The following is a 71,455-nucleotide window of genomic DNA, read 5'->3' as shown; positions in this document are numbered from 1 at the left end:
AAAAATATATATATAATTGATATGGTTTCCCAATAAGGGAAAAACAACCACCATTGGTAAATTTAAAACTGACAAAAGCTTCCTTGTACCTCTACATCCACATCTTCCTCCATGGAATCCAGAGGTGCTTCAGTCTCCTCGCTGGATTCTTCTAATTCTACATCTGCCACGTCCTGTCCTCCTGCGGTCGTCAGCCCAGAAGTTTCCATGGCTATGCCTTGGGGTGCAGACTGCACCTCTGGAGAAATACATGTAATTGTACTCTGAGACGAGCTTCTCAAATACAAAACTTACAGATCCTTTAATCTTATTTATATGTAAAGTTACACTTATAGCCTCGTATTGTAGCAAAAGCACTACCATCCCTTGACAGTAGAAGAACACAAGGATCATGGTGCAGCTCAAGCTGTGGCCATGTTTCTCTTGAGTTTTTGGTTACAAACACAATGGCCAAATGCGCGAAGCATCCCGTCATGAAGTTCATGGAGTTCCATCGGTGGCGAGTCTCCACTAAGCTACCTTTTACGTATCCCACCCAGCCCTTACTTGATAGACACTCGTTGTTGTCTGCTTCCAGCGCTTCAAAATCAAAGGCCTTCCCCATTTCTGTGACGATCTCGGCACTGATGTGTGTCGGCAGGGTGTGCGTCTCCGGCGGGTGGGTGAAGTAACTGATTTTACCGCTGGAAGAAGAGAGAGAAAGAAAGAACCGTCAATCTCCGCACGCCGCCTTTGTCTCCTTGGCCGTAGGTAGCGCTTTGTTGTAGTGTTCACTCACCTCACCCAGTCCGTCAGCACAGATTTGGCTGCTTTATCGTGATCCGGGGTCCCTCCTTTCCTTAGCTTTCCCTGACGTTTAGCAAGCATGAAAAGAAACTCCAGCGTGTCCCTGAAATCGGTCACTTTGTAATGCTGCATAATCTGAAACCAAAATAAATCCGTTACATAGTCAGACTCCTCTCGGGAATGATATCCGCGCATGCTTATACATGACATGCAGGATTATATATAAAGGGCTATTCTGGGAAGTCACCATGGAAACCATGTTCCAGCGTTACGGTTTCTTACCGGAATAGCCCTATACATCACTGCCTGCGTGCCTTTTCCATGGCTACTCCATCTAAGATTCAAAATGTTACCCGAGACGACATGCAGAGGGAAACGCGCTAAAAGCCAAAAACTGAACGCTAGACGTGTCGACGTGTCACCTGGTCCTTGTTGCAGCGCCTCAGAATGGCTTCCACCGGCCCCACGGGGTCCATGAGTTGCTCGATCTTCACACAGTTTCTCAGGATCATGGCGGCATCGGATGTAGACGTGGCCATGACTATACCCGGGCAGTCCAGAAGTTTAATATGTTTGTCCAGATGAACCTCCTGCAGACACCTTCGATAAACAAAAAGAGATGTCAGCTATAGCCCTCGCGATCCGTACGTCTATCCCTCGAGCCGGGATCTTAATCTAGGTGAGCGCTCCATGTAGGCGCTTTAAATCCCAGTATCGGATAACTGATGTATAGACGCGAGCCATCTGATTCTGGAATTTGTCGCTAGTCATATTTGCCTACACAAGATTTCACTTGTCCCCTAAACAGACATGGAAGTTACACCGTTTCTGGAGGAAATAAAAGGATTTAAGGGGTTTTAAAGAGTCTGGTGTTAGGAAATATTGCCTAAAAAGGTCAAATGTGATGTTTCTTGCTTCAACTCAACAGGAGCTAAAGAAATAAGAAACAAATTACGTTCAAAAGAAGATCCCAAAAAAAAATCTTGTAGAAGATAAATGACAGACCTGGATTTATATAATATTAACCCCTTAGTAGTAGCTCTCTCACTACGTCAAATAGCATATCACAAGGTTACTGATGAGAGACACAGAGGAAAAAGCGTTCTATAGTCACGGTAATTACGTACTTGGTTACCCCGGGTGTTGCCCCCACATTGCAGGCGCGTGCTCTCTTCAGACTGTTGATTAAACTGCTTTTGCCCACATTTGGAAATCCTTTAAAATGAGGCAAAAAAATTGTATTTAATCCTTCAGTAGCTCTGATAAAGGCATTTATAATTATATATATTACAAATATACTCCAGCAGTGGTCACTTGATGCGCTGTGTACCATGGATATTCCTCCCCTCTGACCGACATGTTAAATGACAGGGGAGGCAAGAACTTTACCAAACTATAGAACCTGTGTGGTTTTTTTTAACCCAAGGGATCCAATAAGACACGTAATATATGAGGTTTTCGACTTGCTGTCGACGTACCAACAACCCCGACACTTATGGCGGTCTTGATGTCCTGGTTCCGGCAGTAATTCCCGAGAAGCTTCATTAGAGAATCAGCCCCGACGCAGGCACCGGTGCTCAGCAGGTCCTCCGATGCCTGTGTGATCGGCACTCTGCTTTGTTGCTGCAAAGTAAAAGTGCATTCCAAGTAAATGTTTTGCAAGATAATTGTGGCCTAAACTGTGTTTAGAGTGCAAGAAATAAGTGGGAAAAGGATATATCACAAGCAAGTATCTGCATTTTAACAATAGTGGCCCTCTACCCATTTTTTAAAAGACCAGCTGAATACCTATGACATTCTATCAAAGCACGCGATGGTGAAATCAATACACCGGTAGACATATTTTTGGGGCATTCTGTTGCATTCAATGCTGAAGCTTGTGTCCGGGGTAAATGCTATTAAATTGTATTATACAATAGCGCCCTCTGGTGTGCAACTGAATAACAATGATCTAAAAGCAATCCCACTTTTACTGCCCCCATAAAAACTGCATCCAAATTCAAGAAAATTGAGTTCAGACAAAAAAAAATAGAAATAAAATACCAAATTCTTATTTTGCTGCTGGGTGGAAGCTTTAAAAGCCACTGTAGGGAACTCGTTCCGAAGGTACTTCAGCCATTTCTCCACGATTGGTTTGGGGACCAAATCTAAGCAAAGAACAACTAGAATGAATGAAAGCAAGAAACAAGCAGGTGTGTGTGTGTGTTTATATATATATATATAGAAATACTCCCCTATGGACAGCATTAACATTAACACTCAATAAGACATACTGATACAGTGCGAGGGAAGAGTGCCCTGCAGGATTATAATCTATCCTTTATAAAGTGCCGCGGCCGGTTCCTAAAGCTTCCAGAGCCGGGCTACTCAACATAGAGGGAATTCAGCACAGAATCACGAGGCCATATTGAAAGCGGATGCACCACGCATGGGGTGTCTCTCAACTTTACATACATGTTACCTGCTGCTGACATTACTTAATGGCGAGGGGCTTTTGAATGTCAACTAACCCTCCTGGGGGAAGAGGGACAATTGCCCAGTTGTCCCCCCCCACCATCCATACAGTGCTGGTACTTGCCTATTTTGTTCAGGACCAGAACCAGCTTCTTCTCCGTGCCAGTCTGTACCACAGCCTGTTCCACTTGTGGGCAGCGGCAACCCAAAGGGTCCCTGGCATCGAGCACTTCTAAAATAACATCAGCTGCCTCCACCACCTGCGAGGAGAGAACATAGAAGATGTATGATAAGGACAAAACCAGACAATGTATCCGTTCTACACACGGGGCGCGTTCAACATACGGGGCGCGATCCACATACGGGGCGCGATCCACATACGGGGCGCGATCCACATACGGGGCGCGATCCACATACGGGGCGCGTTCCACATTGCGATCGAGTGGAATAAAGAGCCGTCGGATGTGGCCGCTGACCTTTTTAAACTCTCGATAATAAGCTTTTCTGGAGTTCTCATTTTCCAGCTGCTCGTTTTTCTCCAAGCTCTTCAGATCAGCCTCCTGTAAAGACATTTCCATTACTTCAGCTCAATACCAGACAGAAAAAAGTATATTTTCACACACAAATTTTTACTTTTTAACCCCAATACTATGTGGTACTTGCTGCCAAAACGTCAGATTAAGAAATTGCATTTGCACATTCCAATTTAAAAATATAAAACAAATCTAGATCTGTTTTGCAGCAAATCTGGAACAGAGTAAAATTAGCTTTTACCTATTTTTTTCATATTTGATTCAATAATAATTTTTTTTTAAGCCGGATAAACTAAAAGTTGTCAAGATAGATATCCATATAATACATTTTGTGAATTTTAGCCCAAAGAAGGCTGTAATAATGAAGAGTGGATCTGATTTTATACAACCAAGACCCCCCTCAACTATTTCTTTGAAGTAACACAATTTGATTATTTTGTTAAAACCTAAATACTCACGCCATGATTATAACATTTTATCTGAACAGAGGTAACCTAATTCAGGGAAAATTCTGATTGTGATTCTGAATTTTATTGCTTCTTTTTCGGGTAGAATGTAACATAACTTAAATCTTCTTATTCTATGCCTTTTTTAACAGCAATTGGAGCATTTTGAATGACAAAGTACCCAATTCTCTACGTAACCATACCTGGGAAAGGCGAAGGGTTTTCACGCCAAACTCAGTTTGGGCATATTTTATTTTAATAATAAAAATAAGAAAATTAAATGAAAATAAAAAAAAAACCTTCTGTTCAAACTCCCTCTGCCGCTTGAGAATGTCCTTCTGGAAGGTGTCGAGGCTTCTCCTCTTTGCGAGCTCCTTGTCTCGTGCCAGTTTCTGCTTTGCCCTCATCTCCTCAGCCTGTCGGAAGATCAAGAGATCTAAAATAAGTGACTCAAGTACTGAAAACTAACCAACGACCTGCTTCCATCTAAACATGTTTTTAGACACAGCAGGACTACCCAGTTGGGTTTTTTTGTTGGCTAGTAGCGCTCGAATTGTTTGCCAACCCCAGATATAGAAGAGATTCCACTTTCCGGACAGACACGATAATGCCTATAATTCTAAACATGTCGGTTTGTACACCTAGCGTCCTTACATAGCACTACGAAGTCCACGCATACACGCTGTACGCTCGGAGGCTACTCATCATACGTTTAACCCGATCTAAAGCCACCGGTAAAGATTGAACTGAAACACAATGTATAGCATATGGGTATAGAGACGTATATATGCTACTTGTTATGTCTTGTCTACCCATTGTACAGCGCTACGGAATTTGATGGCGCTATATAAATCAATAATAATAATATATAGCCAGAACATCATAGGTTAATCGGTAACGACTATGTATGGAGATTCAGTATGCAGTGGAGGACAAGTCCGATGATCGAGGGCCACAAACAGGCCAGGAATTCTATGTATCCTTCAAAACAAGAAGGTCAAAGGGACAATTCATGGCACTGATTGGCTGCCCCTTACCCCCCCCCTCCGAGCGGCTACCTGGAGAGGTATACTCAGCTGAAAGGGGCAAATGCATTTAGTGGGATTCTAAAAATGCACCCCGTGCATTTAAAAGGGGCCACTAAGCTTTAAAGTGCATCTGATGGCTGAAGGGTCTCTTAAGTGTTTTATTTTATTGAGATGCCTGTGGTCAAGCAGGGATATCCCAGAATCGTGGCCTGTTTGCAGTCCTCGTGGACTGGAGTTGTGCAGCCCCTGCTCTGGCAGAATAACTTTTTTCGTACTCTCTTTTTCTTCTGTTCTGCCTCCTTTTTCGCTTGTTCTTTAAAGTGTGATAGGTTCGGCACGCCGGGGTCTTTCTTGCCATTTGTTCCTAAATGAAGTGGTCTTTTTCCCTGTTGGAAAGAAATCACCCAGTAAATAATAGATATATTTATTATTTATAGTTCTACAACAAGTTACTCTGCAGTAATGCTCGGGAAATACAAGATATATATATATATAGCATTCATTTGCATGTCCAGCGCATTAATATATACACCTGCCAACAGTCCGAATGGCCAAAAAGGGACTCGTTTGGCCAGGGCTGTAGATACAGGGAGGTGCGGTTAGGGGACAGGGTTTTATTAAGACATGAATTTGTGACGCATTTCACTTTGTTTCTCACTTTTTGACTAATTAAGAGTCATTTATTTTATCGAGTAAGGCATTCAGAAGAGGAACACTGTACACTATTTACAATTATAAACGTGAGCTTATGTAGAAATGACGCGGGCGCACATTATTGTGACTATAGAACGATGACACCCACCAGCAAGAGGCACGTAGGGCTATGGGTCACAAAATGGGACTGCGCCTCCTGAAGAGGGACACTTGGAAGTTATTAGTGTAAGAAAATTGGGCAATCAATCATAACAGATCTCATAGGACAGGCCAGGTGGCAGCTAGAGATAAATATGACGAAGTTGTAGAAAAGAGGGCCATAGATCCCCCAAAAAGGAGAGTTGGCAGGTTAACCGAGTTAAACAGAGCGCAGAAACAAACTATCACGACTAACACCACGTGCCAGCGGGGCATTCTGGGACTTGTAGTTCCAGCTCAACTCACTACAAGGGAACGCACCAGTCAAAATGACTACATATCCCAGCATGCCCGCCCCATACCGGAGGAAGGAAAAACAACGCGAGGAAAGAAGCGTGCGGGCAGCGCTCTCACCTGAGGCTTCGAGCTTTCCTTTTTACCCCGCCTGTGCCCTGCGAAGACAAACACAAAGAGGTTAAGACGGGACCGCGGGTAATAGGGGCAGTTTCCGAGCCAGGCCTGGGGTACACTCACTGTTTCGCGACATATTGGGAGGCAGCGTGTTGGTGCGACAGACGTAAAGGAACGTCGTAAAGAAGAAAACGGAAGACGTTTGTGGGAGGGGGCTGGCCGAGTTGGCCACATGTCATAAAATATCTTATGTCGTTATCATGCCAGGGGTATAAAGGGCGTTTAAAAGATCAGTGTGCCAATGCTGTCCCTCTTTGGGACCTGAGTCCCTTTTTCCTCCCCTGTGCTCCTCTTTTCGAGGAGCCCAGAAAGTTTGCTGCCTGTGACTGTCACAGTGTTGTAGTCTTAAAATTCACAATAATGTGTATAGAAACAGAGGAAAATGTGTGAATAAAATCCACTAATAAATACACTTATGTAAATAAATCTATTCATAAAGCGCATATTCATATAAAACGCCTCAATAAAAATATATATATATTAATATTGAATTAACTCTCAACTGAAGGCTGATGACAGCGTCACCGTTTTGTAATCCCGTCCAGCAGATACAACACTGACGCTGGTATTAATTAACACGGAACCAGCAGCGTGATAAAATAATTACTTTATTCCTCAATAAAGCCCGTACCCCATCAGAGGAGTACCCCACCTGGGATCTAATCCTCGTTGGACTTTGGTTTGAAAATCATAAAGGGTTAAATGGGGTTTAAGGGTGACTTGATGGGAATTGGATGGGCTCAGTAGTTGTGTAGGGGGTCTCCGGATACATTAACCTCGTGGAACTTAATAAAAAGGGACTCTTTAGATGGTATATGGGGGATGTTGGAGGGTGTCATTGTACCATACCTGGGAACTCTACGGCTACACAAAGCCCACCCTTGCGGTTTGTGAGTAAGAGGTCCAACTGATGTCAGTGGGGGGTCCCGCTAATGTCGTGGGTCATCAGTGGGATGGTCCAGATGACTGCGAGCGGTCCCATTGCTGTCCCGGGACATACGTTATGGGGGGGTTTCTGCGTACTGACTCGGAGGATCGACGAATGCGTTGTACATTCTGGGTGGGCTTGTCCTCTGCTGGTACAGATCGGGAAGGAAGTGTTTGCCTCAATAGCAGCCTTAATGGGATCCCTCTACCCTTGGCAATAGAAGAACCATTTTGGGGGTACTCCGCAACTACAACATAAACTACTTATGCATACTTTTTTTAGCGGCTATCAGAAACAGTGAACTGTGCGTTTAATTTAAAAGGGTCAATGGGAATAGAATTTGCCAATGTGATAAAATCGAGAAAACTGAAAACGGCCCAAAAAACTTTAGATTTTCTGATAGAGCACTGGGGTCTGAAGAAATCTCAGCCATGCTTGCACTGTGCTAGGAGTTTTATGGCAATAGGTCGTCTCTCAGCCATGGTTTCCTGGTATGATCTCTACCTTTTTTACTGGGAAGCTTGGACCTCCAGTTTCATTCTCCTTAGCTGAGGTTGCTGGACCTCTCCAAGCTCTATTCAGGAGGCTCCTGAAATGATTTATTATATGCTCAGCTGGCGCTGACAGCAACATCGCAAGTCAAGTCATTTCAAAGGTGAGAATTTGGGGTGTCTCCAAGCAGGCAGCCTTTTAGGCTTAGATGGTTGCAGCTATCTTTAGTTCAGGAGCTGTGGAACCCCACTGAGATGAGGTTACTGAGACTCTGCCGGTCACGCTCCTGCCAGGATTCATTAGTCCGGTGCCTTCTTCAGGGATGGCCGACACGGTAATGAAAGGGATCAAAGTGCTATTCCCCAGCTAGAACCCCGATCTCATTACCGCCAACTGAATTGATTTTGAAAGGCTCCTTTGGTTCTTCTTTCCATCATTCTTGAAGCTGTTTCCATCATCCTAAGCCGTACCTTACATGATCCAAGAAAGACTCTTGTACTCCCCACCAAGCCAAATGTCTGCGTCACAATGGTTCCCAGGTACAGATATGGATCAATTATTGGGCTCCCCTTCCATGATGCTTTTTTATGGGGTTCTTCAGATTATTTATTTTTTTTCATTTTTCTACATCATCCTACATGATTCTAAAATATTATTATTATTTACTAGACCTGTAAAGTTTTCATAAGGTCAAATTCAATATTTTTTATTTGCTATTTTCCGGGTCACTTTGAGTTGCTACAGTTTGACCTCGTCCTCTCCCTAAGATTCTGAGGCACGCAGCCGCTTAATGTTCTTCACAGCTGGACGAGCCTTGTAGACATGGAGTCTGCCGCAGCCTCTGCTTGTCCGCTCATCTGGAGCAGAGAACTTCGGGAAGTTATAATCAGTGAGCCCGTCTACGGGGACCTCATTACAGGCACACCAAGAATAGTGTCGCTTCTTCCCAGGCCTGGCCACGTTTTAGGCTATCTATAGCTTCTATCCTCCTGTTATAAAGAAGCGGCCAAGAATAGATGGTGGTTTCCAGTTCCTACAAAGTGCATTGTTTCAACTCATTACATACTAAATAAGATTTTTTTTATTCCATTCATTTGAATTATTAGCACATGGAATGTAAGGAAGCAATAAAAATCTATAAATAATAATATTTTTTAAAATATGCTTCACTAAATGGTTAAATATAGACCTCTGGCTTAAGGCTGTATGGTGCGTCAGGACTAATATTAATAAAAATGAAATTTTTTTATATGAACGGATTTGAACACACATCCTGGAATTTTGATTATTTCCTGTTAACATTTTGCATATAATTCTTTCTTTTATGATTCACTTTGATAAAACTAAGTTGCGGGGTCTAAAATAAACCTCTCTGGATTGGCTGGCAGAGTCAGGCCTATAATTTGGGTCAGCGTTTTTTGGAATAAAGCAGTCCCTCCCTACAGTTACTTTTTCAACTGGGAAAAAAATGCTGGAACAAAGGGTTTTTTTTTCGGGTGGTACCATACAGTTTGGGAACGGGCCAGCCGAGTTGGACCTGGGTTTTTGAGTTTTTTTCTCATTGAAAAAACGTGTTGATACCCGCTCTAACACATAACACAGTAAAATCATAATTCCGTATAAATTGAAGGCTTGTTAAAGTACTCAGTGAGTAACCCTAACCCTGAGTGCTTTAATAAAATAAATAAAATAAAAAAAACACCTGACTCACCACAAAGTCTTCTTTCCTCCATAATCCAAACTTTCTAGGCACTGATTGGTTGTTTGAGCTGTCAATCAGTGGCACTAAAGTACTCCCAATGAAGTTAATGGTATTCCTGTCACTGATTGGCCAGAAAATGCTCCCATTGAGATTATTGGGTAGACTTTTTTCATGTACCTTTACCTGGGGGTGGCTTGCATTTTAATAAGTCCCTTTTAACCAGCGGATGCCCAAGGCAGCTGCTGTATCCGCTTGGTTCCCTGCTAGCCAGATGTTTAGCTACTTTATTATGTATGTACTATTACCTATTTATTAGATAGAGCATATTATATACGGTAGGTTCTAATTATATAGCACATGTTACATAGGTGCTACTTATTACCAAACCAGGGTGTCTTATCACTTTCCTCTTTCTCAGGGCAGGGAAATGGCGTTTAGACATGCCCACTCCCTACCCACTGCCCCTCCTACTTTCTGCCCACTTAACACTTATCTGGGATTAGCTCCACCCCATGCACAACTAGTCCCTCCTCCAGTAATGGTTACCCCACCCCCTTGCACAGCAGATACGGGACAACTACCCTAGGATGCTCCCAAGTATGCTCATTACTTTTGCAACAACTGTAGACTTCCAATGAAAGGGCATCTGTTAGTAGAAGGTCTGCATTACCCCAATCATTCCGTGGCATTTAATAATATCCCCATGCCCTGGTGAACTTTCCTGGGTGCAATGGAGCCTTAGTTTGTCTATCAGGTCCATGGCACAGACAGGTCATGAACCAGCTATTGGGGCATGAAAATAGGGTATGTGCCCCTAATGCCTCTGCGCCTACACATAGCATTGCACAGACATGCATAGGGTCCAACGGCATTGGAGCTCCCACGAAAGAAGTCAAGAAGCTGCCAGCTGGCAATAAAATCAGTGGTGTGTATATGTACAATATATCTGACACTGCTTGTTTAATAGCTCGACAGGGATCACGCTAGCATCTATTGATGTTGCTGCACCTTTAATATTTGCAGAGTTTAGACAGGACTACGTTCTAAGACAATGCTTTCTTTTCAGGTGAATCGTGACCCCTCCTTGGCACATGAACATTAAGGATGTGACTTGTCGCTCCAGGAGATTTACACGAGGAACAAAGGGCCTATACAATGGCCTCGTGAAACTGAGGAACTTGTTAATCAAGACACCCTTGGATCTAGAGCTTTGCCTGTCTGCGGAAGCATCTACACCCCCTGCGTCAGTTTTCACCTCCTCTCTGAATTATTAGCTGTCTCTGCTTCCAACCTGTGCCCTGCTTGGCAATATGTCGGTACCAAAATTACAGTAAGTTACATAATAAGGCAATCCGAAAAACCCAAAACACTGAGGTTAACCTACTTTCACGTTCCAGGTAATTCTAGATTTCAATGTGCTCTAGAGGGAACAAGGAAAAACAGCAAATCTTGTCTAGCATAACAACTTTAAATTGAAAACATGCAGTGTACAGGGCTTATTCTGTTTCGGAACTCTGCACCCAGCTACTTGTCTTGGGTTGTGAAACTAGAATGGGGGCAAAACATGTGATGTCACAACTCCGGGTCATGGGACTTGGGAAACAAGCCTTGGATGTCCGAGTACAAATGATTTGTATTTAAAGATTCCTAGCATTCCCTTGTCCTTCCAAGAAGATGAAGAGGTGAAAATAATTTCATGGGGGGGAGGAGGGAAACAGGAAATGAACGACGCTCCCAGACCTTTTTGATTATCCATATGTTTCTGTGAATTTAAAGTACTATTTTTAACAGGAACATTCGCGATTCTTGTTTTCCGTGATAGTTTTGCATCTGTTGAAATGCATTCTGACTGTAATACCGCACGAACTGATTATAGTATCTTTTAATATCACACCCCCTACCATGCAGGAATGCGTCTGATTCTATAATGTAAACCGAGATCATTTAGGTTATATTTGCTTGTTCCAAACTGTATTTCACCCGTGTTGCCTTAGGATTTCTTTCACTGGACTTTTCACTGCAATTCACGCCTAAAGATGAAAGTATGAGAATTAAAAACCTGGTTATTCACCTAGTGGTTAAATGGGGAATTGCAAGTTAAATAAAAAGCCAAGTCCATGAAAGCTGGCGGAATCCGGTCCCTAAACCTCCTGCAGCCCCCTGCAATGTCATTCCAGCTAATATGATTTTCTTTATGAATATCATATTATGATGTTAATGAAGTTAGATGGCATTCAATGCATATAGTGTTTTTGGCCTCATTCATGACAATCTGGTTAGGACAGGACAGATTGTGTAACGTCAGCTTATTGGGAACAGCAGCTTCTATCCTTAAAGTACAGTTGCGAAACAAAACATCCTTGTAACGAGATTTCCTAATTCCGGAGAACACCATTTGTTTACTATTTATATGTTTCTGTACAAATCTGGCCAAGAAGAAGACGATGAGACCCTCAAAGTATGCGCAGATTTTAGCAAAGCAAGATGTGTTTACCAAACCTAAATATAGCTGGTGATTTTTTTTTTCAGTTCACTATTTTCATTTACTGAGAGGGTGGTAGATAAATGGAACGGCTTCCCATCAGAAGAGGTAGAGGCTAATACAGCAAGGGAATTCAAACATGCATCGGGATAGGCAGAAAGCTATCCTGAATCTACGATGACCAAGGACCGATTAAGATCTCAGTCTTACATCAGGAAAAATGGGCAGACAAGATGGGTGGAATGGGTCTTATCTGCCATCAAATTTAGTTTCTATATTTTGTAGGGGACTATTTTAAGTCAGGGAGGTGGCAATGTGTGGCAAAAGGTGAAAAACTAGCATAGTTAAGCAATTTTGTGTCCTGATGTTATTTCCTATCCTTCCCCCAACACCTACTAAGGCTACCCGAACCAATCATATAAATGTGTGCCGCACCGTAGTGGGGTGAGCAGCACATAATGTTGCCCACATGGTAGGCAACCCCTGGAACTTTCCACTAATCCCCCAGAAGATAGAGAGCTCCCTGGAAGTTCCCTCATATAGACAACCATCTTGACCCCTTCCTCCATTTGGCCCTCACTGAAGACACTGATTAAGTTGAGGAACAGAGAACCTACCAGCTTGCTTCACTTGCAAGAAATATAATATGTATCAAAACTGAAAATTTATTTTGATAAGTATGAAAATATTATGTAAATAAAATGTATATTCTTCTCCTATATACTTCAATTGGTTACACAAACAGCCATCAATAGGTCACAAAATCACCAAAATAGTCTTTCTGTTAAAGGGACAGCTCCACTAAAGAATAAGTACTCACATATACTCACAGCATTCAGACCCCCCCACAGCATTCAGCTCCTGCACAGAAATTAGTTGGGGTGGGCAAATATATATGGGGAGGGTTTCTGCAGAGTTAACCCATATATTTGCAAGGAGGACACCATGGAAATTTAAAGGGACCTCTCAGCTTTCATATACATTAAAGTACATATGATGGATGGAGCGCCCCTTTTAATGTTCTAGAGGATAATAATATGATAACCGCACGCTGTATCGTACATTATATTACTAAAAGTGTGAATGTTCCTGCCCCCCCCTCCCCCCTTTTATTTTCTGGCATTCTTTAAGGGAAAAAAATATATTTTTTTTTCATTATTAATCAAATTCTAATTTTGGGAAAATCTAAAAAAAATATATATGCCTTAGTGGAAATAAGGTATTTTGCTGTAGTCCAGCTGGTCTTATTTCCTGCATTCACTTCCCATTTACAGGAAAAGACACATCTGTAGAATGAGGAATGTTGTCCGGGATTTAAGAATACAATGTAATGCATCCTGATCCCGCTGTCGGATCTATGGTGCATAATCACCCTGAAGACACTATTATGGTGCATGATCATCCTGAAGACACTATTGTGGTGCAAAATCACCCTGAAGACACTATTATGGTGCAAAATCACCCTGAAGACACTATTATGGTGCATGATCACCCTGAAGACACTATTATGGTGCATGATCACCCTGAAGACACTATTATGGTGCATAATCATCCTAAAGGCATTAATATGGTGCATAATAATCCTAAAGGCACTATTATGGTGCATAATCATCCTAAAGGCATTAATATGGTGCATAATAATCCTAAAGGCACTATTATGGTGCATAATCATCCTGATGACACTATTATGGTGCAGGATCATCCTAAAGGCACTATTATGGTGCAGGATCATCTTGAAGAAGGAAGGCTCCTGCATCTCAGGGAGATGGGGGTGGGAGTAGTGGATAAAGCATGTGTGTTAGCAGGGAGTGGAAATCCAGACCAGATTTTTTAAAACACATCTGACATGAAATCCAACTGCAAGGGAAGAGAGTCAGATTTCACATACACAGTCAAAAAAAAACTGAAGGAGGGAGGAAAAAAAAAACCTGAAGGGTTGAATGTGCTTGAAAGCCAAAATCATCATCATCAGCACAGGGAGAACAAAGAGGAGGACAGTCTAAATTTGTGTGAGGTGTACAGGTATCTGCACTGAATTCTACCCATGGCTGAGCACCTAAGGGTGCTGCCAGGATCACTGAACCCAGTGTGCACCCTCCAGGTGATACAGATCTGGCATCCAATGCTGCAAAACGCCTGGGGACTTTAAATGAGGATTGTGGGTGACACCTCCATACTGCATTAAAAGAAAAAAAGGAGGGCTGTCCACGGGAGCTGACCTTCTTCAGGTCAAATAACACAGCTCATTGTGAAGAAAGGAGACAGAGATGGATTAGCAATCATTCAGCTACTGGAAGACAAGACAAGGAAATCAGTGGGAGGATGGTCAGAGATTTCTGCCCCAGGGTGAGCTGGGATGTATTGTCTGAATACTCAGACCTGTTACACATGGTTGGAAGGATTTGCCATGCAGGGATGAAAGAAGCAGTTGGGGCTGTCCATGTTGTCCTACTGCAGTAGCTGATCATATAATATGCACCCAGGGTCCTCTCTGTGGGTGTCCATCAGACCATCTGCTGATGCAGTAATCCTACCTTTTGAGCAGGGAAAGCCTGCAATTTTTCATCTGATATAAACACTATATTTTACCAGGATCATTCTTTATAAACTGGAGCTGGGAAAAGAATCTGCACCTTAAGAAAACAAGAATAAGAGAGAAAAGAGACCTTGGTCCAGGGCAATCTGCTGGAGGATCACCGCTGGTACTGATGCATTCTCACCAATGCCTGGACCTTCACTGTTTCTTTTTAAGCAGACCCCTCTCCTGGCCTTTTCTATGGTCACAGGGGAGAGGTTCCTTAGTGAATTGAAGGAGTACAAAGGTGTGCCCCGCACCCTGCCAACATGCAGGTGAACCGACCTAGGAGTACTGCATTTACATACCCACCATCCAGCCCTCGGGAGCAAACTGGATCCTACGCAAAGCAGTTCCAAACCAGGCGCTTCTCTTATCATATCAGTGGGATTGCACCTGCCCCAAGTCCCCAGCACCTGCACCATGAAGGTGAGTGAGAGCCATGGCCAGGAGGCAGTATGCAGCTCTGGATGGCTTATTCTTTCCCGTCTCTGCTGTTTCATGATGGGTTCAGTGTAAGGCTGCTTGTCACATAATAGTGTTTTACACATACATTATACCTCCTTAGCTGGTGCACTTCCATTCCACTAGTGGTTGCGTATCTTTATCGTATTAATGTTTTATTTGTAAGGTATGGGTTGGTAAGTGTATGTCTTCTGGCCTGGGAGGGCATTTAATGCCAAGTGCCCCCATAACTAACAAACACGCATCCAGCCGAACACACACATTCACACTAACACACAGAGGTGCACACTCACTGTAACACATACATATTCACATTCATTTACCTACTTTGCTGATGCACAAGAGCCTAAGCTTGTACTCCGGGCAAGTGGCATCCTGGTGTTGATCTAAGGTGTGAAGGTTTGGTATATTTTCTTGGGTCAGCTTAGGCAAAGATGTACAGTCTTAAAATGGCGTGCATGGAATAACATTTGATGAAGAGACCTCTGAGGTCATTGAGATCTTTTCCTTATTAACTCTTGGTACCAGCTCTAAATTTTATTAGACTACAGTAGAAATGTTAGTGATCTTTGTAGACCCACCTTGGAAATCGCGGTATAACAAGGGCCACCCACTCCTAACTGTAATTTTGGTCATGGCCATAAGGCTTGCAGTTGTTTGGGTGATTGTTTCCCTGGTCATATGGGCCAGACATTGGGGTGGACCATGGACTTTTATAGGGATTGTCATGGAGACTTATGTCATCAACATGTTGCCTAGGTCTGTCTTTGCCATTGCAAGCATGTCCAATAACCCGCTGCCAAATAAGACTAAAAATAATGGGCCATAACATGGGGGAAAAGGGTCTGGCTTCAAAACCACATATCTTGGTGTTCTTTACCTCTGGGCCACAAGTTACTGATGGGAGAATTATTGGCCCCAGATATATGAATTCACAAGAATCTTCTCCTTTTTCATTCAACCGGTGCGTACAATTTTTGGTTAATGGGGGAACCTGACTATATTGACGAGTGGGTCTTGAAGATGAAAGCTATTGGCCCTCAAGATCATGTGGAACTGTTGGTATTTGGTGTCTGGCTGAGCATTATGAGGGTTGTAAATTTTCTCATCATGAAGTGCCTCAAGCTGCGGCTTCCAGGGACCACTTCATGGATGTAAGTGGCGCCATAAAAATTGTGGCTGAAGCTCTCTGGTCCGTTGTGTGATACATTGGGAACTGTGGCATAAAATTAATATATGTATAGATGTTTCGATAGTATGACATATTTGAAACTGATGTAAAGACATTTTGGCTTCACCAGACTGGGGGAATCAATTTCTTTTGCACTCTTCCCCAATCTTTTTTGAGGCATAGAGAACTGTACAATACAACAGGAAGTGAAGAGTGTGTCTACAGTTTAGCCTCCCCCTGCTAACTGAAACATCAAGTTAATCTCAAACATCACAGGTCCTTAAGATGTGGAATCTTTTACATATGTGTCTGTTCACAACATGCGCTGTCATTTTGTTTTGTTAGATGTGAACATCGTTCTGTAAAAGAGTTTTTGCGAATGTTAAACTGTAAAGGCATTTTCTTTAACCGGTATGTACTCGATTGTAATGCCGATAGTAATTTTATGGTGCTAACTGTAAAACAAAAGTTACAGGGTCACCTCATTTTGGGCCGTCAATTGGAGTTGTGAGTCTTAGAGTAGAAACTGCATAGGGGTCAGGAGACATTTCTTCCTACATTACTTTGATTGAAACATTTTTGTTTAGTCCTTCTCGTGTCCTGTCTGTCGAATTACATTTCATAGACGCACACTTGGCTTTTAGCGCCTCCAATACTAATACTGGTGTCTGAACTATGAATAACTGTACCAGTCCCTATCATACTAGCCAACTTTGGCTCCAGTTGTCCCAAAACATAAAGGGGTGGGGCCTAAATTAGGCATATTTATGCGATGCTGCGTGACTCCACCCACTTTAGGCTATACCCCTTCTGTCCCAGGGTGTCTGGAGCTGCATTTAGGCTGTGTCGGGCAGACCGGAATTTGACGCTACAGGACCAGCCCAAAGAAAACAAAACAGGACTGTCCCAGCTAAGTTGGGACTGTTGGCAGGTCTGCTCTATGTACATAAAATGGTTTGCTTATGTTTTGCAGTGCCTACATCCACTTCTTGCTGTTAGCGTGTGCGTGTGTGTATATAGTGTATGTGCCAGGATTATAGCCTGCCATGTATCTTGCTGAAAGCTATAGTATACTTCTCGGCTGTAACCGGCAGACATGCTGCTTCTAATTTAAGGCTGCATTGTTCGGTCCTGGCTGTGTTTATACAGCGTGGGTTGGAAACATCTGGACGTGGAGTCAGCAAACCCACTTGATTAAGGAATTCTAGTCTCTTGTGGTCCAAGCTGAACCCAGACGCTGCAGAAAGCGACTCTCCGCTGCGCTGACTAGTGGGCAAAATATCTTTTCATTGCCATAAGTTATAGACTTACGGGATATCTTCTGGGTTACTAATAAAAAGTTGATGCAACGAGGGAATTCTTTAACAATCGTGTCAGAGATGCAAACTGGGAGGCCTAAAACCCGTGTACAGCACCATTATTTTTAAAAGGGAATTATCGCCTTTAATTATTATAATTTTTATGCTAGAAAATAATAAGAAACCGGCCAAGACGTCTCGGAGATGGAAAACCTAGCTGCTTTTAAATGCAGTGTGGTTCTTCCTTCCAGATGCTGGTTTGTGGCTAGAGGCAGGAAGAGAGCATGGTCAGGCCCAGGAGGGGCAAGTTCAGGGGCAGGACCACCACCATCTTCCCCAAAGAGCCACCTTGTGGTGGTCAGCTGCATGGCGTCGCGGAGTGTCCACGTGGGAGCTGCAGTGGGGTCGAAATGCTATCTTAAAGAATGAAGTAAAAATGCCGGCTTATCTTCCTGCCGCAGGTCTTCTCCCTCCTCTTTTTTGACAAAGACAGTTGACGACGGTGGTCACCGACCGTGTCCAGAAGGCTCTGCAGGGTTCTCGCTTCCAACATTGCGTTTTGGACATCGTTCCAGTTTCCAATATGGTGGAAACAGGTTCAGGCTGTCGGTTGAAAAGAAGAAAGGAGATTTCAAAATATGAATTGAAATGTAATGCTTTGCCACGGTTTGCCACAGAGCTCATGTAAAATACTTTTATATTAAATATCCCCAGAACAATGATAAAAAAAACAACAAAAGGCACAAGCTAAATAAATGTATTCACGCTAAAAGCTGAGATTTCGAGATTTTCTTTTTAATATAGCCTACATTTAATGAAAAAACGTAAAAAAAAAAATCAAGGGAATTGTTCTTTTACTTGGCAAGCAGTTTATAGATACTGATTGCGTTATTCGTTTACTGTGAATAAAAGGCTTTATGCTTTATCCGAATTTACATATGAAAAAGGATGTTTATGTCTGTTCTCGGCTCCCAAAATGGCCTTGTTACACATGGCGCTATCATAATTAGCGGTTATTTATAATACGACAGCAGTTCTGCAAGCCCGTGCAGCTGGTGGGTATCAAATACAAACATTAATGATACGCATGAAACAAACGAAGGCTGATAAAAGAAAAGATAGCGCCTGGCACAGAATTTCACTTCAGCTGCTGTAGACCATAACTCACATCATGCTCAGACAGACAGGCTTACAGATAGACAGACAGAGGCTTACAGACCATGATGGGAGGATTCTACAGGCAACAAAACTGGCGTAGACAACCTTTTATCAGCAGCGGACTGCCAAGAGACTTGCAGTAACATATTTGGACACAAGGGGGCGACTGGAACAATTAGGTTCATAGTATTTAGATTGTCGAGGCCAAGATGTTACCCTCCAGCTGTTGTTGAACTACAAATCCCCCAAATTCTGGACCATCAAACTAAGCGTCATGGGAGTAGTAGTTGCATAGCGTCTGGCAAGCTCCCTGTGTTCTACACTGTATTCATAGATTTAATTGTTTCTGTGCTGTTTTTGGCATCTTGTTTTGTGGGCGCTGACGTGCTTTAGACTAAACAATACAGAGATAACGCAATGGGGTAATAGCATTCCTCCCAAGTGTCCCTGTTTTGTAGGGACAGTCCCTTTAGGTGAACAGATACCACTGGATACTGCCCACTGAACATAATGTCTGCCACATATTGTTTGGGAAATTATATTACTGGACTTGCCCCTGGGCATAGTGATCCAGCCCTCCGCTGACCAATTTGGTTAAAAGTCGCACCCAGCACTGCACCCAAAGGACAGCTCCATCACCCACAGTCCCGTTCCTCTTACACAATAGTCTAGTGTTGGAATGCAAATTACCCCCCAATTCCTGGAAATTCACTTCTGGGAGGACTTGATAGGATTCATGACACCCCCCGGGTGTCCAAACCAGGACATCATTATTGGGAGACACGGCTATAGGCAGGCATGGATGTAGTACGTGGGGATGGGGCATCTAAGTTACCCATCAGCAGGCAGTGAAGCTGAACCCCGGGATATGACATCATATACCGGAATGCAGCTTCACTACATCGCAAAAGTGGGGCAGCGCGCTGTGTGTCGGGCCAGTGCCCAAAAATCGAGACTGCCACATGGAAAATGGGACACTTGGGAGGTATGATAATCCTGCAACTCACTGTATAGCAGATTAGCTATGAAATGTATTAATCTTGAATCCTCTGCGCTATGACTGTCGACATGTCAAGGATTAAAAAAAAAATGTGGACATGGAGGAAAAAGTGGCCTTTGTCAGCACGAGCATTCCATTGGTTGCTATAAAACCACTTTTCAAAGGTTGTAGCAGGATTACTTTTTATACATAACCCCCGTGTGTTAGTATCTATTTTCTTATTAGTTACCAATTTTACTGGTTTTAACGTATCGCACGTCACTACATAGCGCGTGGTCCCCCTTTTAACCCCTCCAGAAAAGGTGACATCTTTACCCCCGAATATAATGCACCTTGGGCACCTCCTCAGAGCACAAAAAGTGCAGGCTCTAACTAGATGGCCGGCTCACAGAAATGATAACAGCTACTAGGCCGCTTCACCTTGTCTCATGAGATTTTCCGCTCCGATTAATAAAATCACTTAGCAGGCGGTGTGAGGATTATTGCTTGCGCAGGCAGATCTGGGCAGGCAGGACTTGTGCCCCTTCCCTCCCCATTCACAAACCCCAAGGAGATGTACCCTACATACTATGACTGATGCCAAATTTGGAGCAGTTACTATGGAAACCAGTGGGATGGATCTGAAATGTTGCTAAATTTTGATTAGAATTGAAACGGTGTTCTCACACTGTTGCTATGGTTACTGAATCCATAATATTAATGTATGTAAAGGGGGCAAGTATATTGAGCTACGTACTCACCAAGAATGGGGGGGTGGGGGTATTTTTTTTTTTGCATTGATTCAAAGACAAATCCAGTTTACAAAGAATGGTTGGTTTGGATCATTACTATGTATTGATTTTTATAGCGCTATCATATGCAGTAGTGTTGTACAACGGTATATGTGAAGCCTCGTGTATATCTGTATTCAGGGAGTTAACACGTGCAGATTGACGTATATTTAAACCAGGTCTAAATATAACTAATAATTTAATAATTGCAGATAAGGCATTCAGACGTGATATTTCTGTATCTCCGTTTTTGCACGCTGCCTCTTGCTTATGCGAGACGTGACATGAATGTAAATTTCAGTCTCCGGCAGGAAGGGCTCTCCAGCAGATTTTAGCAGTTTGCATTATCTCCAGATAAGAGTACATTTCCATTATGTCTAGCACATGTTAATTAACCCTTGAAGCAGCGTTTCATGTGTGGGCAGGCACTGGGTTCATTCATTCATTCACGTTCATTCCTGTATATTCTCCCCTACAGTTTGGGCTCAGGAATAAACCCGGCTTCATTTGTCGGTACCTGTGACCCTGCTGAACCGGCGAGCATGCCATATTACAAATACACCCCTCAGGGCATGGGGAGGGTACAGGGGGAGCCTCATAATGAATAAAAAAAAAAATATATATATATATATATAATAGATTGTGCAAGTCTTGCTTATTCTCTAATTGGATGATATAACAAACCAGATGTTCAGGCTGAGTGGAGGAGGGAAAAACGGTGGAATATATAGGATAAAGACATTGGAAAAAAGTTTCACATGCTTATAGTATGAAAACTCCTTTGAGGGACTCACAGCTGCTCCTAACGTCATTCTGTGCATCTGTGAAGTGCTAGCGTGACCCCCTTCACCCCTCCTCGCTCACGCAGGTGGGCACCAGGCTTGGTAGAAATCAAAGCAATGGGCCAGTTTATATTGTGGAATTTATGACTCTTTCGGGTTGAGCCTGTCAATCAGTCTGTGTTGTCGACTAGCTTTTAGAACAGTTGCGCAACTTGTGGATCACTTGGACTGTGGTTTCCAGTTGCCCCAATCTAGTCCTGAAAGTCACACCAGTACCTATGATCCTGGGAATTGCCGCGTTTCACCGGGCTGCCACTGTAAGCGGTGTAACTTCGTATGTTCAGTGCCTGGTCAGGGGTAAAAAACAAGCACTACAGATGCACTGGGTGGGCAGAATGGAGGAAGTCAATGGAGTCAATGGTGTCTTCTAGGACACATATAAAATCTTATCGCATTTCTTCTGGTTGAATAAAATAAAACTGTTCAAAGCGCAGACACACATATATCCTTGGCTTCCTCCAGCCGTTTCTTGTTACGTCCAGCAGGGACTATGTGGTTAGAGGGGGAATGTTTTATTACAGCGAAAAAACCTCTACCCAAGGAAATTCCAAGGATTTTGTCAAATGAAAACCTATACCGGTTTTTCTCTCCATGGCTACTGTCTCCATCATGATAGGAGAGACCTGGCAGGGCACTAATGTTATTGGCGGGCCCCTTGGCTTTAAAGGCCTATTGATATTGGCATGTAAATATATAATTTAAAAAATGAACGCCAGCGCTATGTAAGTGCTGAAGGTCAATCTCTGAGTACATCAGAGATTATGTACGATTAATGCAGTGAAATTAAGACTATGGATACTAAGCAATGTCTCATGGGGTCATGGTAGGACAACCAAGTCACGTGCGGGTCTGCCCATCATATGGAACGAACACAACTCTGTCCCATTTGGGCCTGATTTGGACACCTTGAATATGAAGGCTTCTGACAATCTCAATAAACATCATAGCCGGGATTTAATCTCAGTTGATGAGACTATTCCAGCTAATATGGCAGCTATGAGCCATGTATGAAGTCTACATGCTACCCTACTGTTTGTAAAATTAAGAGTGAATGAACTGTTACTCATTCAGAGCATGTAGACACTGATCTCAGTAGATTGTCACGCTATAATGAATGAACAGACAGATAGAAAACACTTTGCATGTTTCATGTAAACATGTACATCCAAAAAATAATGACGTGGGTCAATACGTGATGTTTTCAAATATATATATAATTTCTGTGGAACATGGGATATTACTGGAGCAGCTCAGTGGTTGCTATGGCGATAAGGCCACTTCACAACATATAATATATTACCCCCTATATTCCTATAAGATATGGCCATTCCTGTGAAGTCTCATATTTGCCCAGGAGTCTTCTGGAATCCGATTAACCGGCCCCAGTCAGTGGTCACCTTCAGGTGAAAGAGCGGTCGCTCCTCATCCAGGTCCCGCTCTTTTAAGGTGACTTAAGGCTCTTCGTCATATAAGGAGAGGAAGGCGAGACCCCCGGATGATGGTGGTGTAGCTATATATCTTTATTCACACAAAGAAAGAGTCTATGGAGAGATTCAGGGTTCAACAGAACTTGTTAGCAGCGGACTGAGAGAGGCTCTGTCCACGACCAACCCAATGGATCACCAAGTTTGCCACCTGGTTGATGTTCTTGTTCTGAAAAGATCTTAAACCTGTCAGTATTGAGAACGTGGGTCCTCGTGGATATACTCCTGTTTAGTGATAGAAATGGCTGTTTTTTGTTTTGGTTTTTTTTTTTTACACATTTTCCATGTATATTTTAGAACTCTGTATTCTTAGAAAACTGCATAGAATTGTAGCGGTCCTGGATTCTGCACAAACAAACCTCACTTAAATATGCTGTACAGATCAGAGGGTTTATTCCTCCCCGTAACCCCAGCTCTCTCACAAAAATGCTGGCCTCTGCTTTTTTTTTGCACAAAAACCTGAACATGCTCACAAGTAGCTTTTTCTTTCTTCTTACAAATAGCTGCTGTGGCTGCTCTTCTAATACTTTCCATATGTCACTTCAGGAAAATGGGGGGAAAAGAAAAAAAAAAGCTTTAGAGCGCTTCGGTGGACGCTGAGTTCCCCATCCTATTAGACAGCAGATCCATACGTACACATAATGGGATTTACAGACACACAAAACTCATGGATAATGTACATTTATATTTTAGGAGAGCCTATGAAAGGCTGCCTGATCCATGTAACATCTGTCTGTTGATGACGGTGAAGGCTGAACGTTGGCAGCAACACAAATGACCGAGTGAGTAAGGGGCTGCAGATGGTATATTGTGGTGCGATACAAGTACATACAACAGATAAGCGTTTAATCAGTGGCCCCCAACCTGCCGAGCCTTTGGGAACGTCGGAGAACTTGGAATGGTAGACCAACCAACACAGTGACCCGTGGTTTTTTTTTTTAGGATCAATATGAAACCATGTCTAGTTTGGGAAGAGTTGGAGAAACCATCGTTCATCTGCTAATTGATGTCCGTAGAAGTTGAGAGATACAGTATGGTGAAATGTGCCTCAAATAGGGTTAATACGTACTAAATAAAACGGCCAGTTGAACTTGGCAACCAAAATAGCGGATTGTCTATATTTTTGTAGAAGATTGGGTAAAATTCCACCACTTAAACTGAGGTGAATAGCCTGCTAATCGAGTTCTGAACAATATGAATTCTGTAGCAACCGTTATTAATGGGCTTTGATGATGTCATCAAGGTAGCTTAAACTCTCGTCTTCCCGAGAACAACTCTGTCGGAACTTGACAAAGGACGGTCCAACTTTTATATTTGATCAGTTGGTCAAAGTTTTGTTGGGGTCACCCAAATCAAGTCAACATGGACTTCAACAGGATCACAGCGTGTGGTTTGGAACTTCTAAGAAAACCAAATAGATTGGTGGCAAAAGTCTACTAAATTCCAATATTAAAATTCAGTTGATTTGGTATTGAATTCCAAAGGGTCTCTTCTTCACTCAGTTGAGTAAAGGGATTGCTAGCTGAGGATGATGCCTATTCTGGTGCGCCAAGTTTAAAAACCAAAACACATAATGGGGAATATTTCTTTCACATGCTGGTTATAAAGTGTCTCTAACTGAATCAATCCGAGCCGTGGCCAGAATGGGGATAACGTGGTGGCCCAGGCACTTTAAGCCCAGTGGCTGCTTGATGATGTCAATGCAGCCGAGTTGGCAGTTCGGGGGATTATGGTTCCGATTGGCCAGTCCCAACCGGCATATAGGAGTGACTTCCCTGCTTGAACACCACACGGAGCTTATTCTTTATGGCAATGCTAATGAAGTCCTTTCCTCCACAGACTTTCATGAGTCAGAGGATCCGTATTGTTTACCACAAGTATGATAAAAATGTAGTGTTTGTACATAAAGAACACATGCAGACACACCTCACACACTACTTTCAGGATAATTTCGCCCCCGATTCTCCTGTGGACACATTATGGAACGCTCATAAGGCGGTCATGCGCGGACGATTCATCAGTTTAGCCTCGCATCTTAAAAAACAATCCTGCATTACTAAAACCTCCCTACTTCTTCAACTTCATGACTGTGCATCTCTCCACAAACGCCACCCGACTGATTCTCTCCTACGTAAAATTCAGCAGCTTAAATTTCAATTATCGGAAATTAATGCCCGCTCCACGGCTTACATGCTGCTGAAGCTCAAACAAAAATTTTACGCAAAGGGCAACAAGGCTGATTCCCTTCTGGCTAGGAAACTACGACACACTGTCTCGTTATCCCGCCCTTCTCACATCATTGATCACGATGGACAGGCTATTCGCAACCCTTCCCAAATGGTGGAGACCTTCGCTACCTATTATTCCAAACTGTACAATCTCAAACACGATGTCTCTCTCTCCCAACCCTCGCAAGGGGATATCCACACTTATCTTGACTCCACTCCTTTGCCTTCTCTTGCACCTGATCTCTCAGAATCCCTTGCCTTACCCATAGAACTCCGCGAGATTGAGAGGGCTGTATGCCAACTCAAGAGGGGCTCGGCCCCGGGTCCGGATGGATTCACTGCTGCGTATTATCGTGCCTTTTTGCCTACTTTAGGTCCCCATCTTTTGTCGCTCTTCCGTTCCTTCATGTCATCGGGCGTCATTCCCTCTGAAAACTTAAGGGCCCATGTCATCACCTTGCCTAAGCCGGGTAAACCGGCCACTTTATGCCCCAATTTTAGACCCATTTCACTTCTAAACACAGACATCAAAATTTACGCAAAGATCTTGGCCAACAGGTTAGCCCCTCTGCTCCCTTCCCTTCTCCATCCAGACCAGGTGGGATTTGTTATGGGCCGACAACCCTCCGACAACACCCGTAAATTTATAAATTCCCTTTGGGACGCCGCTAAACATAAACGCCCCAGCCTATTCATTTCCTTCGACGCTGAAAAGGCGTTCGATAGGCTTCATTGGTATTTCTTGAAGCACACTCTTCACAAATTTGGCTTTCCCCCATTACTCATACAGGCAATTATGGCGTTATATACATCTCCCACGGCCTGCATCTCGATGATGGGCTTCTTATCCTCTCCGTTCCCCATCACCAATGGCACACGTCAAGGTTGCCCCTTATCCCCTCTGTTGTATACACTTGCATTGGAACCGCTCGCGGTCAATATCCGTTCCGACCCCTTGATAACGGGTTTCCCTTTGCCTGACGGCACAACTAGTACATTGGGATTATTTGCGGATGACATTTTGGCCTCTGTCACCTCCCCGGAGCGCTCTCTCCCCGCTCTTTTCTCTCAATTGTCCCTTTATTCCAGGGTCTCCTATCACACTATTAATATCTCTAAAACGCAGGCAATGTGTCTCCATCTGGACCCCGGTCGTAAAGCGCACCTTTCTTCCACTTATAAATTTGAATGGAGATCATCTCATCTCTCCTACCTAGGTATTAAATTGCCTAAATCTTTGCACAACCTCAATAATCTCAACATTGTGAAAATTTGGGACTCAGTAAAACGCGAAATCATCAGGTGGCGGGGCTTTGAACTGTCCTGGCTGGGTAGGGTAAATGCCCTGAAAATGACAGCCCTCCCTAAATTGCTATATGTGTTGCGGACAATCCCTGTTAAACCCCCCCAGGGTCTCCTGCACTCTATCCAAAAATTCTTTGTCGCTTTTACATGTGTTAAGAGCAGATCCAGAATAGCGAACCGCACCCGCTTCGTATCTCGACTACAGGGTGGTCTGGGAGTCCCTCATATAGAATCATACCACGAGGCTTGTATACTATCACAGACATTCCCATTCCTCTCGAACATTCATCCACCTACCTGGACTACCCAGGAACATGACGTTATTTCCCCATTTACGGTTGATCAACTCTTGTGGCTACATCGCCACAAGCGACCGCGGCTCCCTCCTTTGCCCCCAACAACTAGACATACCCTTGACACATGGGACAGGGCAGCCAAGCGTTTTCCCTCCTTACATCGCCTTACCCGCATCACCCCCCTGCGAACTCTGGAGTTATTAATTCCGAATTTACAGCTCTCCCATTGGGTTCGCCCTGGTTTTTGCACATTGGGTGACCTATATGTAAACGGTGGGCTCGCCCCCTTCTCCTATTTTCATTCCACGTACGACATTCCCAATCGTGACTTTTTTAAATATCTCCAGATCCGTCACCTACTCGGCTCGCTGCCCTCTCCTGTGTGTCACTCTTCCCCGATCCTCCTCCAGTTGTCCTCTTTGTGCGACTCAGCCCCTAGGTTCCCAAAGGCCATTTCTATGTGGTACTCCCTTTTAATAGCCCATTTCTCCGCCCGTAAGTTACCGCATATGCTCGCCTGGGAAAGGGATCTGCGCGCAGAGATTCCCCTAGAATCATGGCTGGAGGCGGAGGAGGCGATGCGGGGGGTCACCCACTGCACCAACCACATAGAGCTCCAGAAAAAACTCAGCTGCCGTTGGTACCTCACCCCAGTCCGTCTCGCACACATGTGGGCTACCCAATCCAGGCTCTGCTGGAGGGGATGTGGTCAAATGGGCACTATGCTTCATATTTGGTGGGGCTGTCCGGTGCTGCAGCCACTCTGGAGGGTAGTGTTTGATATGTTGCGCCAACTTTTTCGCTGCCCCTTTGATTTTCTTCCGGAACTGGCGCTGCTCCATATGTTTCCTGACCCCATTCCACCTCCATCTCGTAAACTGCTCATTCATGTTCTCTTGGCTACTAAATTGTGTATAGCCAGACAGTGGAAATCGCCTTCTCCCCCCTCCCCCACCGATGTTGTTTCCACTATTGAACGACATAGAATCCTTGAACAAATGTCCCACGACGCTTCCTGCACCACACACATATACATGAAAACTTGGACCTCTTGGCTCACGAGCCGGCTCCTTTCTGAATACTGTTGACTTAGAGACCCGTGCCTTTCCTCTATAGAGCTGGTGTGGGCTTGACCTTACCTGACCAGTGTTCCTTTCTTGGCGGCCTTGATCTGTGCGTGCGATGGTTTTATTGTGTCTGTGGAGGTCGTACACTCTCTCGTGGTCCTTTCGGACTGCTAATTGTGCAGACGTGGTTTCTAGTGCATCGCTGTAACGTGTTTTCGAAATAAAAATTGTATTACTTTGTTTTTTGTTTGGCTCTGGTAGCCATTGGTTCTGTATGTTTGTAATTTGCAATCCCGTTTTTGTGACATTTGCTTTCATTGTACTCAAATGGAAAAATATCACCGGATACGACTAGATCGGCAAGTTCTCCGCTTAAGGCTGATTTCGACCCTCCATCTACTTCATACGCTCGTGCCTCTCCGGCCTCCGTGGTGAATCTTGCCTTTTGTTATCTCCATGTATCTCTGTCACATGTTTCCAAACCGTGTCTGTGATACTACTGTACCGTCCTGCGAGGCGGGTGCCTTTATATTTTCTTTTTACTATGTGCACGGATGTTACTTTTTCTGTATTGTACTATGATTCCGGTGAATAAAAGTTTTAAATCTTAAAAAAAAAAAAATGTAGTGTTTGTCTAGTAGACTCGGCGTAGATAGCAGAACTAGAATGTATACACGCGACACGCATGCGGCTGCCTGAAAACATAATATTTATGTGAAAACGAGAATTGGTTTGAAACAGAAAAGGTTTCGGTGGGAGTTTCTTGTTTTCCCGCAGACACGAACTCCGCCACCGCGCTAACTGGTAATTTGTACCCGAGCAGGTGACCATCAAAGCTGCAGCTCCAGCCAAAACACGCGCCGACCCTGTGTTATTTATTATTATTATTAGTTTTATTTATTATTATTATTATTATATAGTGCCATCATATTCCGCAGCGCGGTACAAAGGGATGAGGAGGCCGCTACAGCCTTCATATTGCAGATTTTTATAGAGGTCTGTCCTTTCTATAAGGTTATTACTCTGCCTGCCCCGCTGTCCTCGTGACTTCTGCGATTAAACCATCTCCTAGCAACCGCCGAGATAAGACGGCTCGAGCCTCAGATAGCCGAACACGGCTTATCATATGGACTCCGATGTCCTATACACGGCTTTCTCACGTAAACCCCTGAGAGGTTGTACAGCCCTTATGAAAAGGACATACAAAAATTAAATGGTTACTGATCCAACCACTTCTGTCGGAAGTCAGATCCATGCATCTACTTCCCTATGCCTTTTAAAAACAAATGCCGTTGCCTTCTGAGTGGTGGACGGGACTCCTAGTTGAATATGATTATCACTAACTTGCTGTAGCGGCTTCGGAGATTCATTTCGGATCAGGAAATACGTTCATAGGGTAGTTCTGACACCTTATGCCACGGATCTTATGTAAAATTGTCCCTAGCTCTGATTGGCCAAGGCGTTGCCTAAAAAATATATAGTTCTCCATGTCCTTGACCGGCAATATGTAAAGGGTGGGTTGGCTGAGTCTGATGAGGGTTGCTGCAGAACCCCAGGGAGCCCACCAATGTCCATCTGTGATAAAGGCATTTCAGGTGCCCTCCGGTGGGTATTCTGTTATTGCGAGGGTCTCGTCCCCCCGGCGTGGTGTTGGCGGCAGTAGACGGCGCTGCGTGGAGTTATATTTAGTAACAGTCTCCAGTGCGCAGGGAAGCGTGTCTCGCTGTAAGAATGCGAAGGGGGGGACCGGCAGGAAATGCGCTGGGGAGCGGGGGCTCGGTTACACATGGATCCAACGCGATGTACACAAAGCATTAACTCCGAAACCCGCCGCACGCGTCTCTGTCCAATAACGGCATTTAGCGTGTTTGTTTCTGTAGTTAATCTTGGTAGACATATTAACCAGCAGCCTGCTAGTACTTTCAGAAAAGCCGGGCATACGGTCCTTGTTTTTTTTTTTAGGTTGAAACCGTCAAGCCGAACCACACTCATTTTCAGAAAATGCCATTTTTCGACAATAGGGATGTTGTCGTCGTATTACTGATACCTACCAACTGCCTTGAGTTTCCAGGGTAACTGTTCTGGTTCTCCTGTTATCTCAGTCTTCATCTTAGACTCAAATTTGATGAAATCATTGAATTTGAAGATCTTGATAACGGGTTCGCTAGTGAATGCTGTTCTCGGGGTTTGTTTAATGCTACATATTTATCACGCTCTGATGTGATTTCACGCAGCGCTGTGGTGTGATTCGAGCTTTTCCTGTATATAATCACGGCTCTGTGTTTGTTCAGAATGGCTTTCTGTTGCCTTCGTGTCATATGGTTCTTCACCATAGCCTGGCAGCTTTCTCCGACTGTTGGAATAGACAGATCTGTCTCTGTGTACAATACAGTTAATAATAGAGAGAGGGGTCTATTCACTAAATAGGGAGTTTGCAGGAGAGTAATTGAATATTTCAACTCTCCTTACCACCTCGCAACAGACTGAAGGAGAACTCGAGGGTACGATGTCATGTCCCGGCGCACAGCTTCTGGCATTGAGCTCGACCCGTTTCCTAGATCCTTTGATCACCAGTGCCTGAAAATCAGGACTGTTCTGCTTAAATCTGAATGCCTGGGAGGTATGTCCATAATGCATAGATAAGCGAGAAGAGCTTGATGAACTCTCACATGTTACCTTACGCTTTATACAGGTCCAGCTCACACCTTCTTGCCATAGTGGCTCGCTGGGGCTGGATCTCCCTCTTTAGTGAATAGACCCCGGAGAGGAAACATACCATCCTACTCAATCTAGCCATCATGCAACATAATGAGACTGAGACACGTTAGGTTTGTAGTCCAACACACGTGTGTGTTTGTGTGCGTGTGTGAAGCAGGGTGGGAAATTGTCATGTGACATTAGCAGGGATCGAATGCTTGTTTCTCAGCTGGTCTAACCGTAAATAAGCTGCCGGCATGCCGTTTTTTAGTAGCTGCAGTTTGGCCAAGCTGCCACCATGCATGGGACACATAGTTGTCCTCCTGGGTTCACTTGGCTTACAATGTATCCCACTGGGCTAATAAAACAGTCGGACTTCCCCTTTAAAGGTGTTCTCGGCTGGAGGAGAATGTCCTCGTCTTTTGCTGGAATTAGTATTAGAATTGTGCCTTTGGCCGCCCTCGTCGGAGGGACTGGGGTGACAGGATAGATAAGGAACAATGGCTAAGAACTGCGTGGCCTCGGGGGAGCTGCTTTGTTTATGGGGAAAGGAAGCCCTATAGGGGGGCGAGGGCTAACGCCTTTTCCCAGACACTTTATCAACGGCATTTATTGGATTGGATTTGACCTTTTGTGTATTTACCCACCGAACCAAATTAGCACTCTACTTAAGTGTCCCCCTGCACATGCGTTAATATCACAGAAGATAATGCAATTAAATCAAATTGGTTAAAAGGCATTGATTAGTTGTTTTTAAAACCACAGATCCACAGAGAGCCTGTGTCAGACAGACTGAAACGGGATACTTGCTTTGATTATAGCAGCGGGGCTTGTAAATGCATTAGGGGTATAACCAACACGTACAAAATGTTACCCGGCCGTCGGCGATCTATTTAACCCAGTTACTGCCCCCCCCCCCGGGCAGCACTCCCAGCCAGCCTCCAGGACTTCGTCATCACCATACTACTCCCTTCCTAGCGTTGGCGAAGCTGGCCGATGATATAAATTTGATATTTGCTTATATTGTGTTTTCCTGGTATAATTTTGACATATAACCCCCAGGTGATCTGCACCAGATCTGCAGTATTTTATATACCGCCACATACTACATATTTTAAGAAAAATATTTAGTTTTCATTATTTTGTGTAAATTACCTTTTAAATATTTGGCAAGGCATAAACAAGGAAGTATAACCCAAGTTGCCAGATGGCGGTACCGTTTGCGGCGCTACTTCCCGTTCACAAACTGGCTGCTACATCTGTACTAAATGTGGATAAAAACTGGGCTTTTTTCAATTTGCCTTATTTTGCAATAACTTGGCATAATATAATTTTTTTGGAAAGATCTGCAAATATCTTTAGCGACCACACAATAAGAGTAATATTATTACAACGAAAAATGATCGCTCTTTGAAAAGAAATAGCAAAAAAAAAAATATGAATTACTTTATTCCATGTGATTTTGTGTGTTTTTGCAACTATTTCAGCGTTTATGATACGCTTAGAGCATTTAGAAATTAGTTTTTTTAATTTAATTTAACACATTATCCGGGCTTTGTAGAACCCTGTAATACCCTCATACCCAGCAAACCTTTTGAGCTCTTAGAACAGAGGGGCATCAGGAGAGGAAAGAGGGACACGGGGATTTGGACCCCAAATTATCAAGGCTTTTGGGGTCCCTCCTGTATGTCACATTGAAGTTTTGTAATTGGCACTTTTCTTGATGGCTTTAACTCAGGTGAATTGGTTTAGGATTAGAAACCAGTTACTTACCCTGCGTGGCCAGGCACAGCACGGTCTTTATGGTGGGCTACTATCTCAGGGGTCTTTGGGTCATAGCAGTCCCATTGCTGTGGAACATTATTCCAAAGGGTGTAATATTATTATTTATTATTAATTTTATTAATTTGTATTAAAATGAAGAATGTCGCTGTAAATAGGCTACATGTAAATGACCCGTGAAGCACACTAGACATACAAATGATGTACTTTCCATATGAAAAGGAGAGATTTACAGGTGTATATTGGGACTAGAACCAGTTTAACCAGCCTTTCACCTGGGATTATCCCTTTTTTTAACAAAATTACATTTTGTTTACTCGCTATTGTCACAAATCAAGATTAAAGGTTATTTCCCTATTTTTAAATCACCCCTGCTGCATACGCCATTATTTTCTTAACCCCAACGCATATTTCAACCTTCAAATACCCCAAGAAGGGGTTAATCCCCTACTTTATAATATGTTCCTTGCTGTCAAGGAATTAGTTAACCCTTTCTGCAAGTAGCCACCTATGGCACTTAAAGGGTCAGTTTTAGGCATTTTTTTTCTCTCTTTCTCTATTTCTTTTATGTTTCACTCCTCCTCTCCTAGTTGCAGTCTCTCTTCCATCTCGCTCCCCCCCTCTCTCTTTCCTCCTCCTCCTTCCCACCCTCTCTTCCTCTGTTTTTCTCCCCTCCTCACAAAGATGTAATTCCGCCTTCCAGCCTTGTGCCTGTCCCTATTCGTTAGCACTGTACTGTAGGCCTCAATTAGTTGCCATGGCGATGCTTTTTGAATGGGGGTAAGAGCGTAGGGGGGGGTTGTTGTAGTTTTGGGAAGGGTTACAGGCAGCTAAAATTACAGTGGGTGCAAAAATGACGGAAAACCTGTAAGAGTGGCTGAGGTCTGCCCGGCGAGGACGAGGAGGAGGAAGCTCTGAGGCTGAGTTCCTGGATTCCCAGATTTGCAGAGGATTCCTGGGAATATTTTGGGAGAGAAGCCAAAGTCCCCATATCCTGTCCCTATCACATTCCTGGCAACACAGCGGCCGTTTCGGGCACCATAACACTTGCTGGAAGTTGATGGAATCTCGGGATCTGGATCGTAAAAAGGTCGGAGACTTCGCCAAATCCTCTGGTTTATTGGGGGATCTTTAAGGATCCGGGAAGTGCCAGCGAATCAGTCGAGGAAAAGAGGAATTCATTTTAAACGAAAAAGGGAACTCAGCCTAGGTGAGCGGTCACTCCAACTCAACGAGCGCAGGCTCTCAAAGCAGAAGTGGAGGTCGATTTTTTCAGTGAATGAAACTGTCTTGAGCTTCGTGGGGATGCATTCAAGGACTCTCTAATCCAGCACGGGATTTTTATTGTGAAAGTGGGGTCCGCTAGTCCTGGAGATTTCCGGTAACCGGAATGGGAAGCCACTTGCCGGAATCATGTAGCCATTTCGGATCTGTGATGTCAAAGTATCCAGGGCTTTCTGGACCACAATAATTGGCGGTTGATAGCCCGATGCGCTTCATCTGCTCTCCTCAATTCCATCCTGTTGGTCTTGCAGCAAAGCACTCATTTTTTTTCATGTTTTTGTTTCCCGATTCTCATAAATGTAGGACTTTTGAAACCCTTACAATAATGAAGTCTAGAAGCCGTTGTGAGTCTTCTTGAAAGACCAAGACTTAGACTGTGACCCAAATGAGAGGGACACCATCCTAACAAGATCCCCACACACAGGGCAAAGGGATGCCGGATGTAGTTTGTGCCAACCGTCCCAAATTCATGTCCCCAAGGCTGGTTCTTTAAAGTCTCGGCTTGGTGCCCTGGGGATTTGGGTCACAGTGACACGAGACTGCGCCCTGCCACCTTGGATTAAACTTGGATGCCCTCCAGTTCTGTTACCGCTGGCACGTTTGTAAATAGGACTGCTAATGTATATGGACAAGAGCAACCTGCGGGGTAAGTAAGGTCATGGGCGATATTGTGAATAAGTAGGTCATCATGTTTTGGGGGGGGTTTGGACTCAAAATACGCTAAGGTTCCCGCATACTCTAAAGAGTTAAATCCACACTGCGTTCTCATAGCCTGAATCATTATAGATAGAATAACCTACTCCGGCCGGTACGTTCAGATTACACTATTTGTATTTTTAAGTGTATTTGTAAAGATTGTGTCTAAATACGAAAATATGTTCTCCGGCCCGAGGCGTTTCGTGAGATTAAACCGGAATTTGTGTATCTTGGCCCTATGGTACAGAAAGAGTTAATTGCAGGATTTATCGGATCTGGAATACCTCGGCATGTTCTGTGTTTTTTTGTTTTTTTTTTAAGTGATTGGTTATTGAAAACGACCCACGGTTGTATTAATAATTAAGGTAATATTTAATAATTAACGCCGTGCTCAGCTGCTCGCTGCCACGGAGGGTTTTTCTGCCCGCTGAGCTGGAAAACCATTATTAAGACTTCCCCAAATATTTAATTTGACGCTACGCTTCCACCCCCTTCGCTCCATTGCATCAGAAGCCCACTGGGAGAGAAAAAATCCATTATAAAGCTGGATACGCAGAAAAGCACTGCAACGTCTCTGTTTTTTGGGGGGTTTCCATGGTAAATAATGGGAATTTGGTTGCGCTCAACGATACCCAATCTTTGGTTAGAATGCTGAACAACAAAGATTATCTATGGCAGGAGGTGCAGACGGGCATCACTCACCAGCTGTTGTCGGGACGGCAGCTCCCGTGACCCTCACTTGGCCAAATACTGTCTAAGTGTGATGGGATTTGTAGTTCGGCAGCCACTGATCTTAAAAGGGACTTTGGGGGGTTTATGATTCTGCTGCAAGCGGTCTAAATATCATAGCTGTTGTACAGCACTGCGGAATATGCTGGCGCTATAGAAATAGGTATCATTAACCATTTAGTAGCCACGGTGGCCACCTCAGTTGGGGGCTTTGAGGTCACCGCGTCTTTACAGCGAGTTAACGTTTACCCAACCGAAATAAGGTCGCGCATGGGAAATGTAAACTTGCAGAAAGGATATGGGAACCGATCGGTTGTGTTGTAAGTTCATTCACCCTCCCCTGTCCCGACCGTGTTTGCAGGAGGGGGGTACGTTTGTACAGCTCAAATTTCCTTTTATAGTCTGGAGAGATGATGTTTAATCCTCCAGTTGCTGAAAGTGGAAAATTAGACGAAAAATGTTATCAGGGCAACTAAGCCCCTTAAGCATTGCTGAACACTTAGCTGCCATCTGTCCCGTTCGGTTTAGTTTGCTGGGGATGATGAGAATTGTAGTCACCCTGTTAATCCATCTTCTCTATTGCTTGGGCAGCAGTAAAGCTGTGACGTACGCCGCTGTGGTCTATGTTGGCACCAAAAATATAACCCGTGCCCGGTTGATTTATTATCCCTCATTTTGCCATTTGTTTAACTGTTTTAACCCCTAAATGACAAATGCATTGTTTTCAATGGGTTGAGGGACCGCCCATTGTCCTTAAGGGGTTAATGCAGGCGGCACTGTCCGTACTGTACACAGTAATAATGTGGCCATTTTTTTTCACACATCCCATTCATACTTTTAACACCATAACAAACTTAGAGCCAAGAATAAAACCTTTTGAAACTGAAGCTCCATATAGTAAGCGGGAGTGAATTCTCTCCAGAATGCCCCACACATAACAAACACATATTGGGGTTTATTCACTAAACGGTGAGTTCTTGGGGTTTTGTTATGGTAATGGATGATGGGAGTTGCAGTTCAGCGGCTGGTTCCCTATGCGGTTGGTACCGATATGTCCCACGCAGTGCGATGGTAACAGCGGACAGATCAGGGCATTGGATGTCCCGGATCTACAGGGGACTTTTGAGCCCTCTTTTTGTTTAACGTGCTCGGTGTTTGTGACATGCTTGCCGGGGCCGGCTTCCTGCTGTTCAGAACCATCCACAGGGGAAGCAGACGTCAAGTCACTGCGGGCGAAAAGGGATGTCGTGTGTCAGCGGACAGGCAGACGCACACAACAGGCTTCCTTACATGGGGGGGGTGCGTGCAATGAAAGACTCTTTTATGATGGGGGGGGACAAAGGTTAACATTTAAAAAAGGCAGTGAGTGAAACGGCATCACAGCACTCCCTGTACACCCTGTCACTCCGTCATGAAGCCGATCATCTACCTTTTGTCTGTTTTCAACCCCATTCATTGGCAGTGGAGCAGGCAAAGGAACGCATTTCAGACCTTGCTGGTACCGGGTGAGGTAAGAGAGCCAGTCTGTAAAGAGCCACGGGGACAGTGACGTTTTTACTTTACTGAAATGGTGGTAGTTACGCGGCGCAGCCTCCCAGCGGCAGCGGTAGAGGCCAATACTGGTTCTTATCTGCCGCCAAATTCTGTGTTTTAATGGCATATTGTTCATGCTCGGGGTGGGGCCCCCTGGCACAGTTTAATGTCTCGAGTAAGCCACGGAATGGGCACCGTGCCACCTCATTGTCTGGCATCCCAAACACTGATCAGAAATAACAATCGGCTTCACCCCGGCCGCCTCAGGCGTGCAGAGTGTTAAAGAGACTGAACTTTTTATGCAGATCTCATTAACACTAAGTGCCAGGATGATCCCAGCAGGTCCATAAAGGAAGAGTAATTACACTCCTTTACCCTAATTATATTGCCAGTTTAATCACTCGCTGTGGAAGTTCCCACTCCCCTCCCCCATCACCAGTATTGTGATGTACTTTGCCCCTATGCATTTCATTGTGTCCTATGAGATATGTGATATCTCGCTCCTGTAGGGGCTGTTAACCCGCTTACTGATATAACGCCAAGCAAGACTGGATGACACCGGTAGCTTAATAATTAAACATAGCAAGGCGTGTATATGCTTGAAGATAATTGCATGGAAATGGCAGATAAAGAGTTAAATATATAGTTATAGGGGGAACACTTTTGTTGTGGGGGGCTTCCTGACTTTTATGTGACATTGTGACCTATTCAGCGCTATTCGTTGTCATTGAGGAAGACGTTTTAGTTACTATTTATTATTATTTATTATCATTATTATTATACAAAGTTTTGCTGTTTATAAACACGTCGCTGCAGCTTTAGAACACGGTGATGCCCAGCAAACATTCCCAGCTCCTAGAAAAAGAGGGGCATCAGGGGAAAGAAAAATGGACAGATAGGTTTGGGCCGGAAAGAGGGACATTTAGGACGTGCGATATAAACTTTGGCCAAGGGATCTGCTGCCAAAGAGCTTGTATCTCATGAGAGCTTTTGGTTTTGATTCATGAAGCAGCAGATAAAGCGTTAAACAGAGCTTTGTAATTTGTTGCTGGAAGTTTACTGCAAGTCCCAACTAGCCGGACACCTTTGGTGTTCTGCATTCTATCCACAATGTAAACACGCCATTCAAATCATAAACCTCTGTCCTATATATATATATATATATCTCACGAGGGATTCCTTAGTTCCTGGATCTCCTAACCGCTTATTTACCTAATGTATCGGCTCACCAGTCCCTTGGTGCGAATCACTATATAAATAATAATAATAATAGCGTTGCAGATTCCTTTATTTCATGGGCCGTAGTCTCTGCATGTCATCCCCATTGTACAGCGCTGTTGAATATGATGGCGCTATATAAAACAATAAATAATAATAATAATCCCTATAATGCATTACATGTGTATTCATAGAGTGCCAGCAGATTTCAACAGGGGACAGTGAATAAATAAGGTTACATTTGACTATAAGATTAACATATACTGGTCCAGAATGGGAAGAGGGACCTGCCTGCTCCTATGAGTTTACAATCTATTAGGAAGGTGCTGATGGATAAGCTGTGTATTAAGTCATAAAATGTATCAACTGCTCAAGATATATGTGGATGGATGGTGTTCTAATTTGATCTTGTGACCCACCGTTTGGTTTGATTCAGACAATAATTTCATATTATAATCTATGATGATGACCCTCACATCAACCACATGGCGTCAGTCACTAGAAGATATAGCTGATATTGCGTTGTTTAGCGTGTTGGTTTTACATTTTGATTATAGGGGATCTTGTGGATCTTGTACAGGGGTCTCGGCTCCCCAAGGATACTCTTCTTCATAGATGTTTGAGTGAGGGATAGTCAATGCATTGCTCTGTTTGAAGAGCGTAATTATTATTATTTATTGTCTCATGAAGCTCCATTAGATTCCGCAGCGCTGGTCAAAGGGACTGCCTCCATAGGTGGTGGGAGAAGAATCAAAGCGTAGGACCTTCTGTCCAATAATTACTTTGGACATTCTTCCAAAGACGATACAAAGGAGGCCCTCCTCACAATTAAAGGCCTTTGTTTATTCCTGGCCAAAGCACGCCTAAAGGCGAAGGTGGGAGATGCCTCCTAAACTTTGCCCGAACCCTTTCATTTACAGTTAACGAGATCTCTAATGAAAAGGGGGACTTCAACAAGAAGCAAATGTTGAATTTTTACAGCATATGATCTTACTGTTATCTCATCATCGGTGCAGGACTCCTTTTTAGTGATGGAATCAGCTTCTGTAGCTTGAGTGTTGCACCATCCAACTCCACCAGTGGTGAGAAGCCTTTGGAGTTCTGACAGGATTAAAACACAATACATCATTGAAACGGCTGGCATTGTTTTAAATCACAATCATAACTGATTGCTTCTTTTCCAGGCCCGGGGTAGCACAATCTTAACCCGGGTCTTCCAAAGCACAATGCCGTACTCCATTCATTAAAGGGACTCCCCACACGCACTTTAATACATATAATAGCTGCATGGTCCCTTTAAATGTTCTTTTGTATTCTGTAGAATCCCCCCCCCGTATCCTTTGACCTGCCCCCCAGCTAGTTTGTGTACAGGAGATGTGTTTAGCCGAACATGATATACTCACCTCCATTCAGCTACAGAGCTGGCTCGGTGGACGCTAAGACAGGTCTCTTCAGGCTCCTGCGCGCATGCACGGCAAGCGATCCCATTGATTTCGCTTGCAAGCGCTTTCCTGCTGCCTCAATCAGTGGTAAGACGCGTGGGACCACAGGAGGGCCGCTGCAGATAAGTGTGTTATTTATTTTTTTCACCTTTAATATGTATTCTTCTTTAGTGAGGGTGTCAGAGCCATCATAATGTCCGTTTAAATGAAATTTTTACTAGGTAACAATTTTTTTTTTTTATAAAAGACCAGCCGTCTCAACACATTGTAGCGTCTCGTTTACCCCGGGGCATAGCTGCTGGAAGTCTTATGGGGTCCTCTTCCCTGTTTACCTGTAAATACAGGAGTAGCGCTTTCTAAGTGGTCGGGGGGTCCTGGTGGGTGTTTTGGGTCTGGGTGTGACAGATGGGCCAAGGTGAGCAACGAGGCGTGCGTCACTTGGCAGATGTTCTGCCGTTACAGGTAATGTCTCAGGTATGCGCAGCCGCCCCTCCCTTCCCCGGGCTCTCCCCTTGACAGGTGATTCTTTTATTTCTTCATTCTTTGCCATTTTCCACACCACTTCTCCATTTTTTAAAAGAAAACAACTTTTGATTGGCGTACAGTCTTACAATTCTTACCGCTGTGTCCGCTTCCCATTAATCCGTTCATTGGCCGTAAGCCTTTCTTGTGATCAACGTCCCACAGCATGTTCCCAAACGAGGGAGCGAGCCGCACCAAGCGAGGTGCCCCCCCACCCCAATCAGGAACTGCGGGGGTTAATGCATTCTTGAATGGGTTCCTGTGTGATAATTGGCACTCTGTATGGAAATAACGGCCTATTTGGGTTAACCCTTGGGGGGGGCTAAAAACACATTGCGTATTCTGTGTCTCCCTGAAAGGGTTAAACGCAGAGCCTTGGTGCAGAAAGAAAGCGAATTGACGTATTTGCACGCCTCTGTTATACCCTCAGCGCTCCTCCTTCCCAATTATCACTGTCCCCTATTGAATCTCACACTCTCGTGTTACACGCACACCTCCTTTACGGGCATTGGAATATCCGGATAGTGTTTAACCCTTTGAGTACCAGAAGCGTGAGTCCATGAAACTTTGAGGCGTGGATACAGCAGGGTTTAGAGACGGACCAGGGGGGACCTAGCAAGAGAGACTCTGCAGAATGGATCTTCCTAACGGCATTAAGGGAAGCGGGGGGGCATGGCGATGCTCTGCAAGTCTCTGCAATTACGTGACGGCACCTTGATGCTCTGCACCGCAAGTGGCGGCAGGCAAAAGAGTGACTTGTTAGTGATTCACGGGGAAGTGCTTTGGCTCTGCAGGGAAGGAATAATCCGTAGGTGCTGTGCAGAGAAGGGGTTAACCTTATACCTTGCCATAGTATGGGTTAACACAGAGATGTCCCATGCTTTGGGTGGCATCGCCTTTTGTTCTTCCTCTTGCCTCGCCCTTCTGGCTCGCACATCATAGCGAGGGCCCGGCCGTGCCGCTGACTCCCGCCAGTTTGCTGGCTGACGACTTGTCATCCACATAATTTTTGGGAAAGCCCAATATTTTCACCGTTATTGCCACTCCCCCCCCCCGCCCTCCCTTCCAGAAACAGCTGCTGGAGCGGGAGCCTGCCAGATGGCTCCAGGTGTATGGCAGGCGCGCAGGTACGTAGGTTATGGCTGAGAGACAAAGAAACAATGTACGTTGGGGAAACTATAGGACACGGATCGGTAACCATGGCTGGTTAGCTGACTACAACTCCTATCCTACTAAGTCAGCCAGAAGCCGTACTGCTGGACCATGTAAAACTTGTCTTTATCTGACCTTTTAAGAAGCAGCGGGTTTAAATTTCAGTCTCTGGGTATTACTTGTCCCCCCACCACCCCTTCTGTCAATCTATTTGCCCCTCAGTGGTAACAAGGGGCCAGAGATCTACAGGGAGAGTTGTGGGAGTAGGATGTCTTTCCACCAGTAGTACAGGTGAGAGTTTTTATCTGTGGGGTCTAAGCGTGTAGTTAGACTGTTTCCCGAATTAATTAACCCTGTATTCTTTAATGCCAGATATAAAATATATTCCAGGTTTAACACTTTGTATATGGTCATTGCTCTGGTATAGAAAGTGTTAATATGTGCACAGCTTTGCGAGTATCTCCCTTTTTTATTTGTAACTTATATGTAAAGTTTATCTATTCATTGAAATCTGAAATTCACCCATTTAGTGAAAGAGGGAAAAAATCCAGGGTTTTTTTTTGTTTTGTTTCGTTTTTGTTTTTTTACAGCGATTTTCCTGATTTTGTGTTTTTCCAGCAGAGGAAGGGTTAAGTCCGATTCTCTGTCTGTCTTGCAGGTACTTGTTATGGGAAGGGTTGTGTGGTTTAGGAGGAGTAACCTTAAAGAGACAAACGATGGACTTTCACATACCGGAGACACTGAGATTATTCTTAGAATAACGAGAATTATTAGATACTATCCGGCGCGCCGGGTCACATCGTTTATTTTATTGCCAGTAAGAAATGTTACGATTGTTATTTTTTATATCGCTCTTCATTGAGTGTAAAGTTAGGTGTACCGCAAAATAAGCAAACTTCTGTTTTGTTATAATTATTATTGACTTTTGTTTGACGGCCCGTCGCCTTAGCAGCCCGGGTCGCGTCTCGCAATGCCCAGCGAGAGCCGTCACATTGTTGCTCCTTTTCGCGCTGTCAGAGTTATTTCTCCAAGCCCTCGCTGCGGTCTCTTTCTCCTCTGGAGTTATGACTTCTCTGGACGTTCTTTCATAGATTTCGCTGCTTTATTCATCAAGGGTATGAGCCACATGACTAATCTAATCTGGATCAAAGTCCTGTCTTCGTCATGCGTTTCACTTACTGCTTACCTTGCGTCCTATCCTTGTCCTGGCATAGCATTCACCAAAAGCACAGTCCCATCGCTAACTCCGCACCACTTTTCCGTGAGTCCTCTCTCCCCGGTCCTTCCTCCATCCCAATGCCTTCGGCTCCCCCGATTCCATGGACCGCCGGCGCCGCTCCCATACAGTACATTTCTTCCCACCGGGTGTCTCCCTGTGACTGTGGAGTCGGGACATTATCCTCCAGATGTTCACAAAGGCCCACGGCCAGAACAAACATGTTGGTAATTAGCTTGGTAATGGCACAATCTGGGGAAGTTGCTTTAAGCCACATGGCTATGGAGAGAATCTATAGCGTGTGTCAGAGTTAAGTTCACGCGTTTCGGTGTACCACCAAGATCTGCGTCACGTGGTCCTCGTGGCTGTGAGCTGTAGGCGTAAGAAAACTTCCATACAAGTCAGAACACGGGGGAATTAAACTGTCCGTGGCTGTCCAAGTGATGGCCTTTGCTTTCAAGAATTCAGTGCATTTTAATGTATTACCTTTTTACTTTAATCGTGTCTTCAGCATTTAAAAAGTTAGACAACCTCTGTTATCATATGGGAAAATTAACCCTTTCTCTCTCCCTGCAGGTCCCCAACCGAGGCCTCAACCTCTGGTTAAAAGCCTCTCCCTGGAGCCGGCTCACATCCCTGTACACCCAGAAAAGCCCCTAAGGCTCCGATCTGACCCCGGAACCTCTTCGGACTGCAACGGGAGTCATCCAGTCCCAGCAAGTCCCAAACCAGCAGCTCCCAGATGCCACCCTGGTACCAAACCTGAAGGTGAGCGTTGGTGTCGTGTTACATGAGCAGATGTTTTCACATCATACGTTACTTTGAAGGAACACTTTGATCACTTTGTGTCTACATCTTTTCATGTGTAGTTCCCCCAAAACCTCCGCACCTGCAGAGCCTGAGAAGACCTCGTCCACCTGGTCACATCCCCCCACCTCCTTCACGTCCGCTGCCGGCTGACCCCAGGCTTGCGCGTGTACCTCTGCCACGGCCAGACAGCAAGGATGGGACACCCTCAGCCGTCACGTCCCTGATAGAGAAATTTGAGAGGTGTGTAGACGGCGTTTGTAGGGTTTGCACGGTATAGCATGCAGGTAACAAGTAATGCTGTCATGGGTCAGCCATATCTGATGTATTTATCCTATTTTACAGGGAGCCTATCATTCTTCCAGCTGAACGAACTGGCTCAGGTCACGACTCCCAGTCTGACCTGGATGCTTCTCCCTCGCTTCGTCCAGGATACAGTATGGGGGAACTGGGGCATAAACTGCTTGATTTGCTCGAGCCAGAGGTTACCCAGGGCAGCTTGGAGAGAAGACGCAGGACTGGTTTGCGAGGGGGAGATAACGAAGAAAGAGAGGAGCAGGACCCCGGGGGGAAACTTGCGAATCGGGATAGCGGCATTGACAGCATCAGTTCTCCGTCTACCAGCGAGGAGATGTGTTTCCTTGGGGAAGTAGAGGAGGTCGGCCGGGAAGAAGCAGAAGCCCCTAATACTATTAGCAAAAATTGCTCAGCTCGCGACTCTGAGGGAGACAGCGACATGGAAGATGGAAGTGGAGACGAGGGAGAGATACCTCCTGAGAGGCTGGATCCATGCGAGGTAAGATGAGGACACTAAGCTTAGATGACCTTAGTAATGCAGACACATTTAAGAGGGGCCAGAGCAGAAATGCCAGGAGCTTTCACCAGCACACAGCAATGTGGAAAGTTTAGGCAGTGAAGTGGACCATTGTAAAGATCCTCGTTAAAAAGTAGAGATTTCTTTCTTTCTGATCATTGCTGTAAGCCCCACTTGATCCTTATAAGCGTCAGGAAAGTCCTTATATTGTCAGGAAATCTGGCAAGTCCATTTAATTCATCACAAACCCCATGGAGTTCCTGTTTTCTTCCACTGAATGGCTTTTTTCCTTAACAAAGAAGACACGACATTACTAGCAATATAACAATTTAGGCATATTGGACTTTTTTTTTGGTTTAAACCCTAAAACTCAGTCATTGGAGATCCACAGATGTACCAACTTTATGTACGAAGCTGAAGAATATACTTTAACCAGTTTTTCCCCCCGCATCTTAATTTCTCTTTTTTTTTTTTTTGAACTCTTTCTGTATCCAAAACAGCGTATAATCCTCTTTGGTGTAATTTTCCTCACTCCTTTCTTTAAACCCTTTAAAAACTTTCCCTACATTGACAAAAAGTTAGGTGAAATTAGTTTTTTGAAGGACCACAATTGTTACCCCCAGCCTGTTGTAAAATAATTTAGGAAAGTTTTATATGTAAATTGTATTGTATTACTGATGACTTAAAACCTTCCATGAAGCAAACATAAAAGTGGTTTTGGTTCCTTCACATGGAAAAGGGAAGTGAACACGGAGTTGTCTCGCGTGTAATAGCTGACACGCAAGGCACATCCTTGCTTACTTAAAGTAGTCATTTTTATTTACCTTTTTTAAAGCAATAATACTGTAAAAAAAAAAAGATAAATCTAGGAGACGAGGCGCTAAATTCTTACTTTACTTCATTCATAAATCCACATGTTCAGAACATATTTGTCCTTGAAATAGCAACAAAGTCCAAGGGGCCTTTTGACTTATTGATTCAAAACTTAACTTGGATGAAATTTGTGTTTCCTCTACTGTTTTTTTTTCTTAAAAACCGGTATATATTTTCACCTTATTTTTTTCTAATCTTGTCCTAAATTCCCACATGGGTTTCTCACTTTGTCATTCTCTCGCTTTGTCATTCTCTCGCTCTCAGTTCACAGCTCGACAGAAAGTGTATAACATCGCAAATGAGCTTCTGCAGACAGAGAAAGCTTACGTTTCCAGGCTACATTTGCTGGACCAGGTAAGAAAGATGTATCTAGGTTACAATGAGCGGCCTTTACTTCAGCCTAGGGTCCTGGAATTGTAATGGTTATAAGCCACAGCACACTCTACATGAGTGTGCATACTTCACATAGACTATATGTTCTGGGAATTGGGTATGTTGAGGGTGGGTATGTTTTGAGGTATAATTTGGTACCCTGCCTTTCTTACCTGATGCATTTTCCACCAAATGCTCTATCCTCAGGTCTTCTGCGCACGGCTGCTGGAGGAAGCTGGAACAAAAGGTTCCTTCCCCTTGGAAGTGGTGATGGGCATCTTCTCCAACATCTGCTCCATATACTGCTTCCACCAAAAGTTCCTGCTGCCAGAGCTGGAGAAAAGAATGCAGGAGTGGTGAGTGAAGAATGAGGTGTAAGGGCTTTATTCACAATGCCCTGGTATATGTATGTATATATATATATATATATATATATATATATATATATATATATATATATATATATATATAATTACTGCCTGAGATCTTGGATAATACGCTTTAGTTTGCAGGGTTCTAATGGTTTCATTCCAGCTCAGTTGTCCCTCTGTATCTAGGACCCTGCTGAGGTCAAAACACAAGACTCTGATCACCCTCCCTAGCACCACCAGATTGATCTGGCCGGTTTCACTGGAGCTTTGTTCCTAAGTCAGGTCCCCCAAGGGCGACGGAGGCTCAGCTTGGGGAAACGTTTAAGCTGCTCTGTGAATGAATGATTTACAGAGTCTCTCACCTCTGTAGGAGCAAAGCGTGCTTCGGTTATATGCCAAATTCAAACGTACGAGGAACCTTGGGATTCTGAGATTCTAAAATGTAGGAAAACATTCATGGCATGGATCTAATATCACAATGGCCTTCTACAGAATCCAGTCCTGGAGGAAAGGCTTGTACAAAGAACTTAATCACGGACTCATGCTGGATATGGCTTTGATTTTTTTTTTTTATTTCTCTCCATAGGGACAGTAACCCTCGAATTGGAGACATTCTGCAGAAATTGGCTCCTTTTCTCAAAATGTACGGGGAGTACGTCAAGAACTTTGACCGAGCCATGGAATTATTAAACACGTGGACAGAGAGGTCCTCTCAGTTTAAAAGCATCATACAGGAGGTGCAGGTAAGATCTAAGATCCACCCCCCCCCCCCCATAAGACTTTGCAGCTTAACATGTATAAAGTGATAACCTACTAATATACTAGCAGATTGTATAAGTTCATTAAATCAGATAGCTGACTGGCTACACAAATAGCTCAGTTTGTTTTTATGACCAGGAATGACCAGATGCTTGAGATTTGGGAGGAAGAATGGAATTTTTGGCTCTGTTATAAAGAACTCTTTGAACTTCCTCTCAATCCCTGTAACGGGCCGATTATTTTCTCAAACTCTATAATCAGTACGAATACTGTGGCGCTCTTTCAGATGCTAATGATTTAAATTACACTTACCTTTTTGGCTTAATTAGAGAGAAGATAGAAGCAAGTATTTATTTTTTTCCGACATTGGAGATGGCTGGTGCCGCATCCCACAAAACCCTTTAAGTGAGGGCTGGCGTTCCCATCATAGAAATTAAGATTTGATTTTATTTAGAGTCACTGGGTCAAACTTTAAAAACAAAATCAGTACTTCTAAACAATAGGGTGAATTTTATATTGTTTTTTTTATGTTTGTGTGAATTATTTTGCCATTGGTTTTGTATGTTTGCATGCTTTCTTGCTATTTATAGTATTCCGAATTAAAATTCTCCCACATGGGTAAAGAGGCAGAATCGTAGCTTCAATTAGATCCAGCCTAGGAATACCCACTGCCAATCACCCCCCCCAATCATCCTTATTGCAAAATTCTTGTATATGGCACAACTCCTTGTTGTTATTAGGCATTCTAGAACATGGTAAAACGGGGAAGTATAATAAAGAAGGAGAACGTATTTTATCTGACACCCAATTTACATCGAGTATGACCATATAGGCATATACCTTGGGTACATTCGTAAACAGAAAACAAAAATGGGAAGGGTACGTAGCTGACCACGAAACGATGTTGGCAAAAATCTCATAGGCAGAGCGTTTGTTGCTTTTGTTTTTTAATTAAAGGGTCGGGGGGAACGTTACTGTTGAACAGATGTTTTTGGAACCTCATCCTTAAAGAACTCGATGTTTTTTTGTATTTAAGAAAGAGGAGGCCTGCGGGAATCTAACGTTACAGCACCACATGCTGGAGCCTGTGCAGAGGATTCCCCGATATGAGCTGCTCCTGAAGGATTATCTCCAAAAACTGTCGGAGGATTCCAGGGACCGGCGAGACGCCGAGAGTACGTGGAGGGCGAGGGGGCTGAGGCTTTGGGTGGGAATCTACTGATAGGGTGGTCGTGTGAAATTTAAAGAATAATGAATAATGCTTCAGTTTGGTGTTAGGATAGGACCAAAAATCGGTTAAATTCCCATTTACTACTCTTTTTTTTCAATTATTTTATAATCAGAAGAGGTGCCAATTTATTTTAAATTGCTATTTACGGTACATTTTATATATGTTTATAAATTGTATGTACGCTTCCCCATACTGACTCATGAACCCCAGCTCAGGACATCTTAATAGCAGACACACAAACGCCCGCGCACGCACACTCACTCCCTGTTGATTAGAACGTTAAACTCTAGACACATACCTTTCTGTAAATATATTTTATTGAGGAAACCGCAGAAGAAGAAACCCCTATTGTGCAATTGTGTCGTAGTTTTGTGAGGTGTGTGGAGGAAGGTTTGATAACCTGAATTAGTCGCCGTCCGATTTATGCCTCCAGGACAGAGGTTAATGTTTTCAGAATTAGAGAGACCTTCAAACCAGAGGAACGAGAAACCGATAAGGAGGAGTTGTGACGATGCGTGTTTATGTTGACAGTTTCTGTTATTTATTGTTATGTAGCGCAAGCAGCTAAAACCTGTTGTTGGGCCCTGTGTATAATTATACAAATATGACGGATAACTTACACCTTGAACGAGGGCCGTCATTTAATGGTTTGCACCCTAGGCTTAGTTTCCATTATCCACTGGTCCTAGTGGTGTAGCTGGGGGTGGCAGGTACTTCTGTTTGCCTTTTAAACATAGGACAGGTAACTATTCTGTAATATAGAGCTCTCTGAGTTACTTCTTATACCGATGAGGAAGAGTAGACCCTGGACCTACACTGAGCTCCAGCGCTCCCTGCCACTGGACACCCCTTCTGCCCCTGAAGGGGCTAAAAAATGTTTTTGATAGCCGACTGCTTCCACCGACACGAGCTCATGTAACGAGTTGCCACACCAGAGTTATTAGATGCCAACCTTGGAGAATTCTGAATATTGGATAACTTTGTAAACGCCAACCACCGGCTTGATCCGTCTTTCTCTTCTCGCAGAGTCCTTGGATCTGATCGCTACCGCAGCGGAGCACTCCAACGCAGCCATTAAGAAAATGGTGAGTATGAGCGCTCAGACGTTGTTCTTACGATCTTTCTCCGCCTGTCTCTCGTCATCTCATCCGTCCTGACGGAACGCTCCTTTTCCCTGCCGCAGGAACGAATGCACAAGCTCCTGAAAGTTTACGAGCTCCTAGGCGGCGAGGAGGATATTGTAAGCCCCACAAACGAGCTTATTAAGGAGGGGCACATACTCAAGCTGTCGGCAAAGAATGGCACTACCCAGGACAGATACCTTATACTGGTGAGCAACCCCCTTCGTTAAGTATAGAGGGAATTAGAGGCAAACGGGAAACCTTTAACCCAGTAGGCAACACCAGCCAGATGATATTTATATAGTAGGCCAATAAAAATGACAACGTCAACATCGAACTGCCAGCCTGCCGGCTATGGAAGTAGAAGACTGGATTATCATGGCGGAATCCAGAGGATATATCCTGAGAATAACAATAAAGTCATAAATTAGGATAAAATGGGAGGGGGCAACAGCCAAAAGTTGATGTTTGATTTTTTACAAATGTTTGTGTTTTTTTTTTTCCCCAGTTCAATGACCGGCTCCTATATTGCGTTCCCAAGTTGCGTCTGATCGGTCAAAAGTACGGCGTACGCGCCAGGATTGACGTGGAGGGCATGGAGGTGAGTGCGATGCATCCTTGGATGAGGTCTTCACTATAATATGATTTTCTTCTGATTTTGTGCCATGCATTAAAACGTATCATGAATTTAAGACCAAGGACTGATTAGATGGGCCGAATGGTTCTTATCTAGCACCAAATTCTATGTTTCTATCTAAACATAGCTGAGCCACCACGAATCCAGGGACGATGATGAATGAATTGATGCTAATGAATGCGGACGGGCTGTTCCTCCTGGAGCGTTCGTTTTTAGGAGGGGAAACTGAGTTTTGCCTTTTTTTTTAAACAAAAATGTGATTGTTTTACCAAACCATCTGTATTTTAGGAGTCGTATAATTGCGTAATAATAGATTTATAGTCGTGTGTATAACTATGTATAAATTACAGACTTGTCTTCCCCCGGGCGGTTTCTTTTCTGTGATTGTTGTGGCGTGTAGTCAGCCAGTCTTGGATTCTGGGGCAAAAGCCCGTATTTACCGTGGCGTATGCCCAACAAGTTCACTACGCGCTGGCCAGACGTGGCCAAAACACGCTAACATTAACTACACGTGACTGCATAGACAAACCATAGAGGAATACATAGATACATTGCAAAGGCAAAACAAGCTGCCTACTTGTTAATTGCTTAGTATATGGCTTTATGCCCATACCTGCACCATTTCCAGGTATCTACTACCCTTTTTGTAGAGCAGAAAAGAAAGGAGCTCAGAAAGAATCCAGTCACATTTAATAATCAGTAGGAGGTCTCTTGACGGCCTATAACCTTTGGTTTTCTCCAACAGCTGAAGAACAGCAGTAGCCCCAACTTGTCGAGGACCTTCTTGGTGTCTGGGAAGCAGCGGTCTCTGGAGCTTCAGGCCAGGTACTTGAGGAAGACATCCTGTTACCGTGTGCTTTAAATGATAAAAAATGGATATATCCATATTAGGGCAAAATGTTGTCTTTTGTTGGACCAACATAGAAAAAGGTTTAAAGTGACATAAGCTTTCAGGACCTCTGCCAAGCCGTGAATGGACCCCACTTTGTCTGTGGGCATTGAGATGTAGCCACCAACATGGACATATAGCCAAGAACATTGACTCGTAGCCATCCATAGTTTATCTTCCAAACCTCCAGGTTCAGTGGCAAAGTTATCAAGGTTGCAGAACGCAAAGTTTTGCCCCTTATAACAAATGTACGGTTCGTGCCCCTGTCTTGGATAGTATAGAGTCAATCCTAAATTACTATTAAGTTTATTTTACGTACCGTCTGACACTCTTTGGAGAGACTCAATAATAGTTGATGTAAGCAGTTCTGTAGCCTCAGGTAACCTCACACTCCATCCACACCCAAAGTTCCTTCCACTATCCTCGTAGGATTGATGTAATAACAGGTTGTACTTGAGTAAGAGCCGGGTCAGCGTGACCTCGGGTTACTTATCGTCACCTGTTCTTGTATATATTTTTCTTGTATAATTTATGGGATCTGCGGATAAAGTCCATTTGTATAAATCTACAGGAAATGATCTGTAAATTTCAGAAAGCTGTAAAGTCTTCTGTTTCCTTTTCAGAACCGAGGAGGAGAAAAAAGAATGGACTCAGGTGAGTCGATTATTCACTCATGGATAAGTACGTCCCTGCGAATCTTGAACTCTGGGGAAAAAAGAATCATTTTTAGCTTTAAATCTTATCTTAATCATGTATAATTTGCACGATGGATCGCTGATAGTAGCGAATATTCTATTTTTGTGTATTCTGGAAAAATATGCATAAATTAGTCAATGTTGGTCCAACGTTGTCGGTAATGTTGACGGCATTAAATTCTTGGCCACATAAGGACCGGAAACCATATATATGATGTCACATCCTGGCTGAGCTAAGTTTGGCAGGATAACCAGGACCCCCTGGGAAAAGTGATGGATATTTAACTAATTTGTAACAAATTTCAAGGGGGCGTTAACTGACTTTATGTATAAATATACTTACATATTATACACAATGTATAAATATTGTTACAAAAAAGATCGTAAGTCTTGATGCCGGCTCTCAAAAGAATAGTGGGGGTTTTTTCTGCTTTCTTACAGTTTTTATATCCATGATTTTATTTTCAGGCTATAGAAGCTACAATGAGCCGTTATGAACAGACAATGGAGACGTATAAACTGCTCAATTCCTCTCATAGAGAAGACGAAGAGACTCCACCGAACTCACCGGTAACTATGGAAATGATAAAAAGAAAATAGAAACTGTGTGTGTGTGTATATATGTGTATATATATATATAATATATATATTTATTGATCCATACATAAAATGTGAAAGAGCTTGCGGGAAGGAATAGGCCGTGTGATAGGGTCTGGGGAACATTAGGAGAGATGTTTGTGCTTATAGCTTTCTTGCACGATAGAACACAGACCTGGGAAGAAGAGCACCGACTCCTATCAGGGAGAAGGAGGTAACCATGTGCATGAAGTGCCAGGAGACGTTCTCCATCACCAAGAGAAGGCACCACTGCAAAGCTTGTGGACATGTGAGTACCTGCTTTCTTATCCTGGTCCCTCACCGCACACCCACCAACTTTCACATCTGTTTGCCCTCCCCATGGGTCGGCTTCTAGAGGTTGCTTCATTGTTGATCTGCTGTTGATCCTTCCTGGGCAACAGACTTAAGTGTTATATGTTGTGAGAGCAGTGGAACCTATAGAAAAGACCTTTATTAACATGTGCTCACCTAGGTTTTAGGATTTTTTGGCATCCCCCTGTTGACAGAAGTGTGTTTCTTGCTTGCTCTCAGATAAAATGACTTAATTTTAAGGTTTGTTTTATGTAAAGCTGGAGAGAGGAAAAAGCTTGTGGCAGCACCGTGTATAGGCTAATTTCAACCAGGCCAGGGGCGGCCCTCTGACGGGTACCGAGGGAGTGGGTATGTGGCTGTAAGCATATGAGAGAAAAAGACCGGTGCCAGCCAGGTTCATATCTCTGTTACCTCCGCTGTCAAGAACAGAATCAGGGATAAGGTTAGAACTGAAGGGATGTTGCTGTGGTTGGGTGTTATTTTGGAAGGGTGCCATTTTTATTGTGGTCACTGCCATGCTGTGGAGTAGTTTTAGCATTTTATGACACATGGACGCCACCTAATGGTCACTGTATGTAAGGCACCTCAACTAACAGCTGCAGCGATAAATTATACTTAATCTCCCCCCCCCCTAGAAAAATTTTTCAAATCTGAAATTTCCTATACAATTTAGTTATAAAATACTGCATTCACTGGTCTGGCATGCCATCTATACATCTGTATTCCTTTTTTGTCTTGACTTACGGCTCCGTTTTGTTGCAGGTGGTTTGTGGAAAGTGCTCAGAGTTCCGAGCTCGGCTGGTTTACGACAACAACCGAACAAACCGCGTGTGCATGGACTGTTACGGTGCCCTTCATGGATCTCTCCCCATCCCGGTATACAACGTGCACACACCTCAACGCAGAAAATCCATCTTAGAGGTATGTCCCAAAAAAAGAAGCCAACATACATACTATCCTGACATCAGAAAGGTCCAGCAAAACCTAATAAAGTAGGAGAACAGCTGGGGTCACATAAACTCTCTACTGACCATGTCTACGGGGCTTCTGTAAGTCTTCTGCATGTCTAGTGTGACTGCATCAAACAGGACTACTCACTCAACCTTAAGTCTCTGCTCATTTAGTGACAATCCCCTTTTAATACACACCTTTTGGTTCCTTTTCTGAAAATAAGCACCAGGGATGCTTACCTTCTCCGTTTAGGTGACTTTCCTTCTGAAAGCTCTTCTGCACAGTTTAAGACACTTGGGTCTCTTGGGGCTCTGTTGACATGATTGGGCCCATTTCATGTGTTGTGTTTTGAAATCTGGCCGGTTTAGGTACTGTGTGTCACCCTAATAACACTTGTCTTTATTACAGAAACAGGCGTCTGTAGTAGCTGAGCACAGCGTGCTGTGCAGTTACATGCATTATATGGAAAAAGGCATCAAGAGCTGGCACAAGGCCTGGTTTGTCATCCCACAGAATGAACCCTTGGTCCTCTACATCTACGGGGCTCCTCAGGTAACGAATTCTGACGTGTTTCTGGTTTGTCTTATTACACCATGGTGTTCTAGAGAGCGTAGGCCGTGCTCAGCAGAGTAGAGTGTTGCTCAAGTGTGATGTTTCCCATCCAGCATCTCCACTCACTGTCTTCTCTTCCAGGATGTGAAAGCTCAGCGCAGCATCCCACTAATTGGGTTCGAGGTGACTCCGACCGAGCCGGGAGAGCGCTCTGATCGCCGACACGTCTTCAAAATCACCCAAAGCCAGCTATGCTTCTATTTCAGTCCCGAGACAGAGGACTTGCAACATCGCTGGATGAATGCATTGTCACGTGCTGGTCGGGGCGAGGACTTGAACACCAAAACCCTCATACTTGAGTGTGAAGAAGAGCATGAAGGGACAGGTGGATCTCTAGGTGACACTTGAGGACAAACTCTAGCTCTCTCTTCTGGAGGAACATAAGATGTGTTGTTAGAACTGATACATTCATCTTCAACAGACGACTATTGTATATGTGAGGCTGGATTCGGCTATGGCAGCCTCACCTGGGGAGGGCTGGACTCACCCATCGTACTTCCATGTTCTGGGAAGCACCTGAAAAGAGGATTAGATGGAACCGGGGACATCTGATAAACTAAATTAACTTTTTTCTCAGAAGCTTTCCCTGGGTAACCTGAATGGGATGAGGCTGGACTGTCCCATCGTTGCCTACATAAAGAGGACTGTTTGGGCTGGACTGACCTATTAATGCCTCAGCGCAAGATAGATGCTTCCTGAACTCATCCTCGTCTCAAACCCATCACCAGCACTTTCTTACTTTTTTTTTATATGTTATGTATTATAATTATTTTAATAATATTTAGCAACACCTTTTTTTTTTAAGTTCTGTTCTGTTGCCTGTTTGGAATCCTGTGTATCCCAATGAGGTTTATACATCCTTATAACCTTCATGCCCACCCACTCCATCTCCGCTCAAGGGTACGTTACATTCTGCCAAATCATCTCTCAATGTGCCAAAACACACACACTATTTAAATATATATGTATATTTTTGCAGATGGATGCAATATTTTTAAAACTCGGTATTTAAAATTCCAAAACATCCCGCTCATCGGAGCATAAAAACATGTCTATATGTTATCCTTTCTTAAAAGGGTTAACACATCTTATCTACCTATCTTTCTATATATTTCCCAATATTTCCTGAAATCGAACGTTGCGCATCGCCAGGTCCTTGGTTATACGAGGTCTTCAAAACCACCTGTGTTTGAGGACCATGCTGGTGGATTACCCAGCACTTTCCCATCCTATAATACTCAACAGCATGGACCAGGCCCTTGTTTTTTCAAGGTGTTGTTGCACCTACTATTCCTAACTTTATATTGCCATGGAAACAAGCAGTTTTTTTTAATTGTCCCTTGAAAACGGCACATAGACAGTTTTTTTATGTTCTGTTAAAGAAGACTCACTTATGTCATAGGATTTACAGCACTTGCGTGGCTGCCAGGCCTACTTTACTGCCACACGCCTGTACCCAGGGCTCCGATACCCCTCAACGGATGTTACAATGTAACGTTTCTTCTACGTTAGCCGTCTGAAACACACAACACCATCAGTCAGTATTACAGGCCGGGTAAGGTCGCCATCCGTCTCCCCAAATCATGTATAGCTATTGGCTTCCAGGACCCTAGAGAAATATCCCACCTAAGTTTACAGCCTACCATTGGTAAGGGACCAGTAAACAAATGAGCTGCTGGAAATGGTAATCCCAGTATAAATCCCAGTATCTGAAGCCAGAACCATCAGAGTATCCAGTAAAAAGAGGACCGTATGAAAAACCTTGTATAATGCCGCTGCAGTGAGCTCATGTTCTGGGTGACCGTGTAGCGTTTTAACCGTTATTAACCATAGTTTTATGAGTGACGGAATCACCGTTTTTCTCCTCGTATTTACATGGCTCATAAAGTTAATGTTAATAATTATTTCCGCTATTTTTAATCAGTTTTACATTGTTAGCATGTGGTTAAAATGATGCGCACACGTGAGGCTACCCAACACTGGGCCCGTTGGCAGAGCATGCAGTCCTCATATACCCGTCTACGTGGCAGCAGAATAACGTGGGTTCACTCGGCACCAAGACTGAAACACCCAGGGGTGCTACTGAATTCTAGAATGACCTTGACGCTGATATTAATGATGTGTGTACATATGTATCGACAAGCCCACCCTGTCATACGCTCCTCATGCTTTTCCGAATACCACCAGTGACCGCTCGCCATGTTTTCTCCTTGGACTCCATAACAGAGAGTGTAGTGTATCCCGGCCCTTTCCGCCCCGTGATTGTTCTGTAGTGTCATCTTGCCCCCAGATTGTCTCTGCTCTTGTCCTGCGCACCTCTATGCTTCCAGTTTCGGTGGGGTGTAGGGTGGGAGCGTGATATTAGTGGCAGGCCACTGGAGATACTTGGATTAAATGCCCTTCTCTTCCAGCTCTGTATCGGAGAGAACATCTGTCCATTAAACGCAGAACGTTTACTGCAGGCAAACACTGGCTCCTGTCTTTTGTTTAGTTTTTAAAACTTTGAAGAAGTTATAGAAGTTGTAGAGTGTGAGCGTTTTGGGTGAAGTCTTAAATGTTTTTGGTCAATGCATAAAGTAGGACTGTCAATATTCAAGAAATGTTACTAGTTTAGCCCCTTTGACACGGAGGGGTTTTACTACTCCAAATGTTGTAATTTCTGTGTTATTTATATTTTGCTATTTGTGGGTTTAGTTAAGATTCCCCTTTTTCCTGTTTGATTTACTCACACAAATGTCCTAAGAAAAAATAGGACTTTCATTTGAAATAGAAGCATCCAAAAATAATAATTTTAAGTGCTAGTATGTACAAAATCTACAAAAAAAAAATCCATTTGTTTTTGCAATTTGTTCTATATAGTAGATGAACAATGACCCAATTTATCTTCGGCAACATCCCGTTTACAGACATACCCCACATACAGATTCTTTTTATGTTCTAAAGCGACACATCCATCCGTTACAAAGTACCCTATATGGTAGTATTTTTAATTTGGGGGAAATGAATTGGGAGAGGGGGTTATACTTTTTACATGTAGTGCTAGAAGAATGGGATGTCAGGGCTTTTTGTTTTATTATATTTTTATTTATTTATTTCCACTGTGTTTTAGTTTGTTTCAAGAAAAAAAAAACCTCAACAAAAAAAAAATTGGTATCATTCATAATTTTTTGCCAGGGACACCTAAATGTCATGTGACACAAAAGCAGGCACTCATAGGTTATTACCATAAAAAGTGAAAAATATTGCTGTGGTTTGCATGATTAAATCATCGAGGATAGAATAAAATGACAGATATGCTAAGCTTTATTTGCTTATTCGTCGGTGGAAAAGTTCTTGCCTGTATAATTTAAGCAGTGAGATCCACATTTAGTTTTAAGTGTTTCACAAACCAGACCCTTGGCTGACTGCCTTAAAACACAAATGCATCCGCAGCGTCGCATAAATAGTTCTGACCGTTAGCTAATTTCCAATAATGCTGCCAAAAAATATGGTTTATTTGCATTAATTAGAACCCAAGCAGCCAATCACATTTTAAATTGACCTTTCTTTGAAAGAGTCACTTTCTCTATCTTAGTGAATGAGGAAAAAATGAATGGTTGTGAAGCGATGTGCTTCCGGGATTTCAGAAGGGGGTAAAAGACAAATCGTATTTAATAAAAAGGAATAAAACTTTCTGGAATCCTAGTGGGATCCCAATATGCCCCTTCAGAATATGTCATCGTTAACAAATTAAGTCTGAAAACATGCTGGACCTAGAAGTGGTTTCATAATAAATTTATATCTGCCATTAGAAATAATAAAACCGGGGATGTTCCCCTTTAAAACAACACACCGTTGTACAATTTCCACAGATATTTACTATTAATTCAGGTTAAAATGACCGAAACGCTGCTTATTGAGAAGCTCATTTCGTTGGTACATAAATCCACTTATTACATCATTGTGGTACCTGTGGCTAGCAGACTCCACTCTTAGTAGTTTTCTTCTGTGTTGTGTCAGGACTGATCCACTAGAAGGCGCGCAGGCGCAATGAGGTATGTCAAAAACATCCCAAAATTCAAGAACCTGACCAGCACCCAGATTACACACATAGGACTTGCCATCTTTGTCCCCAAACAGTCTAGCGCGAGGCATATTTGTCCCCAAACAGTCCAGCGTGAGCCATCTTTGCCTCTAAACAGCACAGCATAAGACATCTTTGTGCCCAAATAGCCCACGCTGTGCCATCTTTGCCTTTCGCCTAATCACTTATACATCTATGATACACAAACACTTATACAGTCACTCACTAATTAACTCTTTCATTCACACAATCATTATCTATCTCACTCATTCACACAAATCATTTACATATTCATTAATGCATTTTCAAAAATCATTCAAGCAATTGACCCAAACATTCATTTACTCATTCTCATTCATTCACACAATTTATTCATTCACTATTCATTCACACAATTCATCCACTCATTAAATCATTCACACAATTCATCCTCACATTAATTTATTCATAATTCCCAATTTTTAAAGCCTTCAGAACGCATCCTGCTTTGACAGGGTCGGTCTCCCCGATTTGGCAAGTAGAGAACATTTTACAAAATTTCCACGTAAAATTAAATATACATTTTTTATTTTACAAAATGAGCTGAGTGACCTGATTGAAGCCGGTACGTACAAAGAAGAGAAAACAATTCCCGTCACACTATAATTTATCAATTAACAGTATGTCTAAAGCAGCACATCAGCTCTAGATAGAGGACCTATAGCGTGTTTGTGTCACATAAATATATCGTATCTGCTCTGAAAAATGCCCCTCGTCTCATATTCGAGGCCGTCTTATAATCATACCTCAAATAGAGGTCTGACTATAAGACTAAGATCCAGATCCCCCGCAGCCATACGCACAGACAACCTCCGCTGCTGCCAGCACTTCCGCCAGGGCTTCTATGATGGAGCACCGGAAGGTCATGTCAACTGGACGAGCTGGAGGAGCCAATCATGTACGTTGAGAACGGTAATATCTATTAACATTGATGTTAAAAGTGATCTCTGCCTCTCTCTGCTTCAGAAGGTAGACGGCTAGGGTGAGTACAACAACTTTTTTTATTTATTTTTTTTTAGCTGCTTCATTATTCTATTATACAGTGAGCAACGGTCTTTGTACAGTCTTTCTTTTAACCCTAAAGGGCAAGTGTTTCCATCATACCTGGCAGATTTTTGTATTGTAATAGCATGAGAAAGCATACTGTAAAGTTTGTCGATGTGAGAAGTTTTGCAATTCATTCTTAAAAGCCCGGTACAATCCTCTGTAACAATGCAGATTACCAAGAAGTCCAAGTCCTTACTTATTACTAACAAATAACATAAAATATAACTGCAATCTTCTGACTTCTGCTCACAGAATCCTGTGTCCAAACCGGATAAAATTATCTCTACGCAATACCTTTACTGCAGCTTCTCCTGCACCGTATATTATTAATGTGCTTGGCTAAACATCGCCACCTAGTGGTCGGTCTCTGGAAGCTCATGATGAAACCAACTTATTTCTTCTTTCGACGAACAACAGTCCATCCGTCAACTTCTTGTTCCTCTTCCTTTGGGTCACTACTATGTGCTGTAGTGGTCTCCAAATTGGGCGGCGCAGTAGTAGCAGTAGAACCGGCAGCTGCCTCGCAGTCCATGTCCTGTAAAAAGGCAAATTAAATTAAACACAGAAGCACATTTTAATGGCAGACAACATTCGTCTGGCTGCTTTAAATAGTAGACCTAGGTCTTGTTTTGGATTCAGGATAGCAATATACTTACCACTTCTGTGGTATGGGATAGCTATATAACGCGCACAAACTTTGCTTCCCAGATCACTATACATAATCCTCAGACCACAAAGATGGATCAAGGCAGAGCGAAGGATAAAAGTCACGCGATCGCTGTGATTGGTCATCACAGAAGTCACATGACCCCAAATTCTTGGCTCTCCCAAGCGCGCAACAGGTAATCTTGCCACGTCTTCTGTGGGCGTACCGCTATGTGCATAAGGTAAGGAAGGGGTTAAAGTTGCAGCAACAAATCAGGGATTCAAATTCACCTGTCTTTATACTCCCCTGCAGCGGTGCGGGGGATCTGGATCTTAGTCTTGTAGTCAGACCTCTATTTAAGGTCTGATTAGAAGATCACCTTGAATATAAGACGATGGGTATTTTTTAGAGGATTTGCTCTGGAAAAAAAACCTCCTATTATAATCGCGCAAATACGGTATATAGATGGATTTAAACGAGCGATGATTTTCTAGCAAAATCATTATTTAATAAAGGTTCTTACCTCTGTTTCATCTTCGCTGCTTTCCTCTTCTTCGTCACTTGCTTTGGCTTCTTGGACGTTGACTTTGACATTGTACTTGTTTTGATGCAGCTGCGCGATCTTACTCCGCACCGCTGCGGTATCTCCTCGCCGGCATTGCAAGAATAACACGCAGAGCTGCTGAGCTACCTGCAGATCCCGGACAGGTTAACAATAGCAACAAGGAACAAGGACTGAATGAATATTGGATGCAGAGGTGTAGCTTGTGTACAATTTGATAAAACAAACATTTAAACGGGGTTATCGTCCCTTAATGACATCTTTCGTTACTTACCAAGGACTGGCTCCCATCTTCAACAATCGTATCAAATTCATCATTCATCATTCCCATGAGGGTCTCCTCAACCTCATACTGCTCCAGATCAGCTGGGGGAGATCGCAGAACGAAATGACACACATTTCAACAAACACTACGCGGTAAAAATTGATCTATGTTTAGGTTGAAAACAGCTGAAGAGTCTAGATAATGTCACAATTTGGTGTTATTGAGCCAAATGTCCCAATTTGGCCTTATTAAGCCAAGAACTAGCCCAAGGTGACCAATGCTTGCAACCTTATAATAATTACCATAGGTTTGATTAATGTAAACTTGGATATATCTCTCGTGGACCCTGTAGCTCAACTCAACAGCATCCCTCGAAGTCCAATGTCACCTAGGACTCATCTAGGACTTTGTTCATTAAATATGGAAAACCTTACGGATAGCCTCCAGCACCTTTTCATTTGTCAAGCCAGTCTGGATAGAGCTAGACCACAATATAATCACAGACTCAACTTTGTGATCTATTTGCAGAACTAATTATAAAAAAAGGTTATTCTGGTGTAAAGATTACATAGTCCAATTGGCAGGATCTTTGCAATGGTAATAAGGCCACTAAAACCTTGACCCATATATAAAGCCTCAGGTAGGTGTTTTATGCACAGATCTTGCGCAAATTATATCTATGGGTCCCTGCACGGAGCATTTGAAGAGCTTCAGCTCCACTTCTTGGAGCAGACTGAATGCCCATGCCAATCCAGTCCTAAAATATCTGCATGATTTAAATAATAAAAAAAAAAACTTAAAAGTGTTGCATACTATTATTTATTAACTATTTACAGATACTTACCATTAGTGTAAAAATACTGATCCACAGCTCCCACCATCCACTCTGCCTTTTCTTTGCTATGAACCCCCCCGAAGCCATTCTCCACGGCAATCTGCAAGCAGAACAAAACAACGAATATTCTTTAAAATATTTAAAGGATTTTTTTTTGCCATAGATACCATAATGGAATGATGCAGACCAAACATTCCAGTAGTTGTTATGGCGATAAGACCACTTTTCAGATTTCCTCAGAATCACATTTTACACTTAACCCCCCTTAACTGCAACTACGACAGCTCGAGTGGACCTAGGGAAGAAATAACGAACACAGTGGCCGTTTAAGCTAATTTTAACCCCCTAATATCCGGTTAATTCTAAAGATGATCAGAGATCATGGATGGGCACATTAATGGTGTCACGGACTGGATTTTCTGCCAATGTGGCAATTTGCTCTAGGGACAAGTTCTAACAACCTGTCTCAATAGAATTATAAACCTGTCATTATTTGTGGTTCGGTAACCACAGTGCGGAATATCTATAATGAAATGTCAGAAATCTTTTAACATTTTTTAATGTAAAAAAAGACACCAATTCCAATGTGGCGGTATCGCAAAACAGACTAGAATGTATAAAACCAGTGATGCTACCCCAAAAGATTTGAATCTGAGTTGTGTTAATGTGTGAATGTATGGTTCGAGCCTCATTCTCTATGTATACATATGTATTGACAAATATACATATGTGCTCTATGTAACGTGTGTGTGTGTATATAATATATATATATATATATAATATAGTATGATGAAGTGGAGCTAATAGCTATAAAGGAACAATTCTCCTGGTATGTATGGATACCCTTTAACACTTGAAGTTCCAGGAACAAGCTTTATAAATCGACCAGACTAGAAACCACATGTCATTTATTTTCTAAATACTTATATTTTCGGGACTTGGTTTAACCAAACGATGCCCAAACACCACATATGGGAACTAATGCACTTCACGTGTTTTACTTTTTTAATTTCATCTCTTATAACATAAAATCTTAGCACCGCGTTACATATGGGCGCTATAAATCCAATGTGTGTCACCTGCAGCACCGGCCAGCTTCCCAACACCGCCCGTACGGCTTCACCGAACAGGCCACGTGAATCCGCGCTGCACGCCGCCATGTCTGCTCTCTGCACGGAGTCACGTGACCTGCTGGAAAGCCGAGTTTGGGGCTGGGAGGCGAAAGCCGATCGCATCGATGCATGTGGAGTGTCTTCTGTGTTGAGACAGTTTCTGTTAAAGTTTTTGCTAGAGATTCACGTTTTTAGATACAATAAATAGAAAATGAGTGCAGTCTGAGGGGAAAATAAATACAGTCTGTATATTTTTTATTTACAGATTTGTATTATATGCACATCTTCTAGATTGTAAGCTCCAAGACCATTAGGAGTGATGGTGGAGTAGAAGAGGGATGCAGCTAGAACTGGCCAATTAGTTGTTTTTTTTTGGGGGGGGGCTTCATTCTGAATTCGTTTTTGTTATTTGGCGCTTATGGCATTCCCGTTTTTGTCCCCTTTTGCCCTAAGATTAGGCCCAGACTGGCCATCTGGACATTGGCCAAATGCCCGCTGGGCTCCTGGCTGACAGCGCCACACACTCACCCCATCTGCTGCTCCAGAGGCGGATTGGCCGCATGCTATATAAGCATAGATATTGTGGCCGCGTATAACCAGTTGGCTTCTGCACTTATGTCATAAGGCGTCCTCTGGCCTTAAAATGCCATGGCTCTGTTGTCGTTGCCAGTCTGGCCCTGACAGAGCTAAACGGTGCCAGAACATTTAGTCTTGAGTAGTATGCAGGCTTCACCCTCAAACAGGAACTTTTTTTAAAGGGAACGGTCACCATCACTGATTAAAAGTACCTACAGGACGTGCTATTTGTTGGGTTTATACAGTTAGGGAATTCATACATTAGATATGGCATATGGCTCCTGAATCTGAAACACCAGAGACTGGTTAAGGTTTGAATCTTTGCAGAAGAAATAACGGGCAGATTAGGCGAATGGTTCTTATCTGCTATCGTGTTCTGTATGGTAGACAGTGTTTGTAGAACCGAAGAACTGTATCTCAGGGCCAACGTTATCTAATCAATTTCTTGTGTGAAAGTTCTCTCCCTTCTCCTCACCTCAGCCGTACGAAGTCTGCCTGAACCAGTCAACAAAAATCCGCAACGTGACGATAGGGGAGAGATAACATAATGGGCGATAATTGTCATGCAGGTCGCGGGAAAGAAAGTTGAGATACCTTTGGCCATGGTATAGATCAAGAGGGTTTTTATTAAATTTATGCTCCCTATTTGTATAAACATTGTAAAAAATTGTTAACTGATAGATTTGGGGTAAATGACATCCGCTTTAGTTGACATCTGCATTAGGTGCGCTTTAGGTTAGATTAAAAGATACATTTTCTGTTAAAAATGGGTAAGATTTTTTCCCCCTAGAAAAAAACTTAAATTTAGACTTCAATGCAAAGTGGTTCTGTTCAACATTGTAGAATGTTTATGGCTGAATGCTCTTAAAACCTCAAGCTGGGGACCCCATCAAATGAATTATGGAATGGAAATGTTGATATATCAGACACGCTGGGTACCATCTAAATAACAGAAAGGCTTCGTCCGCTAGTTGGGCGTAGAAGAACGGGCTCGGAACTCTCGGAAAAGCGATGGTACTATTTCTTACAAGTAGGGATGCACAGGGTTAATTTTTTTTTCCAATTAATGCTAGAAATGCTATATAATATGTTCTGTAAGAAAAATGATGTAGGACCTGCTTTAACACAGTAGCTGTATTGTATCCGAAGATTAAATGTGACGGGTGGACCATATTACCCATATCCTGTGGCCATGGATCTTTTTTTAGGCAAATAAATGGAGTTTCAACCATCTATTTACCGGATAAATCAACAATCATACTTCTGGCTGGCAGAGGGACCACCCAAAATGACTTGCTTGGCTTGCCCCACAAGTAGCCCCTTCCCAGAAAACCAACAAAAATGCCAAGGATGTATAAAGGAAAATATATCTGATATATCACTCTGTTTATTTTATGCGTGCGTTTTTAGGGCCAGACTGGGCATTAAAAGTGGTCCAGACGGGTGCCAGTGAGTGACTGTGTGTGTGTAGGTATAAGGCTTTGAGTGTTTGTGTATATATGTGTACGTTTATCATGTTAGAGTGTGTGTATATAAGATGTAAGAACGTGTTAGATTTCATCAGAGTATGTTAGTGTGTGTGAGTATATGGTGTTAGCATGTGTGTGTATATTACTATATGGTGTTAGTGTGTGTTCAGATATGGTGTTGGCATAAGTAGGTGTGTGTCAGTGCATGATGTCAGAGTTTCAAGGGTGAACCTGTGGTTAGTGGTAAAAGGAGGGGTATAGTGTGTGTATGTATGAGACTATTATGTTAGCATTATTGGGTGCTAAGAGGCTCACCCCTAACACTTTGGCAGCATGCTTCCATGTTAAACTGGTAGATAGTATGAGCAGCAATAAATATTCCGTGGGATGCTTCATCGGGCGCTGGGAATTTCCCAAGTTTGTCCAATGTCCAGTCCGTGATACCAACATTTATTAATATATCTACTTTAGTCTATACAGTGGCACGTCTTTGTTCCATTGTTTGCTGTATCAGGCAGATTTTCCAGTAAACCCCAGGTGGAAGCCACGCTGAGCCAAGCAATGTTCCCTACCCTTTTTTGCTCCCAGCTCCTCATGAGACCAGATTAGGTCTGAACTGGATCCAATCCACGTATAATGCACCAGTAAACCAGTGTAACAATGAATAATAATTACTAATTGAAAATAAAAGGTGGATTTGGATTAAAATCTATTTTATGTATATAGCGTGTGAACATCCATATGTTACAGTGAGTGTGTTGTCAGATATTTTATGATGGAAAACATGTATTTCTATATTCTGTATTTTACACAAAATGGAGTCAGAGCCATTTTATTTTACTTAATCATATAGTGATTATTTTCTTTTTGTCCTTGTTCTCTCTATAATTGAGAACAAAGGAGTATTCATGTATAATGATGTTTCAGCGTATATATGATACAATTAATGTTATCTTCCATGAGAAGGTTAAGGAGTAGACACTGTATATCTTTAGAAATGTAACTTGGAATGGGGGATACATGGGAAGACTACCAAGGCCTGAGTTACTATCTATGAAGTAACATTTGGCGATTAGGGTGACCAAGGATAAATTCCAAACACACATGTATTTGAATTGATACATTTTTGACATCTTTTAAGAATTTTGTGTTTTATATTATGCACTGTGCGACTCATATATATATTTTATAAATTGTATTTACAATAAATAATATTTTTGATTGACTATCGTGGCGATATCTATCTAATTTGAATTATAATTTTCGTCGATCTGAAAGAATTTAGGATCGGAGATAAAATATAGGGTATCTCCTTAAATTAATATTGTGGAAGTGGTACTACAATATTTGGTAGCGTCGTTATTTTGCGTGTGTGAGAAAATATTGGTTTTACCTATTTTGTCTCATTACTATCCCTTACAGTGTAGTTATGTTATTGTCTGTAAGTATGTCAGTGTGAGTGTATAAATGAGTTTGTTAGTGTGCGTGTAAGTATGTTAGTGTGGTATGTGTGTGTATGTTAGTGTGTGTAGGTAGGAGGAGCTTGTGGGCCACCACCATAAGTCTCGCAGGGGGGCCTCTGCTTTTTCTTACGCTACCATACATATCACCAAGGAAACCAGTCCCAGCCCCATCTCAAACTACTCCAGTGAGTCTCCTTTTTAGGAGGAACAGTGGTGTATTCCGGCCTAGGCTGACTAGGATTAGTGCGGCAGGCCCAAACGAGCGGTGGCCACATAAAAAGGAGCCAATCTCTGTCTTGGGTGATCACGTATCTCCCCAATGGGCCTAAAACACTTACAGTAGAGGGGGTGGCTGATGAAAGTGCCCTGGGTTAGGCCTAGGGCAGCACCAAAGGTAAATACACCACGGAGAAAGAAAGGTCAATTAGCCCCATGTCCTGACATATTGTTGCATCTGCTGTCTTTACCCTTCATATAAATGGCATCACTCTGTGGCTGTCCTGGGGCCAGCATCCCTGTTGGACTAGGAAAGGTACAGAGACTGGTCTCAGATTCCTGGTCTCCAGCTGCCAAGTGGTCGCCAATACTGATACCCAGAGAATTCGGTAATGACAAATATCCTACAGAAAGTTGACCAGTGTGAGGTTAAAGAAGTGAGATCTGGGCTAGTAGAGGAACATATAATAGGGGCCCTTGGCAACTGAGATACCTAGTGTATTCACCTAACTGCTACTTTACGAGCAGACCCGTAGCAAATAGTTTATGGTCTACAAAGGAAATCATATGGCTGGTATTCTTATCCAGAAAACATACACCATTCTAATTATGCCGCCGTTGCGATACTTAATTACAATACTAAAATAATTTTTATGGCACTCTAATGTTCCAAATGGGCTTCTGTGGAAGGGGTTGTTTTCTGGCTTAGAACGCAAACTGAAATGTATGACTGAACAGAAAGCAGATTTTTGTAATGGGGCTCTCAGAGGGATAGTGAATTGACATATGGCAAACCCTGCATCTAAAATTTCCAGCACCATATGTACAGGAAAAGGTCAGCAATCAATCATCTGATAGTTTAAAACATGTCACTCCGTTCTCAGCAATCCAACACCTTCCAACTGTCATTGTACTCTGCCTTCTATCACTCTCAGCCAGCAACTTTCTGTTCTGCAAATCTTATAGTGCTATCCTGCCTGTGTGCAATTAAACAGGGTCGGTAGGTATTAGTGTGTTAGGCCTTTGGCCTGCAGGGTGATTAGGCCATGAAGTACCTGCTGTTAAAGGTTTATGCCATTTTTTTTATCATATATTTTTATTTCCTTTTTGTTGTTTTTTGCTGTTATGTCTGGCTCGGTGTACTTGAGACAGGAAACCTTACAAACACAAATAAATACAATGCCTTCTGCATGGAGGATGGGTTGCAAAGTGAGTGGGGTATGGTTAAAAACGGTTGAAATTAGATGATGTTGAAGAATTCTTGAGGGCAGAGTGAAATGAATAGTTGTACATTTGATGTCAGAAAAAAAAGAGTTCACCTTGGGGAATCGCTTAGAAAACAAAAACATGTCGGTTTACCTTTAAAGTCACCAAAGAAGAGATGTTTGAGCACAGAAGTAGGAGAGACAGACTTGGCAAGGCACAGACAAGATCCAATCTCAACACTGGGCATGTTCACTAAGTTTGAGCCAAGTGGGATTTGGATACACCTACTAGTCCTTGGGCACATTTAAGATGGGAGAGGGACAGACAGGCTGCTAGTCTTGCTCTACTTACATACATATTGAATACAAGATTCACAGTGTGGATTGTAAAAAGTATGTGAACCGCTAGGCTAATCACTTCAACAAAAGCTTATTGGAGTCAGGAGCTAACAAACCTGGAGTCCACTCAATAAAATGGGATTGGAGGTTTGTTTAGAGCTACTTTGACTTATGAAAAAACGATCAAACGTATTGAGTTTGCTATTGTCAAGAAGCAATTCTTCAAAGATCAAAGATTTAGTACGATTTGATTTGGCTACTCTCTAAGGCTAGACGACTCCAAAGGTACAATGAAGAATGCACAAGGAGGTAAAAAAGTACCCTATTGTAACAGCTAAAGGAATCATTGGAACTGGTTAACATCTCTATTCATAAGTCTACCATATGCAAAACATTGAACAGGCAAAAACATTGAACATTGCTGGGCGCCTGATGTTTTCCAAAGAGCACTTTGAAATTCTAAAACGCTACTCGCAAAATGTTTTGTGGACTGATGAAACCAAGGTTGAATTGTTCGGGAAGAACACGCAGAACTACGTATGGCATAAAAAGGGCACCAAAATGAAAGCACTATTCCAATGGTGGAGGAAGCATCATGATTTGGGGCTGCTTTGCTGCCTCGGGGCCTGGAGAGCTTGCCATCATCGAGGTGACGACGAATTCCCAAGCTTATCGAGGTATTGTACAGGATAATGTCAGGGTGGCTGTCCGCCAGCTGAAGCTCAGTAGAAGTTGTGTAATGCAGCAGGACAATTACACTGAAGTAAATCTACTACAGAATGGCTTAAAAAGAAAATGTGACTTTTGGAGTGACCCAGTCAGAGCCCAGACTTTAACCCATTAGAGGTATTGTGGAATGACCTCAAAGAGCTGTTCAAACCAGGAATATGGCTGAGCTTAAGCAGTTCTGTAAGGAAGAATGGTCCAAAATTCCTCCCGAACATTGTGCGGGTCTAAACCGCAGCACTTCTTTAAGGTTACCGATGAAAAACAAGATTCGACCAGTTATTAAATCCAAGGGTTCACTTACTTTTTACATTAGTAATGGGTGTTTAATGGGTGTGTTCAATAATGACATGAAAAGATTATCATTGTTTGTGTGTTATTATATTGTTTGTCTATACTTGTGACTTAGATGTAGATTAGATCATTTTTAATGAACAATGAATGCAGAAAATCAGGTAATTCCAAAGGGTTCATTTACTTTTTCGTGCCAGTGTATACGTCTACCTGATCTTTTAAACATGGCGAGACCAAAGTGGCAAATCCCCCCCCCCACCCTCGAATAAACTCTGAGCGGCCTGGATTTAAATAAGTCACAAAGAAATGTGACTCATTAATAATGTACCACCCTACAGCTCCGGAACATGTGAATTTGGGAAAAACAACAAGCCTATTATATTTTACACAGCACAATGTGAACAGAGATTCTTGACATTCGGCCAACTTCCTATAGCAGTAGACTTGAGATAAAGATGTATTGTTTAAGCTACTCTATATGAGAATTTCTTCTAGCTATATAGATGTGAATGTATTTTCTTCTATACTGCATTTTTTAAATGACTCGTCTGATTCCAGGACAGCTATACCCGGAAACTGGAGAGGGGGGGGGTATAGGATTCTTTAAATTGGAATATAATGAATATTTTAAGCTTCTCATAGTTGCCCCAAATTGTTCCCCCCTTGCCAGTTCTTGATTGTGTGGCCACCCAACTACCGCTCCTCTGCCCCATCCCTCACCCTAAAGAATTCCCAAGTAAAGAGAAATTATTAGTAAAGGCTATTATTAATTATACTGTGAATATTTCTCCTCTATAGAGTCTTTGTAGCATTAGGTGTCAATGCTTCATAGTTGTTTTACTATATATTTCACCGCTATATAACTTCACACACTAAATATGACATTGCTTATTTTAGCCAATTACTGTGGTCGTCATCACTTTATCTTCTATTCCACCCCTCGTCAGGAAACTCGAGTTCCCTGTTCCATACTTACAGTCATGCTAGTTGTGTGTTTAGTAGGAAACAACATTTCTTGTAAAAACAAGGAAGAGAAACCTCAATTCACAGACATTCAGGGAAATTCCTCATCTACACCAGCCTGTTCAGGCCTCAACCAAGAGGGACCACCTGCTCTACTTGAGAAGGGACATTTTTGTCTGTGGATTTGTAGTTTGTCTGTTCAGTACATATTCAGAATAAATTTACTGTTCTAACCATTCTATTCTATATATTCAAGTTTTTTTATTCTGGGAACACCAGGGAGAAATATTTATGCCCCAAAGTGATAGCAACTCTTTAGAAGGACTCTGACAACACAGAGAAGCTCCTTCTTGCTACTTGGTTTCCTACAAGAGATTTGAGTGAGTTTGTTGGAGACGTTTTTTTTAATAATTTTCTACAAAAATAGAAAAAAGTAAAAAGAAAACCCATCAGTTACATTAAACTTGATATCTCTTGCACATAAGGTGGTTAGATGTCTACATTCTGTATGTCCCTTTAAGTCTAACTTGACTCCTATACGATTTATTGCGTCTTTAATACCAGCAATCTTATTAGCACAAGATCCGCCTATCAATTTGTCTATCTAGCTGCTAGATGTTTTTTTCCCCGTCTCGATAATGAAGGAAAAGAACACAGTGAAATAACTCGAAGTTACTTGTAGCCGAAGCATAGTCAAGAAATACAAGGGAACATTGTGATTAGTAAAGTACACATTAAAAGAGCCAAATATCTCTTTAACAATAACACGGAGTTCTTGAAGATAACATTTCCTTAATAACTCCTTAAGGACTTAAACGAAGACAAGCAGTGAATTGACAAGCGATTTGGCAGAATGTTCGAGTGTCATTGTCCATTCATCGGCGGTACGGAAATCACCTTTTTTAAGGATGTCTTTAAAGTAAGTAAATCTCTGCTGAAGAATGGGGACGAGAAGAGAGAACATTTACTACGGAACATAGGTCAAAGGGTCTTAAGAATTGTACGGATGATTACGTTTTTCACTTATTTGGAACCCAATCTCTGACGAGTTGGGAGTCAATGGGCAAGATAAATACGAACATATGCAGAACTTTCCCTGAAATAAGCAACCAACTTTAAAGCAGATTTCTTAAGTCCCATATGTGACATTTAATAGGTCAGCATGATAAATGTTATAGATTGTAAGCTTGTTTGAGCCGGGCCCTCGTCACCTGGTTCTGTAACTCAAATTATATGTTATATACTACTACATTGTACAGCGCTACAGAATATGATGACGCTATATACAACAATTAGTAATAATAATAAATAAATCCATGTTAATGTGTTTACATATTACAATAAGAAACACATATGTATTTAAATCCCCATTCATTTAAGTGTTAAGCTGCCATCTTAACGTCCCCCCCTTTAGGTTAACTCCATAGTTAAATGAGCTGGGCTTAAGGTTCATTAAGTACTAACCCTTTAGTAGCCTATAGTGAGGATTCTATGTATCCACTTGTGTTGACCAAATGACTCTAATACCCGTCCTCATAGAAATTCTGGCTTATGTTTATTCCAAGATACTCATCTAAGTCACTGGCATTCAAGTAACGATATAAACCACGACGTCCTGGTAGTAAAGACACTAATTTGGAGGCTCAGGTATCATTAGATCTGTGTAGAAGATGGAGGTTTTAGTTCCAATCTATGTGACCCTGAGATTCTTGTCCTTCACTCCGAGATTGGAGCAAAAAACCCCAGACATTTATGAGCAAATCCTAAGAATTCTCAGGTATGGTTATCTCTCACGCAATGTAAAGTTGCTGATTGTTCTTTATTGGCTCAGGTAGCCATGAAAAGGGTGGGATGAGAAGAAGGGAGAGAACTTCCATGATACAAAGCAGATTAGATACACAAGTTTACTTTCTTTTGTCACAAACATCATGAATTACAGTATTCGTTTTGCTGAAAGCTGTGAAAGTGCTACTTTTGTTGTCATAGTTATTGCATCCTAAACGTATATGAGGAGCAGTCATGGAGTCAAGATGGGAATATCAAGTCAAGGTGGCAAGCTCAATAACCTTTCATAATAAATTAAAGAAAAATATTTTTTTATTAATAATCACGCTATGATCATAATATCAATAATTTTTCGTCACACATTTTAGCTCAATAGACATCTACAGGAGGCTAAACTAAAACCTTCTTTAAGGATTTTGTTGTTTGCTTACTGGAGATGTTAAAAAAAGATCTCTCATGTCGCTTATTTCCAAAACGCCATGCTTCACTGATAACTATGAATTGTTCTAACATATAGAAACCGGTTTTACTCATAAACGAGCCAGCTCACGCAGAGCTTTCCTGTGCGCCGGCAAGCATCTCCTCTACAGTCGTGGGTTCCATTATTATCACAGACGGCTCTATGTCAGCACTTAAAGGAACACTAAAAGGTGCAGGACTATGACACTTAATTAGGGCAAATATCTACTAAGTTATTACCACAAGCAGCGTATCTCTTACCTTTTGATGACAGACGTTTGTGAA

General features: G+C 42.8%; 3 protein-coding genes across 4 annotated transcripts in view; 1 reads left to right on the top strand and 2 right to left on the bottom strand.

The window, feature by feature from the left end:
* Positions 1-6,663, bottom strand: part of GNL3L (G protein nucleolar 3 like) — a 7,356-nt gene extending 693 nt beyond the window's left edge. Inside the window, exons 1-13 of the mRNA XM_053472541.1 lie at positions 6,574-6,663; positions 6,454-6,491; positions 5,523-5,633; positions 4,519-4,635; positions 3,717-3,800; positions 3,365-3,500; positions 2,830-2,933; positions 2,265-2,409; positions 1,914-2,001; positions 1,209-1,386; positions 779-921; positions 547-683; positions 90-238 (exon numbers count right to left, since the gene is read on the bottom strand). Coding sequence (XP_053328516.1) covers positions 90-238; positions 547-683; positions 779-921; positions 1,209-1,386; positions 1,914-2,001; positions 2,265-2,409; positions 2,830-2,933; positions 3,365-3,500; positions 3,717-3,800; positions 4,519-4,635; positions 5,523-5,633; positions 6,454-6,491; positions 6,574-6,586 — 1,443 coding nt within the window. The 5' untranslated portion in view covers positions 6,587-6,663. The remainder of the gene's footprint in view (positions 1-89; positions 239-546; positions 684-778; positions 922-1,208; positions 1,387-1,913; positions 2,002-2,264; positions 2,410-2,829; positions 2,934-3,364; positions 3,501-3,716; positions 3,801-4,518; positions 4,636-5,522; positions 5,634-6,453; positions 6,492-6,573) is intronic.
* A 7,221-nt stretch (positions 6,664-13,884) lies between these two features.
* Positions 13,885-54,084, top strand: FGD1 (FYVE, RhoGEF and PH domain containing 1). 2 transcript variants are annotated; one of them, XM_053472953.1, is made up of 18 exons: positions 13,885-15,118; positions 42,621-42,812; positions 42,914-43,094; positions 43,197-43,647; positions 44,803-44,892; positions 45,118-45,266; positions 45,868-46,024; positions 47,077-47,215; positions 48,298-48,356; positions 48,455-48,601; positions 48,901-48,993; positions 49,775-49,854; positions 50,542-50,572; positions 51,082-51,183; positions 51,377-51,499; positions 52,306-52,464; positions 52,903-53,046; positions 53,188-54,084. In XM_053472953.1, exons 1-18 carry the CDS (start codon positions 14,959-14,961, stop codon positions 53,452-53,454), a joined length of 2,724 nt encoding a protein of 907 aa, XP_053328928.1. In that variant the 5' UTR covers positions 13,885-14,958; the 3' UTR covers positions 53,455-54,084. The 2 variants fall into 2 exon arrangements, with proteins under 2 accessions (XP_053328928.1, XP_053328929.1); XM_053472954.1 differs by lacking the exon at positions 13,885-15,118 and adding an exon at positions 33,953-34,182.
* A 4,107-nt stretch (positions 54,085-58,191) lies between these two features.
* On the bottom strand, positions 58,192-61,759 carry TSR2 (TSR2 ribosome maturation factor). Its single transcript, XM_053472956.1, has 5 exons — positions 61,643-61,759; positions 60,573-60,663; positions 59,738-59,829; positions 59,425-59,592; positions 58,192-58,790 (listed from the first exon to the last, which is right to left on the bottom strand). Exons 1-5 carry the CDS (start codon positions 61,721-61,723, stop codon positions 58,647-58,649), a joined length of 576 nt encoding a protein of 191 aa, XP_053328931.1. The 5' UTR covers positions 61,724-61,759; the 3' UTR covers positions 58,192-58,646.
* Positions 61,760-71,455: the final 9,696 nt, after the last annotated feature.

Source organism: Spea bombifrons, chromosome 8 (assembly GCF_027358695.1).
Source record: "Spea bombifrons isolate aSpeBom1 chromosome 8, aSpeBom1.2.pri, whole genome shotgun sequence".
NCBI classification, from domain to species: Eukaryota; Metazoa; Chordata; class Amphibia; order Anura; family Pelobatidae; genus Spea; species Spea bombifrons.
Note: the sequence above shows the minus strand (reverse complement) of the source record. Positions and strands in the feature narration are given on the sequence as shown.

What these genes read in the sequence shown, in the direction of transcription:
- FGD1 (XM_053472953.1), top strand. Translation starts at nt 14,959, where the DNA reads ATGCAGGTGAACCGACCTAGGAGTACTGCATTTACATACCCACCATCC. An exon ending in CCAGCACCTGCACCATGAAG is followed by an intron (nt 15,119 to 42,620) that starts GTGAGTGAGAGC and finishes CTCTCCCTGCAG; the next exon opens with GTCCCCAACCGAGGCCTCAA. An exon ending in AGGACAGATACCTTATACTG is followed by an intron (nt 48,602 to 48,900) that starts GTGAGCAACCCC and finishes TTTTTTCCCCAG; the next exon opens with TTCAATGACCGGCTCCTATA.
- TSR2 (XM_053472956.1), bottom strand. Translation starts at nt 61,723, where the DNA reads ATGGCGGCGTGCAGCGCGGATTCACGTGGCCTGTTCGGTGAAGCCGTA. An exon ending in TCAGTATTTTTACACTAATG is followed by an intron (nt 59,830 to 60,572) that starts GTAAGTATCTGT and finishes GATCTCCCCCAG; the next exon opens with CTGATCTGGAGCAGTATGAG. An exon ending in GCAGCGAAGATGAAACAGAG is followed by an intron (nt 58,791 to 59,424) that starts GTAAGAACCTTT and finishes GCCTTTTTACAG; the next exon opens with GACATGGACTGCGAGGCAGC.